General features: G+C 38.1%; 6 protein-coding genes and 1 pseudogene across 6 annotated transcripts; 3 read left to right on the top strand and 4 right to left on the bottom strand.

Moving 5' to 3' along the window:
* Positions 1 to 33,758: 33,758 nt before the first annotated feature.
* LOC137742063 (F-box protein SKIP2-like) lies at positions 33,759 to 35,834 on the top strand. Its single transcript, XM_068481812.1, has one exon. It carries the CDS (start codon positions 33,897 to 33,899, stop codon positions 35,496 to 35,498), a length of 1,602 nt encoding a protein of 533 aa, XP_068337913.1. The 5' UTR covers positions 33,759 to 33,896; the 3' UTR covers positions 35,499 to 35,834.
* Positions 35,835 to 37,403: 1,569 nt separating this feature from the next.
* Positions 37,404 to 42,129, top strand: LOC137708623 (small RNA degrading nuclease 1-like). The gene is made up of 12 exons (XM_068447744.1): positions 37,404 to 37,587; positions 37,857 to 38,039; positions 38,127 to 38,216; positions 38,366 to 38,434; positions 38,930 to 39,070; positions 39,174 to 39,290; positions 39,393 to 39,462; positions 39,631 to 39,731; positions 40,069 to 40,203; positions 40,297 to 40,404; positions 40,629 to 40,736; positions 41,334 to 42,129. The coding sequence occupies exons 1-12, from the start codon at positions 37,555 to 37,557 to the stop codon at positions 41,727 to 41,729; spliced, it is 1,551 nt and encodes a 516-aa protein (XP_068303845.1). The 5' UTR covers positions 37,404 to 37,554; the 3' UTR covers positions 41,730 to 42,129.
* Positions 42,130 to 42,286: 157 nt separating this feature from the next.
* On the bottom strand, positions 42,287 to 47,066 carry LOC137708614 (phosphatidylinositol 3,4,5-trisphosphate 3-phosphatase and protein-tyrosine-phosphatase PTEN2A-like). Its single transcript, XM_068447735.1, has 12 exons — positions 46,787 to 47,066; positions 45,881 to 45,982; positions 45,739 to 45,795; positions 45,484 to 45,549; positions 44,717 to 44,893; positions 44,501 to 44,587; positions 44,335 to 44,399; positions 43,975 to 44,051; positions 43,456 to 43,502; positions 43,209 to 43,339; positions 42,904 to 42,970; positions 42,287 to 42,765 (listed from the first exon to the last, which is right to left on the bottom strand). The coding sequence occupies exons 1-12, from the start codon at positions 47,015 to 47,017 to the stop codon at positions 42,289 to 42,291; spliced, it is 1,584 nt and encodes a 527-aa protein (XP_068303836.1). The 5' UTR covers positions 47,018 to 47,066; the 3' UTR covers positions 42,287 to 42,288.
* A 1,157-nt stretch (positions 47,067 to 48,223) lies between these two features.
* LOC137734679 (protein RER1A-like) lies at positions 48,224 to 49,623 on the top strand. Its single transcript, XM_068473945.1, has 4 exons — positions 48,224 to 48,705; positions 48,908 to 49,088; positions 49,211 to 49,285; positions 49,379 to 49,623. The coding sequence occupies exons 1-3, from the start codon at positions 48,311 to 48,313 to the stop codon at positions 49,274 to 49,276; spliced, it is 642 nt and encodes a 213-aa protein (XP_068330046.1). The 5' UTR covers positions 48,224 to 48,310; the 3' UTR covers positions 49,277 to 49,285; positions 49,379 to 49,623.
* Positions 49,545 to 50,689, bottom strand: LOC137734672 (putative UPF0481 protein At3g02645; annotated as a pseudogene).
* Positions 50,690 to 52,706: 2,017 nt separating this feature from the next.
* LOC137739403 (cysteine proteinase COT44-like) lies at positions 52,707 to 55,528 on the bottom strand. The gene is made up of 4 exons (XM_068478973.1): positions 55,002 to 55,528; positions 53,538 to 53,773; positions 53,290 to 53,430; positions 52,707 to 53,195 (listed from the first exon to the last, which is right to left on the bottom strand). Exons 1-4 carry the CDS (start codon positions 55,444 to 55,446, stop codon positions 52,917 to 52,919), a joined length of 1,101 nt encoding a protein of 366 aa, XP_068335074.1. The 5' UTR covers positions 55,447 to 55,528; the 3' UTR covers positions 52,707 to 52,916.
* Positions 55,529 to 61,159: 5,631 nt separating this feature from the next.
* On the bottom strand, positions 61,160 to 66,179 carry LOC137748091 (beta-1,4-xylosyltransferase IRX14-like). The gene is made up of 3 exons (XM_068488184.1): positions 65,125 to 66,179; positions 64,311 to 64,871; positions 61,160 to 61,793 (listed from the first exon to the last, which is right to left on the bottom strand). Exons 1-3 carry the CDS (start codon positions 65,856 to 65,858, stop codon positions 61,556 to 61,558), a joined length of 1,533 nt encoding a protein of 510 aa, XP_068344285.1. The 5' UTR covers positions 65,859 to 66,179; the 3' UTR covers positions 61,160 to 61,555.
* Positions 66,180 to 70,767: the final 4,588 nt, after the last annotated feature.

The following is a 70,767-nucleotide window of genomic DNA, read 5'->3' as shown; positions in this document are numbered from 1 at the left end:
ATGAAAAGTTCAAAAAAAACTTTAGTTTTAATGAAAAATGACAAATAAATGTGTAGTGAATAGTACCAGGAAAAAATAAAAATGTGATTTTCCGTTAAAAGTGAACAGTACCGGGAGTGTTTCGTTAAAACTCCCAATTATTTTTTATTAAAGAATTAATCTCTCTTTAAACCGAAATTTAATACCTAAACTACCCTCTCAATTCCAATTCAAAATGTTAAGTTATCTTTACACTCATTCCCTTTATAAAATAACACCTGTAATTGATTTTTTTTTTTAATAAAAAGGCATCCTTGCCCCTCTTCCCACTAGCATTTTCATGGCTACTTTTTTTTTTTTTTTTTTTTCTGCTACCAAACCCAACCATTTGCCTTTTTACTTTCTACTGATGTGCATAAGCAACAAATCAAACAATTGATCCCTTAAATTTATCAACAAAAGTTTGTAATCTAAGAACATTGGTAAGAAGTTTCCCCTTGGAATTTTCCAATTATGAGGCATAGATATTTGACAACATGGAAAACTAAGATTTTAAAAAACCAAAAAGACCCTGTAATTAAAAGAAACAAATTACCAACTTTTCCAATAGTAAGTAGTTAAAATTGTTTGTCTTGATTCGAGAATTACAGGAAGATAGTTGTAGCTAGTTTCCTTTTTCGCATTACCAATTTCTCCAACGTGAGTTCTAAACTTAAAACATGATAGAAAATAAACTAAAAAAGGGAAATTTCAACATATCTATCAAAACATAAGCTCTAAGCTTGAATTATCTAATCACAGTGAGGATGGAGTTTTCATATATTTACTCGAAAAATATAAAATTTCATCAATAGAAGTAACATGTTGAAAATATACAAGTTCTCATCTAGAATTATTATAAAATTTTCATTCTTTTACTAGAAGAATATAATTTGTAGTAGGGGCTTGATCTCACCACATGTCAGGTTTAAATCGATTAAAAATATGGTGTGTTAATGTGTTAAGGTCCTTGCAATTATGTAAGTCTGCACTAAAAAGCCCATTACTTGTAAATGAAGTGATAGATGGCACTATAGGAAATAGTTACATTGATGTCAAATGGTGTTTTGGGGGTTAGACAGACTCCGGCAGAGAAAAACAATAAAAAGGATGGTAGAATAAACAAGAAGTGATGGTAGGGTTTAGTAGGCTTATTGATATACTTGAGTTTTATTATTAATTTCATTTTGTACTTAATAATAATAATGCAATAAGGTAAAATTAACAATTAACAATTTAAGTTAAATGTAGAAAGAAGTTATATAGATTCAAATAAAATTTCACGCAGCTTGGCTAGGGCAAAGCTAGATACCTCTTACTTTGTATTGCACAATACAGGTGTACTGTTGCTATCAACCAAAGTGATGATAAAATTAATCTATTATTTACATATCTTTGCCAAACAAATGTAAAGAATTAATCTATAATTATTTGTCCCATTATCCAGAAAAGGGAAAAATTTAAGAAAAGAGAGTTAATTAATGAAGTTGGTTTTTGTTTTTCTGCATGAATGCTCGCTATCGTACACGCTAGCTCTCGTATTTTCTTTTGAACGAAGAGTAACTGTTACAATCTAAACTAAAACACCATCGACATTAACTTGGTCCATTCTGTGTTGATATTTAGTACGTGATACTGAACGAATACGAATTATACATTACATAATATAACCAACATTTGTACATGTTGACATCGAAAATTCGATGAAATAAATGTTCATTAACGTATTAATGTTTCGACATGTCATGGCATACATAACATACGCCATGTGTCTCACAAATTGTATACATGGATATGACTCATCAGAATCGGACGAGTCATCAAGAATGACACATGTCAACGATTGGCAGAAATTAATATTTGATTTTTAATTTAGATTAAACAAATTAATTAAATTAAATTAAAACAAATAGAAATGCCAAATTGGGCAAGATTGATTATTTGATTTTATTTAAATCAAATAATTGGTTTATTGATGGAAACAAATCACAAATCAAGTTCTGGTTCTTTCGTCAATTAATCAAGCTCCCAATCAAGGCCAAATTCATCCGTAGGCAAGACTTGAAAAGTTTATAAATACGAGGCTCCAAGACAAAGAAAGGGATGCATAAATCATTCAAGCACCCAAATCTCCAAAACACTTTGAAGAATTCAAAAAGCTCTCTGCGTTCTTCTCCAAACCTTTAAAGAATCATCAAGCACTACTACTTGTGCCGATCCTTCAAATCGCCAAGAACCACAACCTGCGGTGACCGTTCATCCGAGATCAAGTCATCGCGACTCTTGGATTAACAACCTACACATCTACACATCTTTCGGAGATCGAATCAGAGGAAACTTGTAAATAAAGATTGTGACCATACAAATTCATTAATACAATACAATTATTTTTTTACGCATGTTGTTGTTTTATTTGCTACAAAAAAATTTGTGTTTATAGTACAGTATCTGAATCAGTTTGTTTATGCTTTTTAATACAAGCGATTATAAAACAGAAGGAAGTCGAATACAAAATTCTGTATCAATAAACGCTCTTAACCGAGCTACAAATCTCTTGCCATACTTAATCGTAATTAGATTTACAAAAGTAAAATCTAGCGTGCATGCTATAGCTATATGATTATGATAGAGCTTTAATTTTAACAAGTAATAATACCCCTTTTACTTTTCTTCATCGTAAGTGAGTAAAACGAACTCTACTGCCAAGAATTTACTGTGTAGCAGCTACTGTAGCATCAGTTCAGTTAAAAGTCAAAATAATCTCTGCATAATACACATACACAGCATTGTTTCAACCAAATGTTTGTTCGGTTTTGGTTGAGTAGTGATGTGGATACTAAGAAGATTTATTGGATGTCTTGGGAAAAACTTTGTGTTCCAAGGGAGAAGGGAGGCATGGAGATTAAAGACCTTTACGCGTATAATTTAGCGTTACTTACTAAACAGGGATGGCGTGTTGTTCAACCCCTCCAACTCTTTGGGATGCAGCAGAGAAACCAAATTGCTCTTGTTGTTGGCGAGTATCGTACAAGTAAGGTTTGCTTTAGAGGGTGGACGTTCACGGTGGTTTATTAGGAATGGAGAATCTGTTAACATCTGGAATTACCTGTGGTCGCCTCGTCTTAAGACATTAAAGTCGAGTCTCGTGCTCCTTTTTTATGGCATGTCTTTTCGTTAAAGATCTTATTGATCCCACAACGGGCTTTTGGAGAGTTAATGTGTTGAAGTTATTTCTTTCAGAGGAGGATGTCTCTCTTATTTCTAATTTGCCACTTAGTTCGCGTAGTCCCCTAATCGGCTAATCTGGCATTTTAATTCAAAGGAGACTTTCATTGTTAAATCTGCATATGAGATTGCGCGGGTGGCTTTGCTGCCGCCAAGTCTATCCACGTCGTCGTCAGCACAAGATGGCAACCCATATTGCCAGTTGTGGAAGAAACTTCGGAGAGTGAAAATTCCTCCTGATGTGCAGCTTTGTGGATGGCGGTTTGTTAATGATTTGCACCCGGATAGAAGTGATGGTTGATAGTGGTTGTCTGGCATGCGGTGCGGCGGTGGAAACGGTTGCTCATCTTCTCCGGGATTGCGAGTGAAGGGTTGTAAGGATGCTATTATAAAGGATTGATTGCTCGACCTTCTTGATACTCATGCATGCAGCTCTTGATTGTGGGCTTGTGGTGATATTTTTATGGACTGTTTGGCAACAACAAAATGAATTGCTGTGGGAGGGCCGTTGCGAAGATCCTGAGGCGGTGGTGGTGCGAGTTTAGTTTTTGAAATTGAATAGCAGACAAAAAAATTTCATTCTTCCTCCCATGTCCAAATGGTAAGTTCCAAGTGATGGATGGTTTAAGATAAATGTGGATGAGCTGACTGGATTGCAAGAGGGAGTTGGTAGTGTTTATGTCGTGGTGAGAAATGGGAGGGGTAACTTTGTTGCAGCATGAGCTTAGCATTTTATGGGCGTCTCCTCCGCCATTCATATTGAACTTTTGGCAATGTGTGAAGATTTGAAACTTGCGATGTCTTATAAGTCATCTAAAATTTGTTGTGGAGAGCGATGCTTTGCTCATTGTAGCTACTGTTGGTAGAAAGGAGATTTATTCTTCTCCTCTTGGTTTTCTAATTGAAGAGGTTAAATATTGGGCTTCAACCTTGCAGGAGGTGCGCTTCGCTTTTGTTCCTCGCCGTTGTAATCAAATGACTCATCGACTCGCTAGGTTTGCTCTAGGCATTGAGCGCTATGTAGTTTAGCATTCAGAACAACATCAACTCGCTAAGTTTATTTATCAGTTCTCTCTCTACACAATTGACTCTCATTTCTTGAGCATCTCCAATAGTGTAAGCAACGGAGTAGGTAAATCTATTTTGAAGAGCCTGAAGCACAAACTATCTCTAATAGTGTAGGTAATTGAGTATGCAAATTTTGCTTAATACAACATAACTAGCCAAATCAAGCCTCACATCTCTTTATATAATAAAATATTCTATGTGGAGAAAGATGACAAAACTAGAATTTAAAAGCAGACGTTATAAATATAGAAAATAATAAAATAAAAACTTGCCTACTTGAATTGCCTAATCCATTATAGCACATGAAAAAAGTTTGTCACTTCAATGGATTAGGCAAACCAAGTAGGCAAAATTATATTTATTATTGTCTGTCATGTATAACATACACTTTTAGAGAGAAACTTACATGAAACGGATTCAGCACTACGTGACATCCCGATCCAATAATACATTGTTATATGTAGAAAAATTTGCACTTGGCAATGCATTATTAGATAGGGGATGTCACATAGAGATGAACCGTTTTAGGTAAATCATTCTCCTATTTTATCTTTTAATTTTGTCATCTTTCTCCGCATAAAATATTTTATTATAAAAAGAGATATGGGGTCAATTTGCCTACCCATGGTTGTTGACAACATTGCCTACAGATGGTATTGTAGACAACATTGCCTACTTTGGAGAGTAGACAAAATTAGCCAACTCAATTTCTTAACTATTGGAGCTAGTTTTTGCCTATGTGGCTCATCAAATGGGATTGTCTACTCAATTGCCTATAGGCCATACACCATTGGAGATGCTCAATTGATGACAGATTGATCTCCTTCCTATGTAGCCTCGTACCACACGAGGCAATAACATACTTTTAGCCCCTAGGTCAAATTGTACATCAAAACATAGCCAATGACCCAATGATTGTATTCATGGGAATTTCAACTCTGGTTGGGAGTCTCAAATCTTTGTTCATTTTCAACTAAACCAACCCTTTGAGATTAGTTTCTAAAAAATGTGTTTGCCAAAGGCATAGTAAAAGAAGTTATTGATAATTTTCGATACGATAAACAAGTCAAAACTTGTAGGACGAAAAATCCGAATTAGGTATCTCTCCTTCGGGGTTGCATCCGTTTAGCGAGGTATAGGAGTATAAACGAATTAAATTTGAGAGGAATCCGATAAATATATAAGGCCCATGAGACGATTGTAAGTTATACGGGCACGTTTTGCTTTGCTTCATCCTTCACCTCCCTCAGTAAGCCTTCTGCGCATACGTTGCACTACCCCAAGCCCAACTCAATACTTTCGCTTCGACCTCATACAACTACCAGGAACAGGATCAATAAAATAGTTAATTTTGGGTTTAGTTATTTTGTTTTTTGAACAAACAATATTTATCTACACTAAATGGGTAAGGATAGTTATTCAGTACCATAGTCTAATGGTATTCCTCTTTATTTAGAAGTGAGAGGTCTTAGGTTCGAATCTCGTCGATGATGAATTCGATACTAAATTAGATTGTCAATTGTGTGCTTAGCCGAGCTCCCTCTACCCCTAGGGTTAAAATATGCAAAGATCGAACTTAAAATCTCTCATTTACAAGTGAAGAGAAAAACCTCTAGACCGTAGTACTAAATGACAATTTTGAATTTAGTTATTTTAAGTAGTATTCTTTTATTTTTCAGCTTCTCGAAGGAGAGCAAGTAGCCTTCTTCTATTAATATTTTCATATTGGCTGCTGAAAGCCTGAAATGATGAATGCAAAAATTTTAAGGGTTGAATTGAATAAAATTAAATATTAACAATATACCAATCAATGTTTATAATATATTAATCAAACATTGAAGACATTTATTTGTACATTCCATAAAAAAAAAAAAAGGTTGGACTGACAATCAGACTTGGGTTCTTCACAAAATTATATAGTTTGATTCTTTTAAGTAACATTATCTGCTGTTCAGAGTTAATGACTTTGAACACATCAGTTTAAAAATCTTTCAAAATGGAAAAAGTTGCTTTTTCAAAGTTAAAAACAATCAAATATTGGAACATATTTGCTCCAAGCTAGCTATTCAGATACCTCTAAAAGTAACAATCCAAAGCTCCAAACACATGAATATTTGTTTGGTGAAAAAAAAAAAAAAAAGGAATAAACTAAGAGTATTTACAATCTTAGAAAACGTTTTCATGAAATCAAATCCAAAAACAAACAAGGCTTGAAAATGAAAGTCGGATGGATGTATCGTAGCAAAACCAAAAAGGCATAATCCAAGACCAAGAAGTCTATACAAGACTTGGTATTAAGGTTTTGTTAAAACAAGGCTGCCCGATACTTAGAAATTAAACTATGTAGACAATAAAATTACAGATTTCGACAAAAAGAAAAAGACAATGGAATTACATAAGAATAAGAGATATCGAACTCACAACCAATAACTAAATAATAGTTTTATGCAAGTTACTCCCGTGTTTTTAGACATTTCAGCCTAAAAATTTTTATTGCAAGCAATTAAACAAAGTATTACACAATTTCGAACACGCTTTATTCATTTTCATAAAGAAGTATTTATAAATAACAAAATACAAGCCTAATTAAAAAGTAAACTAAATCAAGTAAGTAAACCTAATTCCTTGAAATCATAAAACAAATAACTAAATAAATTAAAGCATTCCCATTAAGCATCCTATCATAAATTCATAATTATTTTTCAACAAGTTGAACACTAATCACTCATTGAGTGGTTGATTTGCTAGGTATTTTATTAGAAAAAAAGCCCTCCTATTTCTCTTCGAATAATGGTGGGCACAATCCTATTTCTCTTTGAATAATGGTGGGCACAATGGCACTATATATTGTCTTTTGACCCACTTCACTTGAATACGATCATCGTTCATCAATTGGACATGTTTCAAAGTGTGGAAGCTTCATCTTCAATTCTTCATCGTGCAGTTATAGGAAAAGGCCTTTTGGCTTCCTTTGTTATTTTAAATCATTAATAATTTGATCTTAAACGTATGTGGCCATTCGTTGAAATGAAGCCTTGGACCTTGACCTTTGATCGATGCCATTTTTATTTCTTAATGAAAATACCATTTCATTTCCCAGGTTTTACATACTTTTTGCTAATACAAAGTTGAAAACCTAGAAGTTTGACAAACAAGAAGGGAATGTTGAAGCATTAGACAAGTCAAACATTTCATAAGGATTCGTTGGACTATTGTAGCTTTACTCTCTTCTCATTACATGGCGGTCAAAAGAACTAGAACTCTTGGATTTAGTCATTGGTATAAGTGTATGTTACTTTCTTCACACTCAGAGTGATTAGAGAGAACTAACTCCCCGATTAAGCGACTATCGTTCCCTTAAACCTCTTCCCAAGTTTTACATTTTTACATTTCCCTAGTATCTAACTTATCATTCAAATGAGTCAAACTTGAAAGGAACCTTTAGACTGTAGTGTTTGTGACAAATTTTTTGTGCACATTATATTAGAGAAAATGAAACCCTAAATTTATCATAACCCTAACTTATTATTACATTCTTCTTCACTAGCTGAATATACCCAAGAATTTGTTTGTTAAAAGTTTAGGGAGAGGGGAGGCTACCTATCCCAGGGTCATAACATACTACAAATCTCTTTAGGGTGCGTTGATTACACCAAATTGGGCCGGTCTAGAGATTTTTGAGGTCCGAGACAACGCCAAAAAATGTGCCATCACTTTATATAATAAAATTATTTGTTTTCACACTTAAGAAATTGATAAAATTATACTTAGAAAAGCACTTCAAACTTAATAATTTATAAACATGGAAAAACTAATTTATTTTGTATCGTGAGAAGGAAACAAAAAAAAAAAAAAAAAAAAAAAAAAAAAAAAAAAAAAAAAAAAAAAAAACTCTAGGTTTACAAGTAGATAGATATGAGTTTTGTTTTCTATCTGAACTTTTAAAGTGTTTTTGTATAAATCATGAGGTGTTTTTCCTTATTTACTAACCTTGTCAATATGGGACTAAAAAAATAATGATGTTTTTGAGTCTTTAATTGATATGTATAAGTAAATGGGTTGGTCTAAAAATTTGGTCAACACATGACTCTTTGTTGAAAATTAGACTTGAATTGGAACAAATGTTTAAAAATAACAACCGACATAGCTACTAATTAAAATATAAATTAACAACCAAACAAAAATTTGTAAAAATTGAAAATAATAAACATGCACTTAGCATTTCGAACTTAGGACCTCTCTTTAATTTTAAACAACAAAAACCATTGATTCTAATTAAGCTTTTTGATCATTTAGTTAAATTTTATATATTTATACTCTTATGATGAAAAGAAATTTGAAAAATTTGAAAAATAAATAAGCACACATGATGTTTTGAAGCCAAGACCTCCTCATTAATTTCTAACAAAACTACCAGTTTTAGTTCAATTTCTTTGTCATTGAACCAAATTTTATAAATTTATACTCTTATGAAAATATATATAAATATACCTTCCTAATAATTTTGGTGCCCCCAATTATTTTGGGCCCGGTATGATCGCCCTGCCAACACTGGGCTTGGGCCGATTCTAGCACCAAACTATCTCGAATTGGACTAATTTCAAGGATTAAGCTAGACTGACTTAACATGGACTAACTAGTATAAGAATAGTGACACGTTTAATGCAGTGTCAGATTAAGTCACAGACTAAATTATTTTTGAGATCTAAATATTATTTTGACATTTTTTTTTTATTCTCTCGCCCCTCTCTCTACCTTTCCTTTTCTTTTCTTTTTTCTTTCTTTCTTTCCTTTTTCCTTTCCTTTTCTCTTTCTTTTCCTTTCCAAAGGCTTCTGGTTTTCTCTTGTTTACTTTTATGTTTCTCTTCCTTTGAATTCGAGAAATAGGCACAACCTGATGAACCCCAACCAAAGCCTAAAAGATTTGCGGATCGGTTCATGAAGGAATGCGCAGATCGGCATCGAAATTTTGTGATTGGCGAGATCGATTGTGGCGTTGCCTGTGGACCTGAGTTGCAGACGATGCAGACGTTGGGCTTGATTTGCAGACAATGCAGTCGTTGGAGTTTTAGGCGTTGAAGTTTCAGATGACGCAGATTGACGTCGAGCTTATGGTGAATGGCAATTTGGGAGGCACCATTGCAGTCAAGCAGGATGAGGAGAGACGGATAGAGTGTGGTGGCTGGTGGTGTGATTTTGTTGGATAGCAAAGAGCAAACGAAGCGAAGAGAGGCCTTAGCAGTCCCATGGTTATTGGGGTGTCTCGCTCAAACCTCCTAGCGAAGGTGTTTGTCAATGCGAGTCTCTTTTAGTCTTATTAATCTTAATCCCAACACGTAGCAAACATAGGATTAGACCAATAAGTAATCCAGTTCAGTTTAATGGTTGTTAGTGAGGCCAAACAAACATAACGTTAATGATTTATAGAGGAGGTCTTAGTCTCTTTTTTGTTTTTAACAGATTGCCAAATGAGAAGAATTGTTGACAATGAGACTTTAACATAAATTTTGGTTTAGCAAAAAGAACGATCCTTATCAACTCAACTAACTGTTATTGTCAAATTCACCCAAGACTTATATCAATTGATTTATACATTGAAATAGGAAATCTAACCAAATCCATTCAAGTCACCAAAGTCGATCCAAAACAGATTGAATTAGATTGGATGTTGATGACGTGAATCTATGAACATATGATTTATTTTGATTTGCTTAAAAAAAAAAAATAGTGATTATTTTGATTCTAGAATAGATATGTTGGGACTATGAGTTTCCGTAGGGTTTCAAGATAAGTTTCAAATATAGAATAAGTCATGACATGGTTTTTAAATGAAGGAAAAAGGAAAAAAGGGAAAATTGGTGGAGATGGCATTTGAGGGCTGATTCTCTTTCCCTTTTTTTTCTTTCTCCATCTCCATTCATTACTTTTTCCCTTTTGAGAAACAATAACAAAGCAAAAGAAAAATGTGCATTCACCCAAATCAATACTCATTCATGCATGACTCACCAACTAGAGATTTCACCATAGTAGCTAATTAGTAATACGGTCTAGTGATATTTATTTTCACTTATAAGTGTGAAGTTCTAAGTTTGAATTTCGTAAATAACGAATTCGATATCAATTTAAATGGCTAGCTTGTGTGGTTCAGTCCAAATCTCTCATCTCTTTAATATAAATAATATCGGTGTATTCATAAGTCATAGTACAATGTGTAGCCATAACAAATTAATATCGAAATCACAATCAATGAGCTGAACTTAAAACTTCTAACTTACATGTGAATATCAATACCACTGCAGTATACTACTTAATAACATTCCTTTTTTGCCTTGAAAAAAAAAAAAAAAAACTAAAATTGTTAGGGCATCTCCTATGAAAAATGAAAAATCTCGTAAAATAGGTATTTTGCATATTTGGCAGGCCGGAAATTCTCCAATGAAAAAAATGCAAAATTTACATCTAGACCGGAAAGTAGAAATAAAAGTGAAAATTTGTATTTTTTTATAGGTAAGCCCTGCCAAACAAAGAGAGAAAATTTAATATGATTCTAAGTTTACATCTCGACCATTAGAGTACAACTCACGTTTATATCTCCAAAAAATGTAAAATGGGATGTTAATGTGGGATTTGACTACAATACTTATATCACAATCATTATTTCAACTGTCAGATTGTGATTGTATGAAATACATATGTATTCACATGAATTATATCTCACCATCAGAAAAATATTGTATTAAATACACACACACACACACACACACACACACACACACACATACATATATAAGTATTGCATAAATGCGATTTTTACATTTCAAATTTGCATATCTCTATTGAAGGTTGTCTTATTGCTAGATATAAAGTACCAACAAGGGCCAAAACCCATGACGGATGGGAGGAGGGGGCATGTGCCCCCTCTCATTTATCTTGGTAAAAAAAAAGAGAGAAGACTTTATGAGTATTTTAACAAAGATACCTCAAAGCTACATAGTATTACAATCTAGTGATATTCTTCTTTATTTGTAAGTGAGAGGTCTTAGGTTCAATTCTCACCGAAAGCAAATTTGAACCACATTATTACTAGCCCATTGTGAAGCTAAGCTCACTCTCCTTCCCCATTAATGTAGATAATATTGTCTGTTAAAAAAAAATACCTCAAAGTATCTCTTCTTTAATTCTTCTATGTGAAATGGACGAGTTCAACAAAAACTATAACAACATCAACATCTCTGTAGTGCAACTCTATCACTTGATCTTCGTCTAAGATTACGTTGAGGCGAATATCAGAGTTGGTTATGAAAGCTCACGAAGAAGAGCAACAAGGAAAAGCCTATATGTTTTCAAGTTAGTCTTTCTTTAAAAAATAATAATAATAAAGGGCCCCTTAACCTTCCCTAGTCTCAATCACTTTATAAATTTGAGCTTCGCAATACATATACGATTTAACTCATTGTTTTATTTACTATAGCAATATGACCTAAAAACAAAGATGAGAATGTAAACTAAACACACAATGGTATAGGTTAGTCACGTGCTCGACGAAATGTCTCACAAAAAAATATGCTTCACGCGCTATTGTTGGGTTCAATAAGAATAGAGTCATGTATGTACTACTATTTAATTATGCCCCAATGAATTAACTTTCTAGCTTCATTTGGTGCCAACTATAGATTTTAAGGAAAACTAATGAAAAAGACTTGAAAACTTTGAGTTTTAACGATAAAGATAAAATAAAGGGTAAAGTGAATAATACTAAGATTGATTTTTTTAGTGTAAAAATATGATTTTTTTCGTTAATGTAAATAGTATTGAGAGCTTTTTGTTAAAAAAATCCCTAGATTTTATCCAACAGAAATAAAGTTGTGCAAGTTGTAGTAACATATTCTAAATTAAAATGTTAAAGGAAACAAATCTAAATAGAAGCATGGCTTAACCGTGGACCAAGTCCTAGTCAAAGGGTATATGTATAAACTCGTTTCCTATTGTTCTGGAAATCGCATACAAATTAGGGCGGCAGATCAGAAGAAGAAGTTGAAGAACCGATGGCAACTACCGAGAGAATGTTGACCCAAAATAAGAAAGAGAAATGCTAAAAAGAATCTGTTAAAACGAAATTCTTTATAAACTCTCAACTAATTTATATTTTTTGCACAATATTTTATAATGTCGATCTGAAAATTAATATTAAACTGTAAGGTGACAAAGAATCTATAAAAAGTTCCATTTTAAGAAAAACATCAATATTTATTTACAAGAAAAAAGAAGTAATCGAGAAATATAATCACTGAATCACATTATGATTGATAATCCACATTACTCTATAATTCCATGCACAATTCGCGTACTTAAAAAAATTTAACAGAAATGGTTAATTGCAAAATTTGCCCCTTAATATTTTGTTTTCCTTCACTTTGATGCTTTTAACTTTTTTCGTTTAGAGTTGGTTCTTAAACTTTTAAACATGTTGTTTGGGCCCAAAATATTATTGTGGACCGAGCTTTGAGTTATTTTCGGCCCAGTAGCATTCATCTAGAATCTTGTCGTGGGCTATCCAATAAGGGTCGGTCGAATCCTACTGCGAGGAGGATTGGTTTAGATAAGGGTGAGATAGTTGAAACCTAGTGCAAGAAGGAGTCTTAAGGCTAAGACTGAGGATGCAGAGAATTAGGAGATGAATCTGGTTTGTTAAAGAGCTTGGTTCAAAGTCCTAGTGAAGATAGGATTGGCCAAGACCTAGTCATATTAGGTTGAGGAGTTCTAATTTGAGTATGATTCTAGCTCGGCCATGAGGAGGTTTGCTACTATAAATAGAGAAAGGAGTGCATCATTCAAGGTCTCCAATTCAAGACACAAATTGCCCTGCGCAAAACTTCTCAACAACCTTTGAGATTTTATCCTCTTCCCTCTTCTTCTCGCCAACACATCTTCAGTTTGGATAAATAGCACTATGAAGGCAAACAGCGACATCTTCAGTTTGGATAAACAACACTGGAGCCGTAGAACCAGCCGATCAAGGATCACCTTCAGTTTGGATAAATAGCACTGCTTCGAGACCAATTGGTTATTTATCCAAGTCTCGGTCGACAAGGGTTTTCGAGTCTTTGTTGGTATAGGTCATCTCATCAGCCTTCTCAACTAAGTAAGGTGTTAGAAGTTATTAGGCTCGACACGTTGAAGGCCGAGTTGTTTTATGATTGGGTATTCATAAGTATCCTTTAGAGTTCGACATTTCGACAGCCGAACCACATTCACCATCAAGACATACATATCTTTTGAGTACTTGTGTTCGTATAGTTTGGTGTCGGTTCGTCATGCTTATACTTTTACGAATATAATCACCTTAACCGAACCCAGCGCTGACGATCCTTGAAGTTCGCAAGATTAGCAGCCTTGTCTTTAGGCTTTAGAACCCAAAGGCCAAGACGTGTTCTTTCCTTGGCTGCAGTCCCATGATCAAGAAGTCAGCAGTGCACTCAATGCAACATTAACATATTTTACTCTCCGGCTGAGCTTGGCTGTCGAGTTGGCACGCCCCACACATAACTAAAGGACGTAATTAGCTTATTAGTTACTCGACATGAGTGCTACATATGCTTGGTAGTTTTTTAAGGTCAATATTTTGGCACGCTCGGTGGGATGAATGCTAAAGCTATGAAGTTCATGACCATTGAGACACGGTCAGTAAAGAAGAAAACAGTCATGGGTAAGTCAACGACTAATCTTCCAGTCTAAAACCCAGGACAAAATGGCTTAACACAGGCACATAATCCTTCTGCTGCCACGACACCTGAAGCCACAAGTGCGACACGCCGAGAGAAGCAAGTAAATCTCGACTGTCAACCTCATGATGCAGAAATCCTCACCAAAATGACAACAGGAATTTTTGTTAAAGGATTAGTGGAGGATTATGACGAAGACGGTGGTGAGGCATCTGATCCACCGACTAGGTCGTTTCTTCGACGACGACTTGAAGAGCAATATCGAAAATTTAAGCAAATGTTCAGTCGAGAGGTGAAAAACATACTCGAAGAGATGCACGATAGTAGCGTTATACACAAAATGTTGCTCAAAGTACTGGTTAATAAAGCCCACGAAGGAGGACCTGCCGATCGTTCCAGATACCCTCCATTTAAGAACAATCCCTTACCAATGGTACAGGTTGAGATATGATCTGCTCGGCTCAAAATGATCGATTTGGAAAAGAGAGGTGGGTCAAACAGTAGATCGGATAGATTTAACCAAGGAGAAAAAAATGACATCTATTGATATGGTCGAGGTTTAGAGAATGATTGATTCGACCCTAAAAAGGAGGCCAAAATTACCAAAATTCATTCATCCATATCCAGCCTTCGTAGAAAAGTTTGAGTACCCCAAGGGATTCAAAATTCCAGACTTCAGCCTTTTCACTGGAGAGTCATCCCTATCGTTGTTAGAACCCGTGGCTCAATTCACTGCCCAATGTAGGGACGTTAACAGTGATTTCCATAAGCTTCGATTGTTCAACTTCTCGTTAACTGGCTCAACATTCGAGTGGTATATAAACCTTACACCCAACTCCATCCACAGCTGGGAGGAACTAGTCGAGAAATTTGATGAGCAATTATATCGACCAGGAATAGACATGTCAGTATCTTTTCTGGCCAGGATGGCTCAAGCTTCTAATGAGTCCCCAATGGAATACCTTATGCGGTTTAAGTCGGTTAGAAACTGATGTCGAGTACCTCTCCTGAAAGTCGAGTTTGTTGGGCTTGCCCTAAACAGCTTGGATATGGAGTACAAAAAGAAATTATTCGGGGTAAACTTTTGAGATATATACGAACTGGCTCAACATGTCGAGCAATATGATTATTTGCTCTGAGAAGAAAATATCTCGAAGTCCCCATCCTGAGGAACGATCTACAAGAACCCTACGGTTAGTTATGCATCGGCCGAATGCGAAGAATCCTAATATGCCAGTATTGACGCTGCCGAGATGATGACCGACAAGCCATACATACGCAAAGCATTAGCTCATGCTAACTCCAAAGATGCCAAAAATCGTTCGGCCTCTAAAAAAGCTATTATCAAAACATCGAAAGTTTATACTTTTGACATTACCAAGACCGACGCCATCTTCGACCAGTTGTTGCTCGTGAAAATTGTCAAGCTTTGGCCAGGGCATAACATTCCCAAGGCTGATGATTTAAAGGGCAAGACATATTGCAAATACCATAATTTGAACAAGCATACGACAAATAATTGCGTCGTATTTTGCAATGCCATTCAAAGTTGGATCGACAATGGTAAGCTCAAGTTTCCCAAGAAACAAATGGGCGTTGACACCGATCTTTTCCTTACGGTGATAATAAGCATGGTAGATGCTCATCTACCTAGGGATAAAGGCAAAAGGAAAGGCTGAGTTCCTTCCAATGCAATTCGTCCCAAAGCAGAACTTTCGGCCATAATTAACTATTGATTTATTTTCAAACGAGCCACCCAAAGATTTGAGGGAACTAGCTATTGTCGAGTCAATGTTGGAGTCCAACACAGAGGAAATTGACGGGCCGATGGTTTTATGTAGTTGATGCAAAGCGAGCATAGTCTTAGCTGAGCCAAAGGAAAAGCCACGTCAGTTTGAAATATCGCAACAAGTGCCCACAGCCGCGATAACATCCCAAAAAGTGCTCGGTACAGGCCAATGCCATAAAGTTTTTGATAGGCTTGGCCCTCAAGTACAAGATAACATGCCATATTCGGCCAGACGACGTCTTGATTTCAACGCGCCTTTTACAACGAGGATTATTATGCACGCAACTATGGCAATCCAAGTTCACTCGCGAACCAGCACACATTCAGACTTCCTAAGCCACGTGATTAGTGTTGGTATACCTAAAACTCTCATACCGGTATATATATTGCGTTGTCTAAATTACAGAAATGTCGGCACTAAAGAATGGATTGTATGGCCCGCCGACGAGCAGCTCAGGATACCTCGGCTACCAAATGGCAGTCGAAGGAAAAGGTCGGTAATGAAGATGACCGATAACCTCCGACGATCATGACCGAGCTGCTTCAAGGGAAGAAGGTGATCAATCGTGACTTTGAAACAACGATTGAAGAATCCAAAAAATGAATCAAACTCATTCTTCGACCCAGGGAAATAAAAGCTCACCTCCAGCACTTCCAGAATGAAGCTGAGAGCAAACTTCCCCTGCCACCTACACAAGAATCGTTGATCAGAGTCAGAGGGAATCTCCACCTACCGTTTCTTGATGAAGCTTTAGAATACATGTGGGAGTTTCACAAGAATCATTCGACAAATGACTTATACGGCTTGTTGAAGGCATACCAAGATACTCTTGATCTCGTTCTAACTTGCCTCGATCCTGAACATATCATCCAAAAGACCTCGGATCCTGGGATGAAAACCAGGTTCCAGCATATACGTGACTCGAGTTCTTGGCTTTGAGGTAGATCCATTTACTAATATTGACGCTTCCGAACTTCCCTTCTCTCTCGAAGTCCTCCAATATTTGCAATACCATTTTGAAGTCTTTTCAGTCATCTCTCTCTTCAGCCTTACATTCGAAGAAAATGAACTCATTGCATGATTAGATGCTTACCTTGACGCGAGAGATGCCCACATACATATCAGGAGCAAACTCGCATGACGTCACAAGGCCAAAACCCAGTTCCAATGCCGAGTGAACCCGAGGTCGACGTGCATAACAAGAAGACTCTAATGGACATACAGCAGAAACATACCCTGGCACCAGCCAAAGAATATCAAATGGATACTGCCTATGCGTAGGATACCTCGTTCGAAAGTCCAGAGGAAGAAGATTGCAACCCAATGGGTCTTTTGGTCCTAGACAACATGGAAATCAACATGGTCCATGTTTTACCTATTGAGTTCCAGCTAACTGCATCCTAACCAAATTTCTTGAACGACAATGTGGTTGCTGAGGAAGCCACGCAAGTCGATTTTGTGGCCGCCGAAGAGATTGAGTTGGCAACAAAAAAAGATAAACTTAAAGCAGCTATTGTCGAATTGTTTCATCGCTCTTCATAAGTTAAACTCCTTCATTTGAAGCTGTTATATGTTACGGGTCATATTGAAGGATATCCGGTCTCCAAAATTTTTGTCGACTATGGAGCAATGGTTAACATCATGCCCATTGCTTTCATGAAGGCATTACGTCGTTCCAATGACGAACTTATTCCATCAGGGGTCACCATAAGCAGCTTTGTTGGCGATAAATCCCAGACCAAGGGAGTGCTTCCGTTGAAAGTAAATATCACAGGTCGTAATCACATGATCGTATTTTTCATAGTTGATTCGAAGACCGAGTATAATGCATTCCTCGGTTGTGACTGGATCCATCAAACGAGCTGCATCCCTTCATCATTATATTAGGTCTTCATCTTCTGGGATGGCAAATCAATCGTGATTCATTCGGCCGACAATCAGCTATTCGAAGCTAATATGATTCAGGCTCGCTATTATGACGATCACGTCGGCTACATCACTCTGCAAAGGTTTTAACGAGGAAGAACGACTGACTTGGATCTCAGTTTAGAAAGCCATCGAGGTAAGCACCGAGACTGTTCACTAGGATTCGGCAAAACTCGAGTTGGCCGACCTCATTGTGATCCTGATGTTTGATACCAAACAAAAGAGACATCGGGCTGCGGTTTCATCCATCATGGAACGACTGCTGGCCCATTGGTATGTTATTTCCAAGCAACCGAATTCGGGCGTGAACTTAGTAGAGTTTCTTACTGAAGGAGACAACAGTCCAGTTTTATCACTTGACAAGGTTCAAGCTGCCCCGCCGAGCTCGAAAACATTTGGCCCCAAGTTAAAGCCCTTTTAGAAAAAATAAATGTTGGAATGGCCAAAGACCTGTGGCCTTTATTTATTAGTGCTTTGTTACCCTAACCTATGAAAATCGAGCTTTGTAATTCACACAAGGAATTTAAGGATTGTTTTGCTTAGAGTTACCATGAGATGCCTAGTTTAGACCGAACGCTCGTCGAGCACGAATTACGCATCAAACCTAGTTGTAAACCATTCCGCCAACCCCTCCCGAACGATTCTCGACCGAAGTATAACTCGGCATAAAAGATGAACTCGTTCAACTTTTCAAAGTCGGGTTTATTCAGACAACTTGATACGTCGAATGGTTAACTAACATCTTCCCAATTTTAAAGAAAAGTGGGTACCTGAGTACCCCAAGGGATTCAAAATTCCAGACTTTAACCTTTTCACTAGAGAGTCATCTTTATCGTTGTTAGAACTCGTAGCTCAATTCACTGCCCAATGTGGGGATGTCAACAGTGATTTGCATAAGCTTCAACCGTTCAACTTCTCGTTAACTGGCTCAACATTCGCGTGGTATATAAACCATCCACCCAACTCCATCCAAAGCTGGGAAAAACTAGTCGAGAAATTTCATAAGCAATTCTATCGACCAGGAATGGACATGTCAGTATCTTCTCTGGCCAGGATGGCTCAAGCTTCTGACGAGTCGCCAATGGAATACCTTATGAGGTTTAAGTCGGCCAGAAAATGATGCCGAGTACCTCTCCTAAAAGTCGAGTTTGTTGGGCTTTCCCTAAACGACTTAGATATGGAGTACAAAAAGAAATTATTGGGGGTAAACTTCCGAGATATATATGAACAGGCTCAATATGTCGAGCAATATGATTATTTGCTCTGAGAAGAAAATATCTCAAAGTCTTCATCTTGAGGAACGATCTACAAGAACCCTACGATTAGTTATGCATCGGCCGAAGGCGAAGAATCCTAATATGCCAATATTGACGTTGCTGAGATAGTGACTGACAAACCATACATATGCAAAACATTAGCTCATGCTAACTCCAAATACGCCAAAACTCATTCGGCCTCTAAAGAAGCTACCATCAAAACATCAAAAGTTTATACTTTTGACATCACCAAGGCCGACGCCATCTTCGACTAGTTGTTGCTCGTGAAAATTGTCAAGCTTCGACCAGGGCATAACATTTCCAAGGCCGATGATTTAAAAGGCAAGACATATTGCAAATATCATAATTTGAACAAGCATACGACAAATAATTGTGTCGTATTTTGCAATGCCAGTCAAAGTTGGATTGACAATGGTAAGCTTAAGTTTCCCAAGAAACAAATGGGCGTTGACACCAATCTTTTCCTTATGGTGACAATAAGCATGGTAGATGCTCATCTACCTAGGGATAAAGGAAAAGGAAAGGCTGAGCAAAGTAGAACTCTCGACCATAATTAAAGATTGATTTATTTTCAAACGAGCCACCTAAAATTTGAGGGGACCAACTATTATCGAGTCAATGTTGAACTCCAGCATAGAGGAAATTTATGGGCCGATGGTTTTATGTAGTAGATGCAAAGCAAACATGGTCTTAGCTGAGCCAAAGGAAAAGCCACATTGGTTTGAAATATCCCAAGAAGTGCCCACAATCGCAATAACATCCCAAAAGGTGCTCGGTATAGGCTAACGCCATAAAGTTTTTGATAGGCTTGGCCCTCAAGTACAAGATAACATGCCATCTTCGACCAGACGACGCCTTGATTTTAACGCGCATGTGGAGCCAAAAATAATCACAAAGCAACATGTGGATTTTTGGATAAAAGATGACAAAAATACCCTTGAGGCATACCGAGATTTCTACGCTCGAGCAGCGGGCAATCATCCTCAACCCAATCAAAAGTGCCCAAGTTAGGTAACGATTCAAAATCTATTTCATCCATCCTCATCCAATATTCTCCACAAGGTAACTCCCAAAATCTTCCCTTTTTATTATATTGATTAACTAATCAATTAGGTAATTGTTCTATTAATTAGCTAATTGATTAGGTAATTATTCCATAACTCCCAAATTAACACAAATCAAGAACCTAGCCCACAAACAAGGCTAGGTGGCCGGTCCTCTCCCACCTTAGGAGGCTGGCCACTCTCCTATTTAAACCCTATTCTTTTCCTTAAAGTGGACTTCCAATTGTCTTGCTAAAATTCTCTAAAATTCTCAAACACTCTCTCTAAATTCTAACTTTGGCATCTGAGGTTCTTCGGCCAAAGCCCCCCCATTCATCGTGGGCGCGTAAGGCTTTTGGCCTTGACCAAAAGTGTTAATTGTTTTGTAGGTGCAATTTTGTCCAAGATCAAGGAGGAAGAAATTTGCATCCAAATCGCCGTTTTACAACGAGGATTATTATGCACGCAACTCTGGCAATCCAAGTTCACTCGCGAACTAGCGCATATTCAAACTTCCTAAGCCACGTGATCAACGTTGGTATACCTACAACTCCCTTACCGGTATATATAATGCATTGTCTATATTACAGAAACGTCGGCGCCAAAGAATGGACTGTATGGCCCGCCGATAAGCAACTCAGGATACCTCGGCTACCAAATGGTAGCCGAAGGAAATGACCGGTAATGAAGATGACCGACAACCTCCGACGATCATGACCGAGCTGCTCCAAGGGAAGAAGGTGATTGATCGTGACTTTGAAGCCACGATTGAAGAATCCAAAAAATGAATCAAACTCCTTTTTCGACCCAGGGAAATAAAAGCTTACCTCGAGCACTTCCGGAATGAATCCGAGAGTAAACTTCCCCCACCACCTACACAAGAACCGTTGATCAGAGTCAAACGGAATCTCCACCTACCATTTCTCGGTGAAGCTTTAGAATACATGTGGGAGTTTCACAAGAAGCATCTGACAAATGACTTATACGGCTTGTCGAAGGCATGCCAAGATACTCTTGATCTCGTTCTAAATTACCTCGATGTTGAACAGATCATCTAAAAGACATCGGATCCTGGGATGAAAACCAGGTTCCAGCATATACGTAAGGCTCGAGTTCTCGGCTTTGAGGTAGATCCATATACTGATATTGACGCTTTCAAACTTCCCTTTTCTCTCGAGGACCTCCAATATTTACGATACCATTTTGAAGTCTAGCCTTACGGTTGAAGAAAAGGAACTCATAGCACGATTAGATGCTTACCTTGACACGAGAGATGCCCATATGCATATCAGAAGCAAACTCGCATGACGTCACAAGGCCAAAACCCAGTTCCAACGCTGAGCAAACCCAAGGTCGACGTGCTGCACGAGAAGGCTCCAGTGGACATACCGCAAAAACTGTTGGAAATGTGCCCTAAAACCAATCATATGATGATACTTTATGGACATTTCACATGTTAAACTAATCTAGTTTAATATTAAGGGCAAACATTATTGTTTGAGCCGTCTCATATAAATGTTATATGCTTAAACGATAAGTCCAAGGAATATGTGATTGGAAGAATGCGATCTAAAGAAGTTAGATTCATGAGACCATTCTTTCATTGACACATCCTAAACGTTCCTGATCATAGGATTGTCAATTGGGCATTGACAGTCCGTTAAGATCAGTATGTGCTATGTCTTCTCTCAGGGAGAGTGACTAGTCTCGAGTCATTGGTGTGTGTGACATCAAGACAAGTACGTAGGTGCTCAATAGAGAATGAGTTCACTGAACACGATCAACGAAGAGTTCTCATATTCATGTCATATGAGAACTCATGGTTGGGATAATGCAAATTAGTCTTTTGACCTGAGGCATCACAGTTGTCTTGTGGTTAGGTCCTTAATCTTTGATTATGTCAAAGTCACTCCATCAGGAGGGTGTCCACGGCATCGTTGGGGTTAAGCCACTTAGCCATGGAGGCAAGTGAATGCGCAACAAGGGATCTCTAACCTTCAAACTGTTTGAGGGAGAATACTCTATGATATGATTAAGAATCTTTGGCCAAAGTATGAATGAGATTTAGGAATGTGTTCCAAATCACATTCAAGGTAATCATATAAGCACAAGACTCACATTGGATAGTAGACATGAATAAACTATCAAACCAAACAATGTGGTCAAGAGTATTGTATTAGAGAAAGACCGTATTGCATTTGTAATCCTAAAACTGAATAGGTTCTCCACCTCTTCTGATTAGCTTGGGTAACCATGACATGTTGCTAGGCGTCAACCATGGTTTGTGGAAGCCCTAAAAGTGTATTATCACTAACGGGAGAATTGAAAGTAAGTTTCAATTCACAATCGATTAGAAAGAGTTTTAATCGCCCACTGCCTCGCTAAAAGGAACCTAATGGATCGTTCACCGAGTAAGGTAGAGTTTGAAGAAACAACGGAGATGAGTAAGAATAATTAAATGGTTTAATTATTTATCTAAGGCTAGGATTAATTAATATGTTAATTAATCAAACGAATAAGTTCGTTAAAGACCTCGGGTTAGTTTTGGGCCGCAAGGCCCAATGGGATTTGAATGTCAAGCCCATTAACTCAAGTTGTATGACAACTTGAATAAACAAAGGGCTTGAAAGCCCAATAAACCCTATAGGCCGGCCATGTTAGAAGAATAGGGCTTTTGGTCCATTAGGTCACTTATTTGAAGGGACTATATAAAGGACTTTATAGCCTAAAATTCATTAAGGGTTGTTTTTGGGGAAAGGATGAGAACACAAGCTCTTCTTTCTCTCTAAAATTTCTGCCACCTTGGAGGGATCATCTAGCAATCAAACTCCTCCAAGGTCACTCATTTCTTCTTCATTATGCCTTGGTGATGAATCATTAGAGGTTCTCAATTTTGGGAACTTGGAGAAACCTTTTCATCCATCCAAATCCATGGATCTAAGATGCAAGGAATGAAGGCCCTCTCTTTGGGTGATTAGCCTTTGCTTACGCAAAGAGGAATCTACAAAGGTATTGATTTCTCAACTCACTTTGTTTTGAGTTGAGTCTTGGTTCACCTATCTACTAGGCTTTGAAGTTCATGGGTTAAGTTTTGTTTTTGAGTGCATATAAACATGATTCCGCCTTTTAATTGTTAATTGCATGTTGTTGATGTTGCTCAAATGAACTTGTTTTTCACAAATCTTCCTTCAAAAACATACCCCGGCGCCAGCCAAAGAAGATCAAGAAGATAATGCCCATGCGTAGGATACCTCGTTCGAAAGTCCAGAGAAAGAAGATCGCGACCCAATGAGTCTTTTGGTCCTAAACAACATGGAAAGCAACATGGTCCATGTCTTACTGGTCGAGTTCCAGCCAACCGCATCCTAACCAAATTCTTGAATGGCAACGTGGTTGCCGAGGAAGCCATGCAAGTCGATTTTGTGGCCGCCGAAGAGATTGAGCTGACAACAAAAGAAGATAAACTCAAAGCAGCTATTACCGAATTATTTCCTAGCTCTTCATAAGTTAATCTCCATCATTTGAAGCTGTTATATGTTACGGCTCATATTGAAGGATATCTGGTCTCCAAAATTTTTGTCGACTATGGAACAACGGTTAACATCATGCCCATTGCTTTCATAAAGGCATTACGTTGTTCCAACGATGAACTTATCCCATCAGGGGTCACCATGAGCAGCTTTGTCGGTGATAAATCCCAAACCAAGGGAGTGTTTGATGCGAGATTTATACGCACACAAATTAAACCCTCTTTTTGACAATTGTAGTAATGATGTAAGTAGGGATCGTTTTGGACCGGGGATTAGGAGGGATTGTTAATTACTTGGATTTGACTCAAAAACGTAAAAACACAATATAAAACACTATACTAGACTCAAAGTATTCAAAAATACTTTAAAACATAAACTAAACAGATTCTAAGCATTAAAGAACAAGAAAGTAAAGGGGGGGTTTGATTTGACGAAAATTAACTAAAATGCACAAATTGTAATTAAAGGCAAAACGTAAATATGAATGTGATGAAAATATGGATGATGGAATAGCCAAGGGGTTCTTCTCCACACATGTTACACTTGCATACAAGATTGATTCTCAGTTGGTCTTTCGATAAATTATGAAACTCAACGCCCCGGGTCAATTAGGTACGCTTAAATTAACCGTCAAGTTTTCCTTAAGTTAATGAATTGGATGGGTTTGCGCAACGCAATTCACAACATTCTCCAAAAGTCCTTTACGTGAAAAGCACAATAAAGATACAATCAAAGATCATTAAGCATTATGAAAACTATAAGTGTTGACGAGACATTCGTTACTATGATGAGCATGAAACTCGTGCCAAGAATTCATTTAACGCGATTGTTTATAAGCAACCGCCACTACTTGTGAATATAAGTTCATAACAATTAGGTGAAACTCACTTATATTCTAGCGTCATATCCATGCATGAAAATTAAGCGCGCATTCTTAATAAACATTCATAAATAAGTTATCAATCAAACGGTTAAACAAATTGAATCCACAACTTATGAAATTCCAACCAAAGGTAATCAATTCATATTGCAAGCATAAACATAGTTTCGAATCACCCCCTAGCTAAAGGGGGTTTAGTTCCTCATAACTTTGAAATTAAAGAAACACCTAAACATTCCAACAACTCAAACTTGAATTGTATGAACGTTTAGGCACTCTTCTCTTCCATTCCTCATACGTACAAAACAAAGAGAATTGAATTTAAACATTGAAATCAAAGAAACACCTAAACATTCCAACAACTCAAACTTGAATTGTATGAACGTTTAGGCACTCTTATCTTCCTTGTTGTTGTGGCACAAGGTCTAAGGAGATGTTTAGGGCTTTAGGTGTATGTGGAATGGAGTGGGGAATGGTTGGAGTGGCTGCAATGGAGGAGAAGAAATGGTGCAGAAATGGAAGGGGATGTGCACGGCAAAGAAGTGTTTGTGTTGTGTGTTATGTTGTGAATGGAATGGATGAATTGTGGCTGCAATGGATGCTTATTTATAGGTAAATAAGAGGGAACATGATAGCTAGGAAGTGGGTGGAAATGTGGCTGCAATGTTAGTGAATGATTATGAGTGAATGCATGTGAGTGACAACTAGATTTGCTTGGTGGAAAGCTGGAAATGAATGGAAATGCACGGCATAGAAGTGTTTTGGTGCATGTGGCTGCAATGTTGTGCAATGATGGAGGAATAAGTGCATGTGGTTGAATTGGTGGTGAATGTGCATGGCAAAGAATGGATTTGGCTGCAATGGTGTGTAATTGGGCTAGGGTTTAAGTGCATGAAATGGACCCAAATTGCTCCCCCTTGCATGGCAAGGAATGGTGTTTGTGTTAAGCCCACGGCGAGGTGAATGTAATTGGGTTAGGGCCATTGTTTTGTGTTCTCAAGTGCATACAAGGCCTTCAATTTCATCCAACACTTGGGCTCCAAGCATAAGCTATCCATCCTTAGCCCAATAGTACTCCAAAAGGCCCCAAAATGCTCCACAATGCATCCTTTCGTCAAACACGTTCTATGATCCTGAAAACACACAAAAGAAGCATAAAGGACTAAAATAACTAAAGAAACATAACGTAAATGTACGAGAACAAGCCATTTAAGTCGCATGAATATGCTCCTATCAGTGTTTCCATTGAAAGTAAATATCACAGGTCGTAATCACATGAACGTATTTTTCAAAGTCGATTCAAAGGTCGAGTATAATGCATTCCTTGGTGGTGACTGGATCCATTAAACGAGTTGTATCCCTTCGTCATTATATTAGGTCTTCATCTTCTGGGATGGTCATGGAACGACTGCTGGCCCATTGGTATGCTATTTCCAAGCAACCGAATTCGGGCATGAACTTAGTAGAGTTTCTTGCTGAAAGAGACAACGGTCCAGTTCTATCACTTGACAAGGTTCAAGCTGCCCTGGCTAAGCTCGAAAACATTTGGCCCCAAGTCAAGGACCCTTTAGAAGAAATAAATGTTGGAACGGCCGAAGACCTGCGACTTTTATTTATTAGTGCTTTATTACCCTAACCTATGAAAATCGAGCTTTGTAATTCACACAAGGAATTTAAGGATTGTTTTGCTTGGAGTTACCATGAGATGCCTGGTTTAGATTGAACGCTCGTCGAGCACAAATTACGCATCAGACTTGGTTGTAAACCATTCCGCCAACCTCCCCTGACGATTCTTGACCAAAGTATAACTCGGCATAAAAGATGAACTCGTTCGACTTTTCAAAGTCGGTTTTATTCGGACAACTTGATACGTCGAATGGTTGGCGAACATCGTCCCAATTTTAAAGAAAAGTGGTGCCTTACATATTTGTATCGACTTTTGAAATTTGAATTTGAAAACACCTAAAGATGAATATAAAATGCCAATTTCAGATTTGCTAATTGATGCAGCAGCAAACCACGAGATGTTATCTTTCATGGATGGCCATATTGGTTACAACTAGATTATCATTACTGAGGCTGATGTCCAAAAAACTATTTTTTGTTGCGCAGGGGCACTCGGGACTTACAAATGGGTTGTCATGTTGTTCGGCCTTAAAAACGCCAGTGCCACATACCAACACGCTATGAATACTATTTTTCATGATTTAATTGGTACCATCATCGAGGTCTATATCGATGATGTTGTAGTTAAATCAAAACGTTGCCGAACACATTTAGATGATCTTCGGTAGGCTTTCCTTCGTACGTGCCAACATAACCTTAAAATGAATTATGCTAAATGCGCATTTAGTGTATCGGCGGGCAACTTCTTAGGTTTCCGTGTGCATCATCGTGGCATCAAGGTGGACGCAAATAATGCTCGAGCAATCATTGATGCCCCACCTCCAACAACCAAGAAGCAACTACAATCACTCCTCGGTAAAATTAATTTCCTCTGCCGCTTCATTTCTAAATCGGTAGGGAAGATGAAAGCTTTCTCCACGCTCTTGAAACTTAAGGATTTTGATTGTGGATGCAAATTTTCGCCTTCTCATTCTTTGACAAAAGTGCACCTACAAAACAATCAACACATTTGGTCAAGGCCAAGAGTCTCACGCGTCCACGATGAATGAGGGGCTTTGGCCGAAGAACCTCCGATGCCAAAGTTAGAATTTAGAGAGAAAAGTGTTTGGAGAGTTTTTTGGGAGTTTTGCAAGAGTGTGTAACTTAACTTTTTAGAGAAAATGGGGTCCAATTTATAGAGCATGGCCGGCCCTCTTTGGGAGAGAGAGTGGCCAGCCTTTGGGTGTTTTTTGGGGTGTAATGGGTGAGGTATTTGGCAATTAATAGATTAATTAGGTAAAAATCCATTAATTGGCCAATTAACTCAATTTATATGGAATGTTTTGAAGGTTATGGAGTAAAAACCTTGTAGGGAATATAAGATGAGGATGGATGAAATAATTTTGAATTTGTTACATATTTTGGGCACTTTTGGCTTGGCTAAGGGATGTTTGCCCACTGCTCGCACGTAGGAAACCTGGTGTGCCTCGAGGGTAATTTTGTCATTTTCACCCAAAAATCCACGTGTCGCCTCTTGATTATTTTTTGCTCCACGCTAACAAATTCGAATGGCGTGAGGAGCACCAAGATGTGTTCACACAAATTAAGGTTTCCCTCACTACCCCACATGTCCTTGTGCCGCCTCGGCCCGGTAAACCCCTCAAGTTGTATATCTCGGCCACCGAGGAGTCCGTTGTCTGTTTTCTTGCATAAGACAATGACACAGGACTAGAGTGGGCTATTTTTTTATCTTAGCCAGAATCTTAACTTGGCCGAGATAAATTATTCACCTGTTGGGAAACTTTGTTTGGCGTTCCATAAACAATCATAACGGACAACGACACGATTTTTACATCCAACAAGTTCAAAGAATACACAGCGAGTCTGAAAAATTCGGCCTGACCAATCTACATTGTATTACCCATATTCGAACGGATAGGTTGAAGCAAGTAATAAAGTTTTAATCGGTATTCTTGGAAAAATAATAAAAGAAAAGCCCGACATGTGGCATTTGAAGTTAAATGAAGCATTATGGGCATATTGAACTTCACTCCGATCAACAACAGGGACGACCCCATATGTGTTAACTTATGGGCACAATGCGATGTTACCGATTGAGCTAAGCATAAACTCGCTACGAATCATCAAGCAAAGCAGTTTATTCAGCGCTAAATATAGTCAGGCCACAAGGTAAGAATTGGAAGACTTGGAGGAAGCTCGGCTCGATGTCTATAACTTGCTAGTGGCGCAATGTCAAAAGATGTTCAGTGAAGGTAAATTAGTGTGGCAAACCGTGTTACCAGTAGGGAATAAAGATCCTAGATTCGGAAAATGGTAGCCAAATTGGGAAAGACCGTTCGTCATCCATAAAGTTCTCGGCAAGGGGGCATACCATCTCAGAGATCGAACTGGTTTAGTTCATAAATTACTAATCAATGGAAAATTCTTAAAGAAATATTATCTAGTCATTTAGGAAATGCAGGAGTAAAGAATTTTTATTGATTTTCAAATGACGTACAAGTTACAAGTATTCAACCATCCTACAATTAGACAGAGCCCTAAGGAGTCGAATGAAGAAAAGCTTCAAGAGTGGCTTTTAGTTCTAGCCACCTTACTTCGCCCATCATAACCTCGGCTTGCTGTGTTCTCTTGTCAAGCTTCAGTTGTTGAATCCGCTTCGCGCTGGTTGCGTACTTCGCCAGTCAAGGTTTGTTCGACTCAAAATCCTTTTCAAGCTCAGAAGCAGTGGCCAACCTCTAATGTTGAAGTTCGGCAATTTGACGGTCAAGGTCAGCCGGTCTTTCCTTCTTCGCCTTTATTGCCTCGAGCTTTGGGCGAAGAGCTTCATGAGCAACTATTGCAACCTTAAGGTCATTCTCTGCCCGAATAGACCTTTCAAAAATAGTAAAATATTGTCAAGTTCTCTCTAGGACAGATGACAAATGAATAACAGACTCGTTGCTCAGCAAGCCGCCGAATGCAAGGTTGTTCAGGCATTTTGTCACATAGTCGAGACCTTTGCATTGTAGAATTTACGAGGCCGAGAAAGATATAACTTATTGTAATAGTAAAGCAGGAAGGCTTCGTGCTCTCATTTCTTAAGAGATTCTCCCTCCAAACTAACGAAGTAGGTGATCAGATTATTGTAGTTGAAGAAATTCTTGTGCAATTTTTGCACGTCTTCTTTCGACGGCCTTTGATTCTTCTTTGAAAAAACTTCGATGACCCGCTCATCGAAGATTGCCTTTAGGTCCAGGTTGAATTCGTACTTGGAGATAATGACGTTGATTGAAAAACCAGAGGGAGAAATGCCTAGTATGGTCGTGATGTCCAGCACAGTTGGACCGATGAGACCGAGAGGAAGGATCATGGTGTTGATGGCCGAACACCAGAAGCTCAAGGCGACCATCAGGAGCTATCGGTCCATGGTGATTTTAAAGGTCGAGAGCTTAATGGCATCAAAGATGCCGAGAGTCTTCCACTCGTCACCAAAGTGTGGTTCCATTCGAGTGACCCAAGCAGCCCAGGTCACTGTGGTTGAGGGCCAGGTTCTTGAAGGTTTGGCCAATTCCCATTTCGACCAATCGTAACCTTGGAGCAAGGGTTTTAAGCAATGGGTCTTTAACATATGGGTGATGGTTTCTGGGACGTTGTCCTTAAAAAGGGGTCCTAAAGTCTGGTGGAATACGCTCGAGTCATCCTCAGATTGAATAATTTTGATGACGTTTCGATTGATAATGTCTTGGCATTTGTCGCACTCTTAGGTAATCTTGGTGATGAAAGTGTTGGCAGCCATTGACGAAGACTTGAAGTTTTTCTGGGTTTCAAAGTTGGGTTGCTTTTTTGGGTTTGAGAGCAAGTGGCAAGGAATTATGGAGATATGAAAGCTTAAAAAGGTAAAGTGAATTTGGATTGAGTATTTATAGGCATTTGGGAAAAATATTAACAGGTTCATTTTAGAAGAATGAGAGGTAAATTTGACCAAAATATTTCGTAATCATGGCAGATATTTGAGAATCCAGGTGAAGAGGCCGAAAAGCTCGCGGTTTGAGGATGCACGATTGCATGTAGCAGCGAGTTTAATGGCGAATGGACGTTTCAGTATCCGCATGCCTAAAAAAAGCTGAAAAACTCAAGAATTGAGGTAGCACGATTGCGTGAGACGATGAGTTTAATGGCAAATGGACGTTTCAATGTATGCACACCTCAAATATCATTATTGAGAGCCAAACGTATCAAGGAGATGCCACGTGGCAATGAATCTAACAGGGTTAAGATCGTGCAATCACGCCTAATAAATGCGCCTGGGTGGTTGGGACATTCAAGGTTTTTCAGTGTCCTTCAGGAATGTGCTAAGGGTTCATTTCACCTTTTCAAGGTCGAGGCTCGGCTAGAAGTTATAGGCTGAATACCTCAGAAGCGAGAGCGCAATGTTTGGGCCCAAAATTATTTTGGGCCAAGCTTAGAGTTATTCTCGGCCCAGTAGCATTCATCTAGAATCTTGTCGTAGGCTATCCAGTAAGGGTTGGTCGAATCCTACTGCGAGGATGATTGGTTTAGATAAAGGTGAGATAGTCGAAACCTAGTGCAACAATGAGTCTTAAGGCTAAGACTAAGGATGCTGAGAATTAGGAAATGAATCTGGTTTGTTAAAGAGCTTGGTTCAAAGTTCTAGTGAAGTTAGGATTGGCCGAGACCTAATCAGATTAGGTTGAGGAGTTTTAATCCGAGTATGATTCTAGCTCGGCCATGAGGGGGTTTGCTATTATAAATAAAAAAGGGAGTGCATCATTCAAGGCCTCCAATTCAACACACAAATTGTCATACACAAAGCTGCTCAACAACCTTTGAGATTTTATCTTCTTCCCTCTTCTTCTCGCCACCACATCTTCAGTTTGGATAACAACACTGTGAAGGCAATCGGTGACATCTTCAGTTTGGATAAACAGCATTGGAACCGTAGAATCAGCCGATTAAGGAGCACATTTAGTTTGGATAAGCAACACTACTTCGAGATCGATTGGTTATTTATCCAAGTCTCGATCGACAAGGGTTTTCGAGTCCTTGTTGGTAGAGGTCATCTCATCAGCATTCTCGGCTAAGTGAGGTGTTATATGTTACTAGGCTTGGCACGTTGAATGCCGAGTTGTTTTATGATTGGGTATTCACAAGTATCTTTTAGAGTTCAGCATTCCGACGACCGAACCACATTCACCATCAAGACATACATCTCTTTCGAATACTTGTGTCCGTATAGTTTGGTGCCTGTTCAGCGTGCTTATACTCTTACGAATATAATCACCGTGATCGAACCTGGCGCCGATGATCCGTGAACTTCGCAAGACTAACAACCTTGTCATCAAGCTCTAGAACCCAAAGGTCGAGACATGTTCATTCCTCAGTCGTAGTCGCAAGACCAAGAAATCAGAAGCGCGCTCAACGCGACATTAACATATTTTATTCTCCGGCCGAGCTTGGCTGTCAAGTTGGCACGCCCCGCACATAACTGAATGACATAGTTAATTCATTAGTTACTTGGCCTGCATGCCACATAAGCTTGGTAGTTTTTTAGAGTCAACACATGTGTTTAGCGATTTCAAGCATTATTGTTCGTTAGAAAAGTTGACATAATAGTTTTGACTATTATTCTGAAAAGTAGTTCAGTCAAAGCAAAACATGGTTTATACACCTCCATCTAATGTGGCCAAAATGCATTTCATATACTAGTACATGACCGCTTTTATCCATGAATATACACATGTGCCGAAAACGAACAAAATCATCGAAGTTGGATTCGCCCGTATGGTTTGGTGTATATTTTAATCTACAATAAACATGACATAATTAATAAAAAAAAGGCGTTTTGATATAGATGTCTCGTTTTTTAATTTTTTAGATTAAACATACATTCTTTTTAAAAATTTGATCAAACATTTTCCTAAAATTTTGGTCATTAATTTCAATTTTTCACATAAGTTTAATTTTGTTTAGAATTTTAGTTTTTCACGACTTCTCTTGGACATTTCAGTTTTTTTTTCTTCCTATTATCCCTATATTTATGCATTTATTATCCATCTCTATGCATTTTTTTATTGTTTGTTATAATTTTTACTTTTTTTTGTGTGAATATAGTAGAATATTTATAAATAAAAAATTGTCATATTTTATTATTTAGAAGACCCAACACATAATAAAGATTTGTTTGATTATATAACCACGTCTAGTTACCTATAATATGGACACATTTAGTTTTATAGTGGATTTGATTTTTTGTATTTCTCGGTACATTTGGAATGTAAATGTACCAAAAAGGGTTATCTGATAGAGACATTTGGTTTTGTGGTACATTTGCAATTTTTTGTTCATTTGGTCTTTTGGTACATTTGGAATCTAAATGTACCAAAAGGGTTACCTGACAATGGGCACATTTGGTTTATGGTACATTTGAAATTTTGGTACATTTGGTTTCTCTATATATTTGAAATCTAAATGTATCAAAAGAGTTATATAACAATAGGTACATTTGGTTTCTCGGTATATTTGAAATCTAAACGTATCAAAAGTCGATACTTTTGTTCCCAAATGTACCATAAGTTTTAAGTATATTTTTTATATATCTATACGTGAAAAAAAATATGTATTGAAGACTTTTTATTGAGACATTTTTAAGAGAAAGATTTTTTTTTTTAATACTGATAATAAAGAAATGAGGAATTAGTTAATTAATTTTTTATTTTATTAAAAAAATATCATTTAATGCATAGAAGGGGATTCGAAATTAAATTCCTATATTATAGGCAATTAGTTGCTAAGCTACCTTATGCCTCTATATAAATGCATTTAAATTAATGACATGGAAATTAAATAAATAGAAAATTAGTGAGGTAACAATTGATCAAAACACCTTAATCAAATCTTTAAAAGGGATGAATGTTTAATCAAACAACTATAACTATAGAAAAGATGTAGTGCACTCTAAAATCGTGATTACGTGAAGAAAATTGACGTGATTTAAATCATTTATTTACATATGTCGCTATCAAAGCGATGATTTCAATATTACCATTGTTTGCAAAATACTTTAACATCGATTCCTAACTCCCACTTGTTCCACATCATTTGCTATCTTCAAACAACCAATCTTATCTTAATATCTCATTTCGCTTTTTAGTACGTAGAAATTGTAGAAGTTCTTAATCGAACGCAAGATGTTTCTTTAACCACATCGACAACACAACAGTTTGATCTGACCAAAAAATCGAACAGATTGAAACCCGTCCACCAATGACTCCGTCAACTTTTATAACGAAACCAATTTACATTGGTCTACTCCTTGTTAAACACAGTTTTAAAAAGTCCACAAAATGACTTGAGAAGAAAAAACAATGAAGGACCAAGTTGTAATAATCCATAATGTACAGGGGATAAATGATAAAATCTGTAATTTGACCCTGAAAAATTAAAAGTAAAAACAAAACAAAAAAGGGCGCGTATCTGACGGCCAAGCATGAAAAAGGATGGTCGGCCGTGGCCCGTGGAGATTGCGAGGACGCCACGGAGCATCCCATTTGACGGGTCACATAAAACGCACTCAACGCCCACTCTCTCTCTCCATCTCTCTCTCTATCTCTCTCTCTACGCGCCTATTTCCGAGAGTTCTATTTTATACGCTCACAACTCACAAGAAGAACTGACACACACACACACACGCATTTTAAGATAACATTGAAAAAACCAACCACCGCCTCTCTCGCCCTCTCTCTCTCTTTCTCTCTCTTCTGGCGGCGCGTTCAATTCACTTGCAGCAGCGCTATGGGACAGTCCTCTTCGCTTCCTGAGGCTCCGGCGGAGCACAGCCCCAGAGAAATTTCAACGAGCCGACGGTTCAGCTTCAAAACGGTGGCGATTGCTTCGTCCTCGACCGACGAAGACTCCGAGTTTTACGGGGAAGTCACTCAGGGCCGTGACTACACGTCTGATCTTCCCGACGAGTGTTTGGCGAGTATTTTCCATTTCCTCGGCGCCGGTGACCGGAAACGGAGCTCGCTCGTCTGCCACCGGTGGCTGAGAGTCGACGGACAGAGCCGGCACCGCCTCTCTCTCAACGCCCAGGCTGGGCTTCTTCCTTTCCTGCCTGTTCTCTTCGCCCGCTTCGACTCGGTCACGAAGCTCGCGCTTCGATGCGATCGCAAATCGATCAGCCTGGACGACGACGCTTTGGTCCTGATCTCGATTCGCTGCAAAAACCTCACGCGCCTCAAGCTCCGCGGCTGCCGCGAAATCACCGACCTCGGAATGGCCACGTTTGCGCAGAACTGTAAGAGCCTGAAGAAGCTTTCCTGCGGCTCGTGCATGTTCGGCGCCGAAGCCATGAACGCCGTCTTCGAGCACTGCCCGGCGCTCGAGGAGCTCTCCGTGAAGAGGCTCCGCGGCGTCCACGACGGCTCAGAGCGGATCGGCGACAAAATTACGTCGTCGTCGCTGAAATCGATAACGTTGAAGGAGATACTGAACGGGCAGTGCTTCGGGCCGCTTATCGTAGGTTCCAAGAATCTCAAGACTCTGAAGCTAATCCGCTGTTTGGGGGATTGGGATACGGTTTTGGAAAAGCTTGGAAATGGGAACCGGGGTTTGATTGAAATTCACCTGGAGAGGTTGCAGGTGACCGATTTGGGGCTTTCCGCCATTTCGAAGTGCTCGAATTTGGAGGTTTTGCACATTGTTAAGGCTGAGTGTTCGAATTTTGGGCTTATTTGTGTTGCCGAAAACTGCAAGCTGCTGAGGAAGCTTCACATTGATGGATGGAGGACGAATAGGATTGGGGACGAGGGTTTGATTGCCATATCGAAAGAGTGCCCCAACATACAGGAGCTTGTTCTGATTGGTGTGAATCCCACCTCTTTGAGCCTAACTGCAATTGCTTCCAATTGCCAAAAATTGGAGAGGTTGGCGCTTTGCGGTAGTGGGTCAATTGGAGATGCTGAATTTGCTTGCATTGCTGCGAAATGTGTGGCATTGAAGAAGCTGTGTATTAAGGGGTGCCCAATTTCCAATGCCGGGCTTGAAATGCTTGCTTGGGGTTGTCCCAGTTTGTCCAAGATTAAGGTCAAGAAGTGCAGAGGAGTGAGTGGTGAGGCGGCGGAGAGGTTGCGGGAGCGAAGAGGATCATTGACTGTGAATTGGGATGCTGGTGAAATTGGATCAATGGATGCTAGTGGGTGTGCAGGTGGAGCCGTAGAAAGCGATGTGGAGCTTCCGGTTGATCACGTAGCAGTTGCTATTGCTCCAGCAAGTAGCAATAGTCCATTGGCATTGTTGAGAACAAAGTTTGGGGTTTTTTCAGGTAGGAGTTTTGTTCCTTGCACATTCAGAAGGAGGTCAGGTGGTCAGAGTAGTTCCAGTTCAAACTTGTAGGTGATGTTCTCGAGGGCTACAAAAGTTGCCCTCGGGGCCTCATCTCACGTTGGTACGTTGTTTACAGTGTATTCATTGAATGAAGTTTCTTCTGTATTCGTGGCCTACTTGGGGCTTTTCGTGATGTCGTATTGAATTTTTGTTCGCAAGAAAATGCATGCAGAGAATTGCTGGCATTCAAGTTGTAATGTCTAGCTCAATTATCCAGAAAACAACTTCATCTATTGCAGTTTGTTTTCGTAATTTGCTCACGTCATAACTTGTTTACTTTTTCCTTGATACCATCGTTCATGTAAGAACTTGAAACTACATTCATCTTGATTGCGTTTAATCTGAGCGCAATGGAGTTATGTCCTGCTTCTATGTTGTGTAATCTTACAATCCAAGTAACTGTGCTCAATCTAATGTGGCGAGGTTTCGTGTGATTGCTTTCTTGATATGCCTGGGATGGTGTTTGTCTTCTACGCACGATGCGTTCAATAAGCGGTTTTTGATCATCCAAAGAGAATAGGAAACTGCATGTGTTTGTTTACTGATCTGTGTGGCAATGTTGGTGAATGTAGTTGAATTGATGCTGCATTTAACCCTTTTAATGTGACCGATATTGTTTATTCGAGAGGCCATCCGTTAAACTGTTAACCAACGGTTGGTCAAGAATCGGAATGAGAATAAAGCGCATTGCAACGGTAGCGTTTACAAACTTTACAGGTAGCAGTGCCGGTGACTTGACCGATGAGGCGAAGCAATTACACAAGTATCTCTTGTTTACAAGCCTAGCTAATAAGTTAATGCTTTTGAATTGCCAGCAGTGGTATTGCTTTTTGCCCGCCTGAAAGACTGTTGAGAATATTGTTGCCAGGTTGTGCACCCGAACCTGACCTCCTTTTTCTTCCTTGAATGTCCCATACGTTACATGTATTGTTTGTTGCCAGCGGATTGGCATGTTCCTTGCTACTTCCATTGGAGATGCGTTTTTTCATATGAACTAAGTTAATACGACACTAATCACTCGTTTGGACTTACATCACAATTTGATTTCAAAGGCCTCGTTTGCAAAAATTAGGCAAATCAGACTCGTTTTGCCATTCAATTGTTTTAGTAGAAATTATCAAATTTCTTATTTGCACCAAGGAATCAGAAAGTTACATGGGCCCTAAACAAAATCAGGAATGCCCATTTGCTGAATTGCAAGGAGTTTGAGGTGGTGTGGATGAAAACGATGAATCAGCAATTTTCAAACCAAAATAACACAATCTCTGCTGATGAACGTTTTTTTTTTTTTTTTTTTTTTTTTTGTGTTTCCCCTCTAGAAAGGCATGCTTACTTAACAAAAATGGAAAAAGAATAAGAGAGCTTAAAAATGAGAAGAAAAGTGAATCAAATCAACTAGAGATCTAATTCTTGATTTTTAAGCGTTTGCTTACGGATTTCAAGGGAAAATTTTTCTTGTGTGTAAGTAGACGTATGAGAAAGTTAAAAAGTGAAATGATTAACTTGCTTATATTTTAGTAAACGCATGAAACTTGAGAATTAAATTAATGAAAAATGGAGACCAAGAATTGTAGTTTTACGTAAATCCGTAAGTAATTCACTCCAAAAGAGAGATGGATGAGAGTTTGAATTAGAATAATGAAAAATGGAGTTGGGATTGTTTTAGAAAGCAAGTTGGATTTGAAGATTGAAGTAAAAAAATGAAATGTTCATACTAATCTTTAGTTTTTATTTGTTGGAAATGACGAAATGAGACTATATGAGAAGAAAATGATAATTTCAAGAAATAAAATGAGACAAAACTAGCTGTAAGAAGTGAAATGCGATTAAATGAGAGTTCCACGAGCAAATCAATTAATAAGCCAAAATACGATTGGTCTTTTGCCATGGAGTGCACCAGAAAATATCGAAAACACCCTTAAGGATCCTCCTTTGTAACATGGGCTAAACCCTATAAGCGAAAAACCAAAAACCCTCTCAGTACCGGTTTTTTCAGCCGCCTGTCACACGAACTTCGCGCCGTTGCTCTTCGCCTTGCGTGTGGTCGTCACCGGAAAACGCCCCAATGGATGATTTATTCGCTACCGCAGAGAAAAAGGTTCCCTCTCTCTCTCTCTCTCTCTCTGTACCACAACTTCATACTCTTGGTCTCTCAGCTGAGTTTTCACCTCACAAATTTCTACTCAATTCGAATGTTTTCGTCTGTTCTACTTTCTGGGCTGCCGATAAAACTGATTAAAGCCAAATTATCAAAATTTAAGTTTAAGCATTATTGGGTTGTAACTTATTTGGTTTAATTGTGGAAAAAGTTGGATGCTTTTGTTTTGTGTGAATTTTGTTGAATTTTTCTGAAATTATGGTGGATAGGTTCTTGTGGAAATTGTGAAATTGTCCCAAAAGAGAGGGATGAAGGGTGATAAAGGAGACTGGAAGCAGTTTTTAAGTAGTTATGATAAGAAGTTTGGGGCTAGCTTGAGTGATCCCGGTAGGCGGTCCAACGATGTACTGACTGCATTTTTGAAGACTTTGAACAATGAGGATGATTTGAAGGTAATCAGCTGTGTCCAGTTTGTATGTTAATTTGATAAAACAGTTGTTTAATTCGGATGGTGATTGTTGCCCCTTCTGTGTTTTCAGGTTTTGGCTAAAGTTGTCCAATGCCATACAAACCGCCAAGCCGTGGAGCAATTGTTAAAGAATTTTCCAGAAAATGAATCCCCAGAGCAGGTATCTTTTTTTGTTACACTTAGTTATTGGTTTTTGCTGGCCCTGTAATTTTAGAAGGGTATGCTCCCCTAGTTGCTAATTGCCTTTTTATTTTCATTATGCACAGTTTGTTAGATAGTATTAATTTTGTTGTGATGATGGCCATGCAGAAGCTTGTCCGTGCAACTCTTGAGCACCCACAATATCCACTGGATTACTCGTTCGCATCAAATGATCAGGTTTACTGGCTGTATCTGTGCTTGCATTCTTGTTTTAAAGTTGCATTAGTTTGAGTGTATCTTAACAGTCATATGAATCCTTTGTAGTGAAATTGTTTCATTCATTTCTGCATTGCTTTAGATTTCTTTATTACTTCATACACAGGATAGGCATTTTCCTACTCGCCTATGATCCTTTTTTTAGGATAAGGTGTTTTACGGTGTTGTTTGTCCATGTATATCCTTTCTGTTGGAAAAGGATAACTTCTGTTTTATGGAAGAGATATTTTGCGTAGCAAACTGTTTTGTCGCTGTAAACTGAATGATAAAAAGCAATAGAATTTGATTTCCAATTGTTTTGGCCCTGATTTTACAAAATTGGTTACAAAAACTTTGGCTTTTCTACTTTGACTAAATTAAAAGTGATATGCTGTAGAAATCTTAGCTTTTCTAATGGCTGTAAGTTTTACCTGGTCACGTGTTTCTCCCTGTTAACTTGTATAAATGACGAAGCAGGATTGGGTAGCTACAAAGCTAGGTAAAAAATCCAAGGTGATGACCTCAAATGCAATGTTTGCTGTTGATTGCGAGATGGTTCTATGTGAAGATGGCTCTGAAGCTTTAGTAAAGGTGTGCGTAGTGGATGCCAATTTACAGGTATAGCTGCTCTTCAATGTAGACTAGTTACTTGAGTAGTACCTAGGGCTTTTCAAAGTCCCTTTTCTCTGTAACCTTATGAATTTGGACTTTGGCTTTTCAGGTCAAACTGAATGAATTTGTAAACCCTTGCAAAGAAGTTGCTGATTACAGATCTGAGATTACAGGAGTTTCAGCATCGGATTTGGATGGAATTACATGCACATTGAAGGATATACAGGTATTAATGTTATTTACATGATTCAAGAGGTTCTTTTTCAATCTGATTTCAAGGGATTATGCATGACCCTTTCTTACCTAAACTTGTTGGTTTATATTGTAGAAACTCTTGAAGAAGTTGTTGTCAGATGGTACTATTTTAGTCGGGCATAGCTTATGTAACGACCTGCAAGGTAAGTTAACTGTTATTCTATAAGTAGATATTTGGGCCTTTTTGAAACAAGTCATTATATGTTGTTCTCCTTTTCAGTTTCTGCAATTTAAGTATGACTTTGTAGTTCTTTTTAAATTTTTTTGCTGTATTGTTCATTGTTCTTAATATTGCTCTTTTTTGTTCACAGCACTGAAGTTGGAACATGCCAGGGTGATCGATACTGCATATATCTTCAGATACTCTGATGGACCTATTGATAGAAAACCTTCCTTGAACAATTTGTGTAAGGCAAGTTATAAGAAACTGGAATCTATTAATTAGTCTATTGCATGATTCTGCAATTGAGTGTTTGTCCATCTTTAATTAGGGATGACTTGAAATTTTTTTACCTTTAAGTTCTTGATTGTTGCAATGTGGGCAGTTATTTACTAACTTTGGCTATTTAGGATGGTGGTCTACATATTTTGAATTTTTTTTTGGTATTGTGTATTATCACTTTGGAGATGCTTTTGGGATAAACTTTTAAAGCTTCTGTTATATTCTAACAAGAACTAAAGCAAAGAAACTATGTGTTGGGATTTTTTTTTGAGATGGATGACTTATTTTTCCATATTATTTTATCCAGTGTGTATTGGGTTATGAAGTCCGGAAGCAAGGTTCTCCACACAATTGTCTAGATGATGCTTGTGCTGCAATGAAACTAGTTCTTTCTAAGATAAAGGGCGAAGTTGGTGTTGTTGCCCCCCCAGCTCAGGAGGATGTGAGTTTCTAGTTTTTCATCATCTTTTAAACTCCAAGACAGTAATTCCAGGTACATCATTCATTATTGTCTAAATAAATCCTTCTATTGTAGGTACGTGAAGTTAATATGGCAAAGCTACTTCTGCATAGGATACCAATTACAGTGCCTAGTGAAGAACTGCACAATGTCGTTCCTGGGAACTATACGATACAAGTCAAGGTTCAATATATATCCCTACATTTGTTAAATTTAGTGGTTCAGTGTGCTATAGAGGTATTATGTTATGGTTTTACTTCCAAAAGACCTTCACACACCATATCATAGATACCGAGGTTTGGCTTTCATTTGGATAAAATGGTCGGGTATCATAACTTTCTTTCTCCCCCCTTCCCACTTTCTTCCCTGCTTGTTACTGTGAAGTTAATGTAGTTAATCATTTCCAGCAACCATCTGTGAAAGCGCAAGGAGATAAATATTCTGCCTTTGCTATCTTTACGAGTCCACAAGAAGCACATCAGGCATATGAAAAAGTCCAAGGCAGCCGGGAGAAGGTACATACACTTATATGTCTTTATACCGTTGACCAGAGGCTTTAAGGGGATCCCCATTTTTTGAAAAAATGGGGATTGATTGTGTGGCCCACACCACATCGAACTCCAAAATTCCAAACCATCTATTTTTCAAGTTGCACTTTGTAGACCATCTTGCAAAATATTAGCCAAAATTGGAAATGTTTGAGCATTTAATTGAGTTTAAAGAAATTGACAAACACTATGTTATTAGAAATGTTGAAATTTCTTCGTGACCATTAAATGGGTAAACGGATTGAATTGATTTTTTGCAAGGATGATCTATGATTAGAGACTTAAAAATTAGACGATTTTGATTGTTGAAGTTCGATGTGAAGTGGGTCCCACAACTATAAGATATCTCATTGACAATGTCGAACACATATATAAGATATCTTATTGTGTGCATGCTGTTCTTTTTACATGAGTATATTTTTCTGGTTATATATCCTTGATTTTCATTTGTGTGCTTCATGTGATGGGGTTAGTTGTCATTACAAGGCAATTCTGTCATCTATACGGCACTCGGATTTGTTTGGTTATAAAGAATATAACGATGTTAAACTATCTTTATTATAGGACTCATGTGGACGGCCCCAGAAACTTGTTGCATTTAAGCTCAGCACAGGTGTAACTGCTGATTTATTCGTTCGTAAAATGGCAAACGTTGATTCCTCTGCCCAAGTCTCATCGAAGAGAGCTTTAGAAGTTGAAGAGAACACAGGTGTACATAAAAAACAAAAGACAGGTCAGAAAGTAGAAGAGGAGACAACGGCAGAGCTAAATCAGTGCTGCGATCACCTTAAAGAGATGGAAAGGTTGAAGGAAGAACAACAAAAGGCCCTAGACAAGTGTTCTGATCAATTAAAGGAGATTGAAGGACTGAAGCAGCAACTTCAAAATAAAGAGTTTGAAATTTCGACACTGAATAAGATTGTTTCTAAACTCCAAGGGGGCAAGAAAAAAGGGAAGTAGAATTTAGTGTGGCCCCGAGGATTATCCGCAGCTCTGGAGGCACGTCAATGCTCAGCGTGTTGCAACAGCTCGTAGCCCTTCGAATGTGATGGGCAGTTTAACATCAGGCTTCATGAAGAAAAAGGTCGAAGGTCTCATTTTTTGGCAATTATGGCTTCCCCGTTGCATCCGTCGAGAAGTACATCAGTTTTGCTGCTGATCAATTTTGACTGGTGGGATTTTCCGAAGATACAGATTTATTTATATGTAACTTTGATTGGTGATACAACATTTGATTCTTTTTTTTTCGAAAAAAGAAAGAACAATTTCGTGTTAGCCGTTCTACCTAAATAACGAACTGAGTAGGGTGGATTTTACTGTTAAAAGATTGCAAAAATGGCGAGATTAACGCCCCTTTTCAATTAGCATCTGATACCTCTGTTGAAAACAATGAAGGAAACACTCAACCAACATCTGATTCCTACGATCGTTCCGAGCTCTGCTATCTGTTATTTGGAATGGTAAATACACAATACAGTGGTGTCTCTTGTACAATGTCAAGTAAAATGGTCAAACTGCTTCATTCACTATCAAAATCGTCATCCCCGAAAGAGAAAACTGAAGCATCCGCGGCTATCGCCCTTATATCATCTGCCCCCGATGAGCTCAACTTGCGGGAGTGGCCCAGGTGAGATTTTTCAGCACCATCACTAGTCGGTTTTCTGGAAGTACTCCGCGGGCTATCCACACTTCTGGTGTTAGATGGATGATTAGATGCAGCAATTCCAGCTCTAGAATTAGCTTCCGGTTGCCTGCTCGTTTTATCCCCAGGCTCATCTCCATCACTATCTGAAAATACATCGTCACCATCTTCACGCTGAGAGATTTTACTTTGGTTGGGGTTTCCTGCAACACCACGACTTGAAGCATTGGCGTCACTTGAGCTACCCTCAGGTTTTCTACCCGAAGAATCTGCTTTATCTTTTGTAGGCAAAGTAGTACCATCATAGTCTATCATCACAACTTCAACCTGAAATCCTGGACAAGGGAATTTTCTCTGCAAATCACAACCAAGGGTGTTTCACAAGCAAGCACCACGAAGAAACAGAAATGTACGGTAGAGAAAGTGAGAGATGATCTAACATTTGACATATATCATATTCATAAGTAATTAGATGAAGGTCAAACCATTAACCTTGTCAAAATCATCGAGGTCATCTGCGGTTAAGATTTTCCTGTTTTCTGTCATTGTATTTAACCAGCTGAAAAAGAGGTGAGAATAAAAACGAAATCAATCTGGCTGTCAAGTCTCTTTATATATATTTATTCCATTTCTTGTACCACAATTGCTGAAAGTAAAATTTTGGATATGAGAATAGCAATATTAGAGCAGGTCGCGTGAAACAAAAGCATGACAGATTCAACATTCGTCATTAAATTAGTAAAGGAAAGTTGCATCATAACAAAAACAAGAGTAATATAGAGGAACCGATTACATACCAATAGAAGTCTCCATGGCCATCTTGGAAATGGATTTTGAAATCCCCCACTAACTCAGCAAGACCAGGTTCCCCTGGTAGAGCGAAAACCACAATCCCTTTCTTCCGTGCACTGATCCAGAAATCTTCTGGCTAAAAGAATGAGTTAGTGGCCTTAAATCAGAAATTCAATGGATTTCTACGTATGTATCAAAAAAAAAAAAATATAACATGCATATCGAAACCGTTTTACTTTGACAAGCACTTACCATAAGATCTTTTGTTTTTGGATGCTTTCTAGATGAGAACAAAATTCCTGTGCATTAGGATAAACATCCAGATAAGTAGCATAAAACAGCTTCTAAATGTGGAAAGAGTGAAGGCATTTTTAGAAATGAATATGCATGCATGGCTCTAAAAACACGCACATGCAACAACACACAATGAATCATCACGCAAAGATGGCAAACGCACACAAAATGTATAATCATCACAACTTCAAGTATTGTACGAGTACTCAACGGCAACTCTGCGAATCGTTATCTGTAACTCAGTACTAGATTCCCTTATCAAAAACGCTATTTTCTACCCAAACAAACTCAAGGTTGGACAAGTAACTAGTTCACGAAGTGAACAATATTAGAAAGGATCAATATTTAAAAACAAAACTGCCTCTTGGGAATCAAAGAACAGTACAGCATCTTATATACTAATTATAAATATCTATAAAAAGTGTGATGGTTCAGAGCATCACAGAATATTGCAAGGATGATAGCATCAAAGCTTACCCTTATGATCCGAGATTGCTATGGAGGGCCTAATCCAATAAGGGCAATTGTGAAGCCGAAATCCCCTGAGCATGCACCTATAATATCACAACTTTAGTACCTTCTAAAATGGAGTCTTACGGTACAGACACACTAGTACACAAACACACACACAGAGGCAGGCGATCTATGTTGATAACTTTAGATATGGACGATTGAGATGCATCTCACCCACTGTGCACCTTAATAACCTATGTCACCTCAGATCTCAACTTAGCTCCTCAACCTAGGTCCTCATTACAACACCACTGTAACACTTCGATACATATACAAGTGAATGGTCAGACTGATATATTTTGGAGAAGTATGTCAGAAGTGTACCTTCGAGGTGGAGGAGTTTCTCCATTGAAGTGTTTTAAGATATGCTCAAAGTATTTGACGTATCTCTAGGAAGATAATAGAAAAAATTGTTAATCACAATGATGTAGATAGATAGATAAGGAACATCAAGCTTAAAAAGGAAATCCAAAAATTTTAACCGACTCACAATCTGACTAGGGAGAACCAGAGCCTTTCCATCTATACATCTTTTATGGTTATAGTAATTCATGGCCTCCTCAGCCGTAGGGAAGAACTGCAGAGTCATGGAAAAACAAACAAGAAAAGGTTATGGTCATAAGTGCAAGAAATATAGAGCCAAAAGAAGCACCAATGTTTCCAGCATACAACCCCCAGGTCTTAAGGTGCTGATTATTGATCTCACCTTAAGAAGTAAGAGAAGGCTACAAATCATTACTCCAGTCCTTGCCATACCAGCTTTACAATGGACGACCACAACATTTTCAATGCCCTCCTTTAACCATGAATGAGCACTTCGACAGAAAGATTCTATGAGTTCGATTGGGGGGCAATTATGATCATCAAACGGGAAACTTGCAGCCTTAAAACATTCAGAGAAGCGAAATATAGAAGAAGCTGTTATTCAACATGACTGAAAAACAGAATTGCAGCATTGAAAAGTTAAGCTTCTTAATCTTTCTGACAATACTTTCAAGTTTCTTTCCCAATACATTAATGCATACAAGATAGCTCTCATTAAGCCTATCGCATCATTCACAGAATATCTTATGATTTCATCCATGGCCATTTTGTTGTTTAATCAAGATTTTGAAAAACTTTAATAGCTCCATCAATGATATAGTGTTGCTTAATTTTTTTTGCGTATAAAAAGTGCCAACCCCTTCATCTAGCAGCAATATCATGCCTTATTTTTCTATTTACTTATAAGGTTTCACATTTTTGCAAACGGCAAGAACCAAAAACCTGGGACAGCCTCACAACTTGGTGCACTGACAAGGTAACTGATGGTTGGCCAAGGACTTGTATTTAAGCCAATACATATGCCAGAAAAAAAAATTAAATCTTGCAATTTTTCTACACATTTGTTCACATTTCTTTAAGACGGATTATCAGATTCCTTCACATTTCTTTAAGCCTTCAACACAATGCAAGTGAAGACAAAAAACACACCTTCCCCTCAAATCGCGATGCATCATACAATCTCTCTGAACAAAGATTATACACTTTATATTTTCCCTGCAAAACAAATGTCAAATTGACAGAGTTTTTTAAACTAGTCATTGGCCGAAAAGAGGAACAGAACCGCAGAGATAACCTAGAAGCACCATATTCTTAAGCTCAACAGATATTTTCCTGAACTGTAAACAGATTTTCATGCTCCAAAGTCAAATATTTATGCCTTCAAATTTGAAAACTGATTCCCACCTTGTGAGTAGTCTCAAGAAATCTGATAACTTCTTCCATGTGGTTTCGGTAAAAACCCTGCATCACATGTTGTAGTTGGTATGTTAAAAACGACACACCCAAGCTTACTTGATTCCAAAGAAAAACTGTGTAATTTTATTACCTCAACATATCCAAATAGACCTGAGCTTATATCTCCAGCTGGGAAACCCATTGCAATTATATTCTCAGTAATGTATGTCAGATCCAAATCAAAACCTCCCTCCTGCAAATTTAGTGAAGAATAGGTGGCTCTCATAGGCAACATTCTTTGTGGAAAACTCACAATTTTATTATAGGTGAAAACAAAGGTAGTTGCAAAAGGTAATTGACTGCAATGATTAAGAAGTTAACCAAAGAAAAGAAAAATCATATACATATGCACATACAGCCTAATAATTCCTGAATGCTTAAGTAATGGGTCCCAAACACACGAGTCGAATATTGCCGACATCCCCCCACTTTAGCCACCCGGGAGAAACGGTTGTGGGGTCTTACCAAAAGGCCTTGGCAATATGTGTGTGTGGTACCATTGCTTATAAAGTACTACATGACTCTTCTTCTAGCCAATGTGGGACGCAAATGTGGCTCTAATCTAAGCCACCAAACTCCAACAGTTCTCACACAATAGTCCAAAAGGTCAGCATGGCCAAGTAGTACAAGGAAATAAGGACTGGACCTTTGATGCCACTGAAGTTTCTAATATCATAAAAACATTTCTTATGTACATATTTTGGGTATCAATGGCCACATTCAAACATCTAATGATAAGTTTAATAGTTAGATGGGTTGACTATGAAGGAAAAGTCTGACATCACCTAGTCACCGAATGACTAAACACTCAAGCCAATCTGTCACCATTCATCAGTATGTAATTTTGTTGAATTATTGTCTGAGCAATCTACATCGAAAACCCTATTCGCATTCTATCAAAAATTGAAATGTTAATAAAGTACTTGAATTTGTTGATACACTCGGCGTTAATAATCAAGAAACAAAACTGAAGCACCCCTCAACTGTGGTAAGGTACCTGGTATCTTCGTTTGTTTTGAGAGACCAAATGGCGCGCCTTGACCTGCACAGCCTTCACTGCACTCTGAGATGTGTTAAACAAACCCTTTGTAAATGAAAGAAAAACCCCAGATACCGCTTTCGCATATTGAGTGCTATTATTATCTTGACCAGAGGCAGCAGTAGCATTTTCAATCCCAGAATCTTTAGCAGGAGGTTGAGTTGACGGGTCATTAGCTTTCGACTCCATTCAGGGGAATCAATGGAGATCCCAACACTGCCCAGGTAGAACTCAATGGAGATCCTAAAATAATACATCAACAGGAACAAATAACCAAGTGAAGTGATTGCATTACAACATAAAGAAATGAATCAAAACTTAGGCAAAAGGAATTCGTGCTTCGAACATAAGCTGAACCGTAAAAACCCAATTGAAAACGAAGATTAACGGTTCGATTAATACATTCCACATACAAAACCAACAATGCAGTCAATCAGAGACTTGGGTTTTATTCTAAATTTGTAGTATTCAAGTTCTTGATGAACCACAATGCATCATACGATTCACACCTCACGAAGACACGCAGGAAGATCCGTCAAGATTCATCTTTTACAATGGCAAATGTGAAAATTTCTTGTAGCATCACCGATCGAATTGAGAAATTCAACAGATAAGGTGCCAAATTGTGTAAATATAGGTATAGAGTGGGCAATGTGAGAGAGCGCTTACCGAGATTCTGGATTTGTATGAAGGCGGAGATCCTTTCAGGCGTTCCTGTTTAATTTGATTGAAATGTTGGATTGAAGCAAAGAAAAGGAGTTGTAATGTATATACGTAAATATTACCAGGCAGGTGGAAGATTAGTGTTGTTGCAATTACAAGGTTTGGAACGCCCGCTCTCACTCGTCGTTGTTCGTTGTACTTGGCATGCGTCTAATCCAAGGGTCAACTACCATTTTTACCATTCACCTTAGTGCTCACGTCCAATGTTATATTGTGGCATGTTGCGTTTAAGCTTTTTTTCTATATGTCAATGTATTCTTACATCGGGATATTATAGTGAAAGAAAGCTTGGCAAAAGAAAATTGCTTGCCTTTCCATGTTTGGTAAATTGAATTTTTTTCTTTAGTAGAGCAATATATTTAGACTAAAAGGTGAATTTTTTTCTTTATGAGAGAGGCAAAACGCGCCCCTTTTCTTTTAATATTAGTTGTTAAAAAAAAAATTCAACACAAAACGTATGACCACGTTTTATGTGAGGTGATGTCTAATATTAGGGACTGTGCAAAGAAACAAATTGGGTGCGAATACAATTTAAACAAAAAATAAAATAAAAACAATCCCATTGAGATCCACTCGTGCCTAACCAAACCGAAATAGATCCGGTCGAACCGGTGACCCGTAAAATTGAGGTCACCTCCCTCCCCGACGAAACGGCCCCAAATATAAAACTCTGAACCATTAATTCCAAAGACAATCGCCCAGAGACAGATTCAGAGAGGGAGAGAGAGAAGACCACCACCCAATAAACAAGCTCGGGAAATGGACACTGGAGCGGCGGGAGTGGGTCTCGCCGCAGCAGCCGCCGACGATCCGTTCAAGGGATCGCCGTTCGCCGCCGTTTCGGATTGGAGTTACGGCGTTTCGCGGCGCTACCAGCACTTGCTCGACCGCACGACGCCGCACGTGCTGTACCGGTGGTTGGCGTGCCTGGCGGTGGCCTTAATCTACGTCTTACGCGTGTACCTGGTCCAAGGCTTCTACGTGGTGTCGTATGGCTTGGGGATCTACGTTCTCAACCTCCTCATCGGGTTTCTCTCTCCTCAGGTCGACCCGGAGATCCACGACCTCTCCTCCTCCGACGGCCCCTCCCTCCCAACCCGCGGATCCGATGAGTTCCGCCCCTTCGTCCGCCGCCTCCCCGAGTTCAAGTTCTGGTAATTTCCCCATCTCACTGTGTAAAGTTGTCGCCTTTGCGTTCAATTCGTGATTGCCCTGTTTGTGTTTGTCGAAATACCTCAATGAGATTGCTTCTTGCCGTCGGTAATCTCATATAGACTATACAATCATTTGCCCGATTGCCCATTTGCCCATTTGGCCATTGTTGAATTGGTTTGGTTTTGTGGTCGTGTGTGGAAGGTACTCAATCACCAAGGCATTTTGCATCGCTTTTGCGATGACATTCTTCAGTGCGTTTGATGTACCTGTGTTCTGGCCAATACTTCTCTTCTACTGGGTGGTGCTCTTCGTTCTCACCATGAGGAGACAGATTGTACACATGATCAAATACAAATACGTCCCCTTCTCTTTTGGGAAACAGGTTTGCCTTTGCCGCCCAAACGAACCCGAAATAAGTCTTACTTCAACCATTGGTTTGATGGTTTGATCCCCATTGTCCCGATTGCTTCTGTGGATTCATACTCAAATTGTTACTATTTGCAGCGGTACGATGGAAAGAAAGCTCATTCGTCTTCTGTAAAGGCTACAACCCTCCTCCCTAGGGACTGAAACCTTCAGGTGCCTTGACTTACATCTGTTTGTGTTTAAATTAAGCTACCAATTCAACATTGCTTATAGTAACAATTTGTTCTCATGTGTTGTGTTCAACAGCCACGGGAGTTTTTTGGAAGATATGCGGCCTGGAGGAATCATCTTTGGAGCTAATTCACGCGTCTTGTATCTGGACATAACGCGGTTAATTTCCTCGGCTGAAGGCTGAAATTTGTTGTTTATTTCGATTATGCTTCAAGAATCATACTTCTCAAGCACTTGTATTGAAGATTCGTTTATGTTGTAATTGTGATGGTTATTCGCTTATGGTGAGAATAATGGATTAGCTTACTAGTTTTTTCCTACACGCTTGTGTCGGTAATACCTTCGAGGACAACACGTAAATTTACGCACACAAGTTTCACTTACAGTTTACATAACCTTTTCTTGAACTTGATCCCGGCCTCCCTGAGCTCCGTAACGCAATGAATTTACTGCTGCCTCCGTTTATCTGCCACCCGATTCGAGTGTGACTACCTCTTGATCCAAACTCTCGGCACAGTCTGAAGTCCCGTGCGCAATAGACTTCGCCTGAACACGTCAAGACAATGAGGGCCACCTTGTTCGGATGGGATCGAAGGTGGTTGCGTATCCAAGCGATTACTGGAGTTTGTTCCTATCGCTTTTTGTCAATGGCTCGTCAGTAGGCGTCAATGGATCGAAAAACCCAAGTCTAGCTGAGCTACAAGTCCTTTCTGCTCAGGATCTCCATACTGCAGCACCAATAACCGATAAAGAATGAAAAACGGAAGCTGATTCTCAAGCATGATCATGTCCCTCTGAATCGAATGCATTGTGCCACGATTGAAAATATGGGATCATTTCGAGGGTAACCTAGTTGCTTAAATCCCTCGGCAGTGCCTCGAAACAGCTCGAGCACAAAGCAACCGTCAAGCACCATCATTTCTACGAACTCGTTGCTGCTGAGCCCCATTGCAACTGGCTCTTCATAGCAAGCTCGAGCCGTTTCTTCAACTTCTTTTATAGAATCAAGATACAGCTCTATGAACTGGTTTGTCCGCCTTGGCATTAGATGAAGCGACCGCCATTTGTGGCGGTCCATTCTTGCCGTGATGGTAAGGCCCCAGTGACACAATTTGAGGCACAATGGTTTTGTCATCACCTTCCCTCAAGTAGTGTGGGACTCTGTACATGCAGTGCTTTGCCCACGAACTCGCCGCGTTGTCCTGGCTGGCCTGATCAAGTTTGTCTTTGATGTTGATCATTCACTCGGATTCCGGCGACTTAGGTCACTCTTCAAATTTCTTGATCACAACCATTTTGGATCAGAATTTGGAGTGGCTCAGATGGTAGCTGCTGCTGATGATGAACTTCTTGTTGTGGCAGTTCAAATGATCTGTTTGTGGAAGTAGGAGATTTTGCGATTCCAGATTCGACTGTTTTTAGGAGTTTGACTGTGATGAGGTACCAGCTCAGGAGCTCCTTATCGCGGCAACCATTTTTTTGTTGGCTCAGAAATGCCGTCCTGAGATTGGTATGTGGCTTGAATCCTAAGCAATAAAAAGCACAGCCTGCAAAACAATTTTTCTTGAATACATGCAATCACTCAATGCGGGCACATATTTGATCGTTAAATTTGATACAACAACATAAGCTGAGTGATTGAGGACCGTTGGATTTCGCTTGCAAAGGGTCAACTATCAAGGGGTTGAAGATGATGGGGCTGTTGCTAACATCATGATATAAATTGGATCAGATGGTTGTTTTAAATTAAAATTTTAATAGATGTAAACCAATGGTGCATCCATCGTGGATCCTTTTTAAGATGACTTTTAGTTGCAATCTTGTAATGTTCTATATTCTTTATATTCTTACTCTTACGGTTTATTCTTGTGCCAACCTTCGTTGTTCAATCATCATCGTGGCTCTTAATTTTCACGTTGTTAACAACTGCGGCAAGGAAATTATTTCTGCAATAATAAGAAGTGATTTAGAAGATTTTTTGACATTTTTTGTAGGAATATAATTGTATGGCAGTTTTCACACTTTTTCTAGGTTTACCGTTAGGAAGACATGCCTCGTCCAGCTAAGGTTCGTTTGCTTGCTGCTACAGTCGAGATGGTCACAAGTGCAGTTGAAGAAGATGCAGTGTTCTTTGGAGGACTCGTGCGGATATTCAATGGTTGGCTTCTTCTTTTTAGTGCATTACATGAAGGCATGTCTATCGAGACACAAACTTTGTAGCAGATGATGTGACTAATCTAGGTCTTTTCCTTCCTAATATGTATGTTTGGGATCGAAAACTCCATGTTCAAGCCACTACGGCTTTCTTATTTGATTGTAACGGATCTTGGTTTCCTCGCTTTAATGCATTCTTTCTTCAGAAAAAATCATTTCTCTCCAATCTCTAACACTAGAGGTGTCGAGAGTTAAGAGACATCAGACTTGTGCTTGAGATATCTTAGTCTTATTTCCAAGAGGTATCCACGACACGATTCAAGGAGAGGGCCAAGGGCCATTCACTAGGGTATAAGAGTCTTTGACACACGTCAACTTACTATTATTCCCTATTTATTTATTCAATTTAAACACCATTTGTGACTTTGGCATCTGAAGGCCTTCAAGACATACTAGGTCAGTTCTCTTAGACCTTTTAAGTTTGAACTATTTCTTTATGCAAGTGTGACAAAAAAATGTACTCACTTTCAGGGCTGTTAGGAAATCCTTGGTGTCTATTCACCAACCAAAAAAAGGGACTTCCTTGGTGGCTAATAAAAAACACACTTGTTTCATGTATTACAACATGCTATGAAATGATATATTTTCTTTTATCAACAGTGTCGTTGGTGATAGTTGAACTTGTTAGTTCACAAAATCGACCCTAGACCAAATGATTATTGGCGCTATAATAGTATATCTAAGCTTACTACATTGTGGATCTAAATCATCTATTGAAATTTGCCAAAGTGAAAGTGGGAGTTAAGGGCTGAACTGAAGTAACATAAGTGGATTAGTGCCCAATAGGCCTTAATCTCTACACTAAAGATTTGAATCCATGAACAATATTCTGTCTAACAAGCCCCCTTACAATCCATATTGGATATGAAGGTAAGTAATTAAGAAACTCTAAATTGACCTAATATCCCACATTATCCCATTAATTACATGACATTTTGATTAATCAAGTGATCCTCAAGTTACTCTTGTAAATAACACAGGTTGATAGATCCTGGTGATGGATTTTTTTCTCCGTTTTTATTCGCATTTAGCTTTTTATTTTTCAAGAGTTGTTTTTGCAGCCATGTTATTTGTTTATTTTAATTTACTATTAAAGTTTTCAAAACGTATTCGTTTGATTTGGTAGAGGATAAAAATGTTACTCCAATAATTGAAAAAAAAAAAAACGGTAACCCAAGTAATGTACATATAAATAAAAGTAAAACTTTTGATTGAAATAGGAATGGGATTGCACCAGGTGCAATTTCAACATAATTAAAATCTATTTACAAACAATAGTTTTATCCCTAATCAGTAATACCAATACCCTCCTCATCCTTTTTGTAAAATTAGACCACAAAATGGAACACATTGGGCATTTTGTACCGCAATTGACCAAAAGGCCCCCATCATTTCAATTTCATGCACTTGTGACCATCTTGATGTCTTCCTCAGCAAAGAAAGAGCCTGATGGGTGGTTTTGGTCCTTCTTTGTAGGGTAAGAAGCCTCCATTGCAATTCCACACTTGCCTGTGTATGTGCTTGCAACATTTCTCTCTATCTTAAAATATCCACTCTCTCCCCAGTTGGTGCCCCACGAGTTCCTCACCAACCAATAGTCTGTACCGTTCTCGGTGCCATACCCAACAGCAACGACACCATGGTCCAATGCTGACCCGCACTCACCAGTGAAAACACCCTGAAAAAAATAAATACCAAAACAAAATAAGTTCTCGAACATGTTATGTTATCAGACAATTATGTGAGGTAGTGACATATATGAAGTTGCTTACCGACTGGTAGAGTTGTAGGGCCCTGCCGCCGGCTTCAATGGCAACGCTAACGGGTTGGTGTGCAACGGCTTTCTTCAAAGCGTTCTCGTCATAGGACGGAACATCTTCGTACCCATCAATGCTAACAACCTTATTGTTCTCCTGCAAAATTATTAGTGCAACAAAGAAAGATGTTAGGACAAATAAAAGGCTACCCTAAGTTAAAAGAGTATAATTAGGGAATTGGCATTTGAAAATTGACGACTCACCAGTGCAACGTTGCATTTTTGGTCATATGCTTTGTAAGGGTAGTCCGATTCAGTGTCCATACCGCCGTTTTGGATGATGAACTCGAAAGCGTAGTCCATGAGACCACCATTGCAGCCGGCGTTGTAGGATCTGTCGCAGTCTACAAGCTCTTGCTCTGAGAGAGACACCAACTCTCCTGTGACTATTTGGTTTATGCCCTCCACCGCGGCCACTGTCGAGAAAGCCCAGCAACTTCCTGCACGCAAGAATTTCAAAGGTTTTTGTGAGCATGGAGAAACATTTTGAGTTTTGACTTTGTAGCCATGTTTGGGTTTTGAGTGAGCTTGGAGAAACATTTTGGTATTTCATGAACTTATTGTGACATTATCAATACTTATGTTACTATAGGATATAATATTAAATGTACACATGTTATAACATAAAGTCGCACTACGTAATAATACGAAAAAGACTTTCACATCACACTAATTTTATAATATTCAATACCAATAACACAATATTATGTATAAATATTTTCATATAACATTATGTATCACCCATCATATATAATTTATAAAGTATTTATAATTATTAAAAATCTTTTAAAAAACATATTTTTCACTAAAGAAAAGTGATGTTGCTATTTTATATTGAGGTGAGGGTAAGGAATCCCAACTTGCAACTGAAAGTCCAAACTACTATCAAGTAGCAACCCTGTGCCACCTTCTCTTTGGATTCTTTTTGTGAAAATTTCAAAAATTTATAAATTATATTTGTTTATCCTACATCTAATTTTTATCAAAATATTATTTGTATTTAATTTTAAATAAAAAATTTAAAATTTCTGATCGTATAATATAATAAACGAATACAAATCACGAATCACTAAAATCCTAATAAAGAGGATATAGAGGGGATCCAAGGTCCCTTTCGTGCATCACTAAAATTCAACAGTGGTGGAGTGCAGAGCAGGGCTTCCCACCATTCAAAGACTTCACCTTTTCCCACCGACAAAAGCACTTTTTTTTTCTTTCTTCTTTACAAAAATAAAAGTTAAAAAAAAATTACTAAATATCATGAGGCCTTTTCTCCTATCCATGGATTTGACTTATTTGAGTCACATTAAAAATGAATCCGCACAGTTGATCAGCAACATGACATGAAATAATTAGACTTATCAATGTAAACATGACACGATTAATTAAATTTATCAAAAATTTAGTTCTAAATACAAAGAATCTGACTTTAATAAGAAAAATCTGTTTAATTGAATTGTACAGAGGATCGAGTGACGAGTTTAATTTGGGTCACACCCAGAATCAATTTGAACATGAGACAATTAATCAGACTGATGGAATAATCAATCAACATGTTAGGGGACCATCTTTGCAGAAAGAACATGTAAACCAATGAATTAAGTTCCTTAATCCAACAAAAAGAAAAACTTGACAAAAAGTGTGAGTACTGAAAAATAAATTACTCACCGCAACTTCCTTGATTTTTTATGGGATTGACGGCACCCTTGACTCTCCAATCCACAGATTCCGGCAACGTTTCACCGGCGCGAAAAGCGTACCTCAGGCTCGGCTTCTTGGCTTTCATGACCCTGCGCTTAGGGTCACTCCTGGTGCCCAAAAACTTGGCACGGTACTCTTGGTTCGTCAGGTCAGCAAAAGCGTTCAGACCGACCTTGTACGGACGGTCCTGTGCATTATGCTCGTCGATGAACTTCAAGTTGTCCTTGAAGATCTCGAACCTCCTCTCCTCCTCCCCGATGCCGTTGTACGTCTTTTGGTACTTCACGAGCCACTCTTGGTAGATGGCTCTGACGTCGGCCTCGCTCTGAGAGTCGACGATCGGGGAGGAGTATGAGAGGGTGAAGGAGAGGAAGAGGATGGTGAGTACGGCGAGAGACATTGTTGATGCCATGGTTTTTGGGGGAGAATGGTGTTTGTGTTTTCTCCAAAGGATGGGTGTGTGGAAAAAGGGTGGAGACGCTTTGGGTTTATAAAGAAAAAATAAGGGAGTTTAATATTCAAAAGTATCGGTGTCCATAGGTTTTCTTGTGAAAGTTGTATTGGGAGATGGGAAACCGGATTCCCTTCTACTTAATTCACCTAGTTCGGAATTCGAACAGTTAAAATTTGATCTACCGATTATAGTTATTATTACTTTTAAAAGGGCTCTCCATTTGTAGTCGTTTGATCAAATTTCAAATGTCCAGATCTTGAACTAGGTGGATTTAGTGGAAAGGGATGGGAGATAGAGATGTGTATAATTAAAAGTAAATTATAGTAATGGTCATTTAACTTTAATCAAATTAGAGTAATAATTACTCAACTAAAAATTTATTACCATTGGTCCCTCAACTCATCAAAATATGTAGCTATGATTATTTTTGTCAATTTTGTTAGAATTTTGTTAAAATAAGTTATATTGCAAAGATCATTACTAGAATTGGAATAAAGTGAAGGGATCATTTCTCCAGTTGGATTAAAGTTGAGGGACCAATGGTAATGAATTTTTAGTTGATGGATCATTACTCCAATTAAGTTAAAGTTAAAGTATCATTGCTATAATTTACTCTTGTTATAATGTGAATATTGGTATGAGTCACACTTATTTATTAATAATATTATTATATTTTAATATATAAATTTATTTATTATTTACAACTGAAGGGAGAAAACTTTTGCAATCTAGAGAGTATAACTGAATACATAAACAATGCCAAGATTAAAAGTCAAAAGAAAATAAATTACAAAGTTGTAGATTGAGAGATGAATACCTTCTAATATGCAAAACCCTAGAATTGTACAAAAGAATAAGCATTTGAGCAGATTACACTTTGTTTAAATGTTGAATTTATGAGTTTGTTTGTTCTTATGTTTTTGTTGTAATGAATAGCTAAGATTAGAACTAGCTCATAGGCTAGATGTATGACAACTATTACAGAAGATGTGTGTGTTAATTTGGTTGTACGCGCGAGGCGCACATGAGTTGAGTTGTGTTTTAGGCGTGAGTGGGTTGACAACGGTTAGCTTGCTGAGTAATCAAAACCAAGAGGAGTCGTACTCTATTTTCTCTCTTCGTTCATCAACTAAATCAATTCATCATTGATTTTCATTTTTTAATTTATAAAATCAAAACCTAATTCAAATACAAAACACTAACATCTTTTGGCGGCAACACTATTGCAAAAATCATGATGACAAGATTTTGAGTTTGAATGTTAATTTGATAATTCGTGAAAAAAAATTGCCGTTAAATCACTAATGAGATGAAGAAAGAAACTCTAAAGTTGAAATATTTTTAGAAAGGAAACACTGTTTATTTACTAATTTTCTTAAAAAAGGAGAACACTTGTGTTTTTTATTTTTATTTTTTTAATACATACCGTGGAGGGATGGTGCACGCAGAGAGAAAAATGCTCATGTGTCCGCTAAATAATTCAGAAAATAAAGGAAAGAGAGACTTAACAAGGGATTAAAAGGGTAAGTTCGTGGAAAAGCGAGATCATTTAGGGTTGGAGATAAAATCTGTTCGTACACACCATGTGGATGACAGTTTGTGAACGCAGAATCCAGAAAGGGCGCACGTAAGCTGCAACCAATAGTTGTGGGATTGGAACTTGGAATTTGCCAACTTGAAGGAACTGGTCTGCTCTCTCTCCTGCAAATTGCGGCAAATGGTTTTGTGCCACGTTTCATGCCTTTACTGGTTAACTTGGGAGGTAAGGTTTCCTCCTCTCGCTGCAAATTACGAGAGATTTTTCAGTGTGATCGAAACACGAGGTAGTACATCTTGTGTTATCATATAAATAATGAGATATACATGTTAAAAAGTTAATAACTTAAAAAATACAATTTTCCACCATTCATTTAGAAATATATAATGTATCATCCGTGTTCCGATCACAATAAAAAATTTCTTCCGAACTACCGGTCAAAGTGCTCGAACTGTGTGCGAGAGGGTTAATGCAGCTTTGGTAGATGAAGAATACCAAACAAAACATAAAGATTCATGTACTCATGCAGGAACATGACAACATCTACTTTTGAATATTTGATGAATCTTATTTCGATCTCAATTTCTTTTTTCTTTCTTTTTAATTTAGCAACAACATGAGGCGTATGCGACTGCAAACATGTTAGATTCATTAGCCAATTCATTGTTATGTCTCCAAGACTCCAACTATATATCAAAATATTGGTATCTAGGTTTAGATTATCTTCTTGTCACCATAAGGAAATTGTGCTAAGCTACCTTTTAGTCCATTGTGCTTTTGTGATCAAGATTTTGTTCATTTTTATTGTTGTATCTTATATTCTAAAATTCAATTAAAGTGAAAATCGTTAAATTACTTAACAATACATTAGATTTTTAATCGAGAGATGATTTTATTTGGTTGACCTATCATTTGGACGGCTTCAATTATGAGATCTTTGATAGTTGAATCTTTGGTTGCATATCAACTCTTCATTCATTTGGTGTATGTCATACATTGGAGCATACCAAAGTTTTCGAAAGTCCCGATAGGCAAAAAATATTATGAAGGCAGCTAGTATTCTCGATCTCAAACCCTTAATAATAATTAGTTTGAGATATTTGAATCCTACTAATTATAAAAAGCTTCTTCATACTCACGTATTTTTACAAAAAGTTCGAAAAAAAAGTACTTTTACAAAATAATAAAAAAGCAATTATCTTCAAGGATAAGAGAACTTGAACAAGAAGATAATGTATGGCATGTTCCTCCCCATTATCTAGTGTAAAGTGGGATAAAATGGAATAAAAAAATCATATGGCATGCAAACATAGGTGAAGGGTCAACTTAGATGGTTACATTGCCTTTCACTTGGACTGTTAGGTCACGTTATTAATTAATTCATGATACGATATCCAACTAACAAGTGACACAGAGCAAATGGATCAACTACCTTCCACCCATACCCAATCTCTCTCCCTAATGACTGTATAGCAGCAGCCATATATTAATTTGGCCCATATCGCCGGTTATGGAGTTTGGGAAAACCCTAGCTAGCTATAAGAATAATATAAACTTCCAAGAGCCAACTCACCAATACCCTATCGCCCTGTTTGGCAGATCGGATAAAGGATCGGATAGGATTAGTTATACGGACTCGGGTGTTTGGCGTTCACTCGTACTAAATAAGCGCCGGATTAATTTAAGCGGTCGGATAGGATAACACGGTATACACCCGCTTAATAAAACCAACCAAAACGCCTGGATTATTTAGTCGGGGAAGAAGAATATGGGAGAGAAAGAGAGGGAGTTTGGGGGGTGTGGCGGAGAGAGCTAGGGAATAATTATTTGGGATTCTTCTGCAGTCGAGGAAGAAGAAGGGAGAGAGGGAGGGTGTTTGGGGGGTGCGGAGAGATCTGGGAACAAAAAAATGATTTCACTTTTTAAATTTTTTTTTTTTTTAAAGTTTGATTCCTCCTATCTAGTATAATACCAAACACAGTATAAATAATACGGTCACTAGTCCGATACTGCACCAAACACCCGACTAATTTAGTCAGTACTATCCGGTGGCTATTTATCCTATCCGACAGAAATAGTCAGTACAGTCCGAACTACCAAACGAGGCCTATATGTCAAGTAGGGTTGTATTCTATCTAGCCATATTTGTCGATTTGTTCTTAAATTTGTGTAGAGTTGTCAATTTCTTCCCTGAACTTTAATTTTAGTCAATTATCTCTTCTGAACTTTTATAATTAGCTAATTTCTCCTTGAACTTTAATTTTAGTTGATTACCCCCCCCTAAACTTTCATAAATAGCCAATTTTTCGCCTGACGCTAGATTTACAAAATTCATCCAATTTTCCATCTATTTTGATCACGGAGACAACACATGAAAACTATATGAAGCAAAAAAAGAATGGGGAATTGGATGGATGAAAATTTTAAAATCTAACGCTAGCGGAATTGGCTATTTATAAAATTTTAGAGGGTAATCGGCTAAAGTTAAAGTTCATGGTGGAAATTGGATAATTATAAGAGTTCAGATGAGTAAACATCTAAAATTAAAGCTTGGAGGGGAAATTTTTTATTTTTTTGTCAAACGATAAATTTTGTTATATTAATCACTGATGAGGTTTGAACCCATGCCGTCATGCAAGGGCTCAACACATTTCCACCATTGTGGTAAAAGGCCACTTGCCAAAATGAAAAATTAGCAACTCTATACAAGTTCAATTGGCAAACCGACAAATACCTCTTGTATCTAATGAAATAGGAGAAAACATTCTCGAGTCGAATTTCATATATTTTGTTCAAAGTTCCATATATACATAAATATGAATATAGAAAAGTATTATTGGTACTTTAAAGAAAATAAAACGACACAAGACGTGGATAGCGATCGTGATCATGAAAACATGTCCATTTTCACGAAGGAAGTCTCGAGGAAGACCCTCTGTGCGGCAAGGCAACACAGAGGATAAGAACTCTTGTACTTGGCACTCGGACTCACACCTCTTGTGAGGGAGCCAGCGCCCACATAAAATAACACCACCCTCCGGCAGGATAGAGGTGGGGGCTTTTGCATTTGGGTTTCACCGTCCTAACTTTTGCATTTGGGTTTCACCGTCCTAACCTCAGCTTGGACTTACCTACACTCTAGGAATGTCGTGTGGTATCCCATAATAATAATATTAATGGGAGAACAAATTTCGTACACTTACTATTTCACTTGTTGTATATTACTCTTTTTTTTTGTCGTTAAATTGAACAAATTAACCAATAAATGTGTACAAAAGGTGAACAAGTTTTATTCTTCTTTAATAGTTCGTAATACTGATTGGTACGAAAATTAAATTACTAAGATTGAAAAAAAAAAAATCAAATAGCTGTGGAAAATCAAATCTAATGAAAATCAACTTAACAATTAAAACACTTACAACATTGAATGCTACGTAAATTTCCCACTAAATTCGCTCTCATTTTAACTTTGCCACCTAAATTTGTAAATGACCTCATTGGTCCTAAGGCATGCGGCACACACCCCCCCCCCCCCCCGCGGCCGCCCCGCCCCGCCGGAGGTGTGGGGAAGAGTCGCCTCGGCTGCCCTCATCCACGACCTTTTCTTTTAATATTAGCCTATTTACCTATTTATCCAGAAAAATGGACCCCAAACCGACGGTTTTGCTCAACTTGTCGTCTTTGGGCCATTCTTCTAGATTCCCGCTCCCACAGTTGCTTCCATCAGAGTTTACCGTTAACCATATATTCAGTGGAAACTCTGGAATCTAATGATCGGCTCGCTGGCGCCAAGATGCTCCTTCAAATTTGAAATTTCCGCATCCTCACTTTCTCCATTCCCACACCTTCGTTTCGTATCTTTTATTTTTTTATATTTTTTTTATTTATTCAATTTAAATGTCATAAATAAACAAAAGCATGCCGTATTAACGGAGTGTGCGAAGGTCAATTTTTTCAGGTTCCAAATTGCATTGGCCCGAAATCTGACTTTTTCTCCACAAATTTATAATGGGCAGTAAGGGCAATTGCTCGGTCAGCTGTGGCTTCAACTAAAATTACGAAAGGCGGTGTTCGGGAAATGAATGGTGAAGTTGTTATTATATTTTGTATCGTTTCATTTCTACGCAATCCAACTGAACACAACTCTATGATTTCTATTTAGCAGAATATGTAACATTTTGGAGCATATAAAATACAACTTCCTGCAAGGCACAAGATGCAGCAGACTCAATTGGTCGCGACGACGACCTACATTTTGCATGAGGCTAGAAAATCAAGCACCCACATCCCAAAAAATAAAAATAAAAAAATAAAAAATTTGTGAAACTAAGATAAGAATCAAACTCGAATGCACAATCAACTAGCCCCGGTAATAAAGGTACCTCACTGTACGAAACTGCTGACAGCATATGCTTCTCGGCCTCTTCAACTAAGTTTTCGATGCATCTTCATATAAATTTTCCCAATGCTGAAGACTGAAGCCTCAAATTCACACAGCAGTATATATTTTGAGCGTTGATGGCAAGTGTTTCAGTCCTGTTCAGTATGCCTTGCAGAAGCCTGCATGTCAATTGTTTTTGTCTCGTGCTTCCTCTTGCTTCGAGAACTTCTCTTCGTTCTGGGTGCATGGATTTTTATAGGACGCTTCATTGTGTGCTCTTCAACTGCAGTTTCTGTTTTTTCATTAGATGGGAGTTCAGGTGGAGCATCAGGCCATGGTGTACGTTTTGATGGTACAGTGATTTCCAAAGGTGGGTTGATAGTCCATCTGTACAAGAAAAATTCAAACTAATGATCAAACAGAGAGCAGAGGAATCATGCTAGCGTGATAAAAAGCTGAGTTCATGGAGAATCAAATGTAACTATACACTAAATACGATCACTGATGTTGCACACAAAACAAGACAGACTCATGGACCAAATATATTATTCGTTTCTTGTGAGGTAAAATTTCACTATTAACTATCAGATCACAAAGAAATGACAAACAATGTCCCATGGGAGCATAAAAACACAAACACGAAATACTAAGTGTAGTTTGTACAAGTTCATAAAGGCAGATCAAGTTTCCAATCAGAATTGCCCTCACAAGGAGTTAATGGAATCCAGTCTTCGCACACAAGTAACGGGGGACTTAGATCACTTCTTCCTGGGTGAACCTAGAATACCCTTTAGCCCAAAGAGAAAAAAAAGGAGAGGAAAGACTTCTGACGATGCAATAAACAAAAGGGAACTTACAAATTACACAACCTGCTTTATTAAGAAACGAAAAGATGGGACTAATATACTTGGGACTGGAAAGAATACTCTAAGCTAAATCATAAAATATGAAGACATCGTGATAACATGAAAAAGAATGCGACTTCACAAAGGCATGGACACCAAATAAAAAAATGTGGGACAACAATTATGTCTTGAACACTCAAAAACCCTCATGAGCGGACCTTCCATATTATAGAATCTATGATACAATAGGATATATTTTTCAACTGTTAGGATGTGAGACAGCAATTACATACAGCACATACGTGATACATTACACTTCACATATCAAACATAAATTGGTATGAAACAACAACCGCCATCAGCTATATGGACATAAACCAGAAATTTCTGAAATCTCGGTCAGCCCTTCAAAATGCTACAGAACTTAATTGAATCAGGATAAATTAATAAATGAGAAGGAACCGGAATATTATATTCCCATTAAAATGCTAATTAATTCTCTATAATTAGAATGAGAATAAGACTGATTACCATTGCAATGTCTACTAACTCTTAAGAATTAAAAATAAACTGGCTTTGGGTACCAAAATGCCTTTCTACAAAATAATTTTTCTCACATACTGACCGACAAACATTTCAAATGCCATATTTTTCTAGTTGCTACTGATAATAAGACTATCGCAACACCTAGAAGAATAAAATGATAACTATTTCATGTTTTTGTTATCTACATACATTATAGTTTAAAATGCTAGAAAATTTACTAATCAGAAAATTATTTTCTCCAAAACAATTTACATTTTCAAAATCATTTTGCAAATTAATTTCCTTCAACCGTACCAATTGTTTTACTATACTGAAAAAACATACTAAAGGGTAGTAGTTGTGGTATTACAAAAAATTACAGGTACACTTATGGTATTACAACAAAAAGACATGTTTATTCCTAGTGATATTAATTAAAGTACCAAATCCATTCTTTACCAAAAAGAAACACAAATGATATTACCAATTTATATATAGAGCCTACAAGGTCCTACTTTCTCTAGGATAGATAAAAGGCTGGAACAGGAAATAATGAGAAAGGGAATCAAGTAGGTATATATGTTAATTACATAAAGAGGTGTTAAATAAGGATCGTATAAATCTTGTCCACGAAATTTGATCATTTTTTTCCCGGTCAATAGAAATTCTATCACGTGGTTATTGAGAAGTCACATCTTATTTCAACTTGGGTCAATTCAAGTCCAATACTAGCATGTCTTTTTCAGATTGTGAGATGAGAAGTTGCATGTGAATGTAATGCGTTGGCTCATCAAATCCTGCTCTAAATTCTCATATCAACCAACATAAGACACTAAGCACAAATGGATATGCCATATGTGCCATGAATCTGAATCTTATAATAGACTGGATCAGTTGGGATAAATCACAAGTGTCGCTAATACTTGAATTGACTTCTAGATACAATACAACTAATATCTAGGGGGAGAAGTTATTTTTAGTCAAGTCCTAATATAATGTAGCAGCATTTACACTAGCACTATATAACCACTTAGCCATTTTTTGGCTACAGGTAGTAGGAAAAGGACTAAATGATAAAGTCTCCCATTAATACATTGGATCAAGAAAAATTGTAATATTTGCAGATATTTTAGGTGGAAATGGGCACAGGATTTGGGATATAGAGACTCCACAACACCATAGCACCAACAGTCATGAGACACACTATAAAGATCATGCTGAATGTGTTGTAAAGGAAAAGTTCTCAAAATCTAGGCACAGGACTTGAGTGTTAGACACAAGAAATATCCTAAATTGGCTGGCAAATATCTACCTAAGTCCACAAAAATTTTCTAAAATTATCATGTAGTTTTCCGGTATTGTATATGATAACATATACATCACCCGCTGGGGTTCATAAGATACAAAAAAGCAAACAAGGAAGCACCCCCACACCTAGCTTGCGGATCATCAACAGGTCAAAAATGAACAACCAAACTGCGTTGAATCAATAGGAATAGTGTTGAATACAATGAGCAAAATAAGAAAGACTCACCTGGGAGGAAATTTACTATCGAAACGAGCTTCAACACGGAGCCACCAGAGCAAAACTTGGCGCCCACAATTTCCAAGTGGCTCAACCAAAGACAAGTCCTTCAACAAGAATAGAGGGCTCACTATCAGCTCATCAGCACCACCAATACTATCTAGATCATTAACCCACTCTGGTTTATCTTCAGCTTCACTCCAAAGCAACCGTGAATTCAATACAAACCCAGCCCACTCCAGCTTCTTGGGTAGTACAGGTGCTCGATCATCAATGTAATTTGCGCTCTTTCCCACATAGGGCAAGGTGTTAAAGGTGTGCCAACCAATCAACTTATTGGATGAGTTACAAGCAGGACCTTGAATTGGCATTGACTGGTTCTCCCCTTCTTCCTTTTTCTGAACTGTGGCCTCAGACGATTCATCTGTATTCTCTGAATGAGCAAGTATTCCCACCGAAACAGCACCAAACCATTTCACATTCTGCAACTCATCGAAAAGCTCCATACTGTGCATATTACTATCGTCCGCAAACATCACTATCCCGTCCAGCTTCTGCTCTCTCACAATTCTGCTCCATTGCACACAAAGTCAAACTCGTAAACTAAATGCAACCCACATTTTACAAACTAAACACATCTTCAATTGCTTTAATTCTGACAAATAATAATAACTACAGAATTATAAGTGTAATTAGAATATCCATAATCATTTGGTTAAGCTTCATTTTTCATCTTCCGTGAAATTTAACCGCAATTTTCGAAGAATAACTTATTAACAGAAGTAAACAAATGAAAATAAAACATTAAAAACTGAGAATTCACCTCAAAGCACGAAGCCGCATCCGAGCCTCCAGCAGGCGGCGGCCATCCCAAGTATTAGCCATCCGTTGATCAAACCCCTCGTGGATGATCCGGAGCCCCGACTTGGACACAATCGAGGCCGTCTCCTTCGTGACCCCGCCGGCCTCGATGACGATCCAGACGACGTCGTACGGCACCAGCATCAGCGAGTGCATAACGCCAGTCAAATGCAGCGCCTGGAAGGTCCGAGCGTAGGTGGGCGTGACAGCGATGACCGTTTTGGGGTTGCTGACTCCGAACTGCCTCCTCTGCTCCCTCTGAACCGTCTCAATTATGCGGTGCGCCTTCATGGTCTCGGTCGGGTTCGGGTGCGGCCACGGCCGGATTCGGATCCCATGCCGCCCGACGACGACCCGGCTGCTGGAGCTGCCGGTGGTGGCGTTCCTGTTGAGATTAAACTCGAGACTCTGGACCGGGTTCGCGGGGAACTCTAGATTTCTGACGGTGTGATCAGCAACTGACCGAAACGGCGCCGGATAGAGATTGGAAATGGAGGTGGAGAAGAGGAAGAAGAAGACGAGGCGAGAGAAGCGGAAGCCGAGGACGAGGCTGATGAGGCAGCAGAGGCCATGGAGTAGGAGCCAGGACAGCGTCGCCGGCGACTTGCCGTCAGATGAGGAGTCCAAAGGCGCCGATCCCCTGAAGCTGTTGCTCCGCCTGGTGAGGTAGCTCTGGTGCAAAGCAGAGAGCTTCATAATCTCTCTCTCTCTCTCACAAAAATCCTAGAGAGAGAAAGCAGAGGTCAAGAGTTGGAGAGGTGGGTTCGTTTGTTGTGTTGGTCTTTGAAGCACTGTATCCCTTGAGTTCCTTTGACGTTAGTTGAGCTTCTGTAGAGAGAGAGAGAGAGAGAGGTTGCGGATGGTGGGGATGATTAAGACGTAATTAAAGTGTGATTTGTAACTTTTAATCAGAGATTTCTTCAAATTTAAGAATGAAATTTCGAAGTTGTTAGAATTGGTTGGCTTTTCAGTTTTATTCTCAGCATTTCTTTGTCCACTTTCAAACAGAGGAGAGAGAACGGGGGGAGAACGAGAGAGAGAGAGAGAGAGAGAGAGAGAGAGAGAAGGAAAGAGAAGGGGGGGGGGGGGGGGGGGAAGGGCCCATAAACTGCGGGCCCAGATGGGCTTTGTGCGGTTTCGGACAGGGAAGGTTTTGGTTTTAATGCACGCAACGATTTTCTATTTTAATTTGAATTAATAGTTTTTTATTTTTTATTTTTTAATTTTAAAACAAACGATATTATATTTATTAAGGGGTATGAGAGTGGACTAAACCTTACAATGAGCTGGCAATAGTTTGGTTCAAATTCGCACTTGATAATTATCGAAGCTAAGACCTTTCACTTACAAATGAAGAAAAGTATCATTAAATTGTAGTATTAAACGATAATAAAATTAATATTTAATTATGGGGGATTATATATAGTTGACGGTGGGAAAGTGACGTTTTAATATGTAGGTCAACTTAATAGTTGATGGAGTGAGACCTAAACAAGGAGAGAGCGACCGAGACGGACCAACCCGATTAATTTTTGGGGCTTAAAAAATTTGGATTTTTTTCTATTTTTTCTGTTGTTTTGGGGGGGACTGAAAATTTGCCCCCGCCCCTAAACCCTAAACTAAATCTTGATTTTTGACCCGTTTTGAAAAACATTTTGTGGGAAATCTGATTTTTTTTATTTTATTATTATTTTTTTTTTCTTTTTTGGGGGTGATTTTTTGGCGCTAATTTAATGGTAACCAATTTTGTAAAGATAACGATTTTATTAGGATGCCTAATTAGCAAAATTAGCCATGAAAGGGATGGGATTTTGTTAAATTTACCAGGTTAGGGTGGGTCCCACAAAATGATAGAATCCTTTTTTTATTAGAACAACTTGTTAGAACCTGAACCCAATTAGACTCTAAATCCGAAACGCACGGCCCAAAGTGCCCAATAAAGACCAGACAAAGAGGGAGGCCCAAAAACAGGAGAAGAGCGCAACTAGGAATGAGTAACGGTTATGGCGGACAGGTAACCGCGGTTATTTATTCATAACCATTTATACTTATACTCACATAATCGTTTACCCGGTGGGTAATTTCCTAAACGATTATACTCATACCTATAATCGTTTATAAACGGTTAATCATACTCATAACCGCATACGTATTTAACTGTAACCGTTTATTACCCGTTTACCCTTTTTAACATGTTTATCTTTTTTTCTTCAGAGAAAAAACAAAACAAGAGGATCAATCAAATCGGTAATATATTCATAAATTTTAAACCAGTTATAAGAACAAAAAGTTCCCCACATAAGACATTCATCCAAAACAAACTAAGGAGTTACGTACACCAAAGTTTATATTCATGATACCAATTATAAGAAAGGGTATCATGAATATATTACCGATTTAGGTGAAATGTTGTAAAATATTGATGATACCGATTTAGAATTTTGACTGGCATCTTGAGGCTATCATTGATTTTCTAACCTTAAAAGTAAATTCCTGGAATATGTGGTGGAAGCAGGGTAGATATTTGTGCGAATTCGAGTAGCATTTGTCAAATATTTGGATGAATGTCTTATATGGCTTGTTGTAATGTTGAAATGTTTCTATATGCAATTTATCTTCAAAATTCTAAACAACTAAATCGGTAATATATTCATGATACCCTTCTCATTTTCCAGGAAGTGACGTACACCGTTTATGTTAAGTTATATTATTATAAATCGGTAATTCAAAATTCTAAACAAAACAAACTAGGGAGTTACGTACACCAAAGTTTAAACCGGATAAGAAAAATGTTCCCCACACAAAAGCCTTCCCCATTTCCTTTTCCTCACCAAAATTTACATATATAAAATAAATGGGTAAACGGTTGCCCATTTATTCCAGGAAGTTACGTACACCGTTTATGTTAACTTTATGTTATAAATCGGTAATTCAAAATTCCAAACAAAACAAACTAGGGATCAAGTTATGTACACCAAAGTATAAACCGGGTAGGAAAAATGTTCCCCACCTGAAAGCCTTCCCCAATTCCCTTCCTCACCAAATTTTACATATATAAAATAAATGGGTAAACGGTAACCGTTTATTTATCTAAATGGTTACCCATAACCGTAACTGTGAAGTTTAAATGGGCAGGTAACCGCGGGTATTTTGCCCATCCTTAAGCGCAACCCACCAAGCAAAAACACAAACAAATATTGAACCATGATATTACAACTAAATATTAACGTCATGTTTACGATGTTTTTTTATTTTTATTTATTTATTTATTTTATTTATTTATTATCAATATTTAGTAAATATTGTTGATACGAGCTCTGTATTTTGTACTAATACATCAATATAACATTGTAATATTGCATTGACATCCGTTTACAATATTGCCGTTCAAGTCGCTCCGGGCCTTTTAAAAGTAAACCAACCAAATGAAACACAAATCTCTCCATCAACTTCATGTTTTGCTTTGGAAAAGAAATCTGCGCGAAATTTAGGATGAATCCAGCAAAAGCTGAATCTTCTAACTAAATAGATAAGAGGAGAAAAACATAAAAATATTACCCCTAATTTAAATTATTGATTAGATCATAGGTCGTGTCGAAAAACATTGATTTGTGTCAAATCTAATTCTTAAAAACATACTTAATTACCACTAATATCAGTCGTAAAACATTGGCTTGTGTCAAATCTAATTCTTAGGTGAATAATTTCCATTTGTATGTGATATGGATTCAGATCGGTTCATAACTCGAGAAATGTCAAACCAAACTACTCTGGCACAAGGCTTTGTTTTGTTTTTTTGTACAATGATAGATTTGAACACAAAACTTATATACAAAGACAAACGCTCTTCATTGTGTAAGCTGCAAATCATCTTACTAATAGACCGTTTTACGACATTTAGAAATGTGAAAGCTTGGGTTTGTATCATAAACCAATTAATTGAGTTAATATAAGGATGGTGTTATCCACACACCCATTTTTGCCTTTCACACACTGTTTCAATTTCCATCCAGTAGATCGAATGAATTAAAAAGCAGTAAAGGATAAAAATTAACAAAAAATATGCACGAAGTAAAAATAAGTATATAAATAGGACCACTCTAATATAATACCAAAGGCAAAGAAATTAATGGGAGACCAAATCAGCACCACCGCAATAGGTAGAGTATGTCAATGGTCGAATGAGGTTGGTGGGTGGTTAAAATTGCTACCGCACCTGAATCAGTTTGTTTTCTTCAGACTGGGGCAATCAATCTTCTCAGCCTTAAAACAATTAAGGGAAAGTTTGGCTACAAAGAAAAAGCAACTGAAGGAAGAATGGTATTCTGTGGATAACACATAACACACCTTTGAAAAAAAAAAATGACACGAGGAGGAGGAGCATGCATTGCATTGTGCCATGTTGCTCAGCTAAAAAGCCCTAAAGCCATTTTACTATAAAAGCACTTCAACCAAAAGCACTTCCAAATTAAAGCTTACAGAAACGTTCTCTAATTATAATGCCATTTCACTTGCACCACTTAATTTATGATCACTTGCACAACTTAACTTATGATCACTTTTTTAGAGTTCAAACACGAATAAATAATACTTGATTACGAAAAGTTTTAAAGAAAGTCTAGCCTAATTCACATATTAAATAATACTTTGGCTTCATGAACAAACAATCACTTTTTATAAAGTGATTTGTAATATGAACGGTTTTGATCATAAGCATAAAATTCTGTGAATTGTCCACGAAGGCCTCGTTTGGCAGCTCGGACTGTACTGACTATTTCTGTCGGATAGGATAAATAGCCACTGGATAATACTGACTAAATTAGTCGAGCGTTTGGTGCAGTATCGGACTAATGACCGTATTATTTATACTGTGTTTGGTATTACCGGATAGGAAGAATCAAACTTAAAATAAAATTAAACTCAAAATAAAATTAAAAAAAAAAACTGAAATCATCTCTTTTGTTCACCAGATCTCTCCGCCGCACCCCCCAAACTCCCTCCCTCTCTCCCCCTTCTTCTTCCCCGACTGATTTCCGACTCCGAAGCTTTGCAATTAACACCCACAAACTCAGTTTTCCTTCACTACAATTTTAGTCAAGAATCTCTCTGCAAATACACCATGTTTCTTTGCAAGACCCAGTTGCAGAAGAAGCCCATAAACATATTAACTAAACCAAAATCCACAAAGTACCAGAAGAATCATTGTCATCGATTCCCGTTCGTCGAAAAAACAAGAACAGGGGGAGGGCCAACGGTTCGGCGCACGATTGGTGAATTTTTTATTTTTTATTTTATCTCCTCTTTGCTGCAGATTCAGAGGGGGTACTTTGTAACATATAAAATTGCAATAAATACAACCCCACAATTAGTGAATTAGTGCTGCAATTTTGGGTCAATGGTGATTTGGCCAACGAGGAAGAACAGAGGGAAGGGCAGAACCTGGAAAGAAGAAGAAAAATGAAAAGACGAACTGGGGTTCAAACGAAGAAGAATTTGAGAAGATGAACCTGGGATTCAGACGAGAGAGCAAGAGTGCGTCTAGAGAAGAAGGAGAAAGCGAGAGATTTCAGCCCGACTAAATTGTATCGTGGATTTGGACGGTATA

Source organism: Pyrus communis, chromosome 1 (genome assembly GCF_963583255.1).
Source record: "Pyrus communis chromosome 1, drPyrComm1.1, whole genome shotgun sequence".
Lineage (NCBI taxonomy): Eukaryota > Viridiplantae > Streptophyta > Magnoliopsida > Rosales > Rosaceae > Pyrus > Pyrus communis.
This window is presented reverse-complemented; position numbering and strand designations above follow the sequence as displayed.

What these genes read in the sequence shown, in the direction of transcription:
- LOC137734679 (XM_068473945.1), top strand. Translation starts at nt 48,311, where the DNA reads ATGGACACTGGAGCGGCGGGAGTGGGTCTCGCCGCAGCAGCCGCCGAC. An exon ending in CTCCCCGAGTTCAAGTTCTG is followed by an intron (nt 48,706 to 48,907) that starts GTAATTTCCCCA and finishes CGTGTGTGGAAG; the next exon opens with GTACTCAATCACCAAGGCAT. An exon ending in CCTTCTCTTTTGGGAAACAG is followed by an intron (nt 49,089 to 49,210) that starts GTTTGCCTTTGC and finishes TACTATTTGCAG; the next exon opens with CGGTACGATGGAAAGAAAGC.
- LOC137708623 (XM_068447744.1), top strand. Translation starts at nt 37,555, where the DNA reads ATGGATGATTTATTCGCTACCGCAGAGAAAAAG. An exon ending in TAGTGGATGCCAATTTACAG is followed by an intron (nt 39,071 to 39,173) that starts GTATAGCTGCTC and finishes TTGGCTTTTCAG; the next exon opens with GTCAAACTGAATGAATTTGT. An exon ending in TCCAAGGCAGCCGGGAGAAG is followed by an intron (nt 40,737 to 41,333) that starts GTACATACACTT and finishes TCTTTATTATAG; the next exon opens with GACTCATGTGGACGGCCCCA.
- LOC137708614 (XM_068447735.1), bottom strand. Translation starts at nt 47,017, where the DNA reads ATGGAGTCGAAAGCTAATGACCCGTCAACTCAACCTCCTGCTAAAGAT. An exon ending in TTCTTGAGACTACTCACAAG is followed by an intron (nt 45,550 to 45,738) that starts GTGGGAATCAGT and finishes TTTGTTTTGCAG; the next exon opens with GGAAAATATAAAGTGTATAA. An exon ending in ACCTCGATGATTTTGACAAG is followed by an intron (nt 42,766 to 42,903) that starts GTTAATGGTTTG and finishes TGTGATTTGCAG; the next exon opens with AGAAAATTCCCTTGTCCAGG.
- LOC137739403 (XM_068478973.1), bottom strand. Translation starts at nt 55,446, where the DNA reads ATGGCATCAACAATGTCTCTCGCCGTACTCACCATCCTCTTCCTCTCC. An exon ending in AAAAATGCAACGTTGCACTG is followed by an intron (nt 53,431 to 53,537) that starts GTGAGTCGTCAA and finishes ATAATTTTGCAG; the next exon opens with GAGAACAATAAGGTTGTTAG. An exon ending in CCCTACAACTCTACCAGTCG is followed by an intron (nt 53,196 to 53,289) that starts GTAAGCAACTTC and finishes TATTTTTTTCAG; the next exon opens with GGTGTTTTCACTGGTGAGTG.
- LOC137748091 (XM_068488184.1), bottom strand. Translation starts at nt 65,858, where the DNA reads ATGAAGCTCTCTGCTTTGCACCAGAGCTACCTCACCAGGCGGAGCAAC. An exon ending in ATGCGGCTTCGTGCTTTGAG is followed by an intron (nt 64,872 to 65,124) that starts GTGAATTCTCAG and finishes GCAATGGAGCAG; the next exon opens with AATTGTGAGAGAGCAGAAGC. An exon ending in GATAGTAAATTTCCTCCCAG is followed by an intron (nt 61,794 to 64,310) that starts GTGAGTCTTTCT and finishes TTTCTTGTACAG; the next exon opens with ATGGACTATCAACCCACCTT.
- LOC137742063 (XM_068481812.1), top strand. Translation starts at nt 33,897, where the DNA reads ATGGGACAGTCCTCTTCGCTTCCTGAGGCTCCGGCGGAGCACAGCCCC.